This window comes from Durio zibethinus, chromosome 15 (genome assembly GCF_047325235.1).
Source record: "Durio zibethinus cultivar Kanyao isolate XHJ-2024 chromosome 15, ASM4732523v1, whole genome shotgun sequence".
Lineage (NCBI taxonomy): Eukaryota > Viridiplantae > Streptophyta > Magnoliopsida > Malvales > Malvaceae > Durio > Durio zibethinus.
Genome location: NC_143176.1, coordinates 19,779,961 through 19,850,465, shown reverse-complemented (window position 1 = coordinate 19,850,465; position 70,505 = coordinate 19,779,961). Strand labels below are relative to the sequence as shown.

Here is a 70,505-nt window from a genome sequence, read left to right as displayed (position 1 = left end):
ATGAGAAGAGTTGAGCCTTGAAAGTGCCATGTAATGGAAGATATCCAAGAATGGAATTGATTACTTGTAAATCTAGTAAATAAGAATGGGAAAGGAATGAAACCTTTTACTTTTATCTTTTTATTGTATTTTTTGTTATCGAAGCCATATCACTAATTCAGTAGTGAAGCGGAACTGCCTTTCCAGAATTTGTTCTTCTTATGGCCGGTTTAATTTATGAGTTTCAGGAAATCCAGCTTTGAGACAGGGCAAACCGGGATCTGGAGTTGGACTTGGATATGGTCTTCGCTTCAAGTCTCCACTTGGTCATTTCCACGTTGATTATGCCATCAATGCCTTTGAACAGACGACTCTATACTTTGGCATCACAAACCATGCTTCTTGATTGGCTTAACCATACAAGCTGCTGCCAAATTCTTGCTCTTCCCATTTCATTAGCATGGAAAAAGACCATTTCAGAGAGAAAACGGGGAGAAGAAAGGGAAAGGGTTTGGTTAGGGACTGAGGATGGTGCTAGGAGACGTCTCTGATGTCTAAAGGGTTCCGGATGCTGCAGACTCTGGCGCATTCATCGTCTTCAACCTGCTATACAGTTGCCATTTCATGGAGAAATATTTGAAGCTGCATGTATCCAAGATTTTTCCCCTTTCTCATTTGCAAGTATTGTACTTGCAAAATCATGAAGCAGCTGAAATACGTCATGCTATTTCTTTAGGAAAAATTTATAAGATCATTGATTCTTGAAGTAGAGGGTTTAGAGGCAGAAACAAAACAAGTAGATTTAGAAGTTGTAACTTGTGTACATGATAGAATCAAAATCACACTTCATTTAAACGTAAAATCATATAGGTGCATACTTAACAAAGATGTTGGTCATCCAATTGCATTTACTACAATGGTTAGATCATCAACATAATTGATAATTTAAGGGTGAGGGTCAAGGCAGCTAAGACACTAAAAACTTAAAAACATCATTACAACTGAAGATAAAACTCAATCATCTGTATTCTGCATGTCACAAGTGTTAAAATAAGTTGCTGTATTGGCTGGTAAGTGAATCACGAAGATTTGAATACAAACTGTAGAGCGAATATTGCCTAAGATTTTCCACTTCATACCATGAGTTGAGAACAGCAAGATGCTTGTCCGTACCAGAAAAGGCAAGCTGTATCCCAAGGCTGCAATCTACAGAACCCCCTCGGTTTTTGCAGTCTGTTGTTTTGATAGCACAATCTTGGTTGTTAAGGCAAAAGAAATTGGATTTGGCTGCGCACGAAGCACATCCATCTCTCTTCCAGTATAAATTCTGTAGCCTACCTTTCTGAAACTCAAGAACCTACATAGAAAGAAATTTGTTTGGCTCAATAATCAATGAAGGAAGCATTCATAAAAGAGCAAGGCCCAGAATTATGTGTTCTTACCAGAGTAAAACTAGTTACGATGTATGTGCTGTTTGCAACAAATGCAGGGATGGATCTTGCAGCATATTTTTGACCGGCAAATGCTACCATATACCCACCATAAGTATCCTGGGAAGTTTAAACATATTTACAATTGATGGACAATTGATAATTCCAGTGTTCCGACTTTTTCTTCTTACTTTAGTTGCATAAATAAGAATGTAAAAATGCAGACACAAGACAGTAATAACAATAAAGGCTTTTGGAAACATGACAGATCAAAGAGGCCACAATAAAAATTGAAACAGCATCTTTCATTTTTCCAAACATGGTTGATATGTTCAGTTCCTAATAGATGATAGTATTAATCTTTTTCCGCCATAATTGAGTTCAATTGTTGACAGAAAAGTTGTAACTCAAAGTTCCCACCGAGTGTCCAATACACACCAGCTGCTTGTTGAAGAAAAGGCTAGGATTATAGGCATGTTGGACCTTTAAACCAAGGAAGTTTGATATCAAATGGGAGTTAGACATACATGAATAGAAGGCACAATCGGAGTTAGACAAGAAATTCAAATACTCTTCTTGAAACTCCTCTCGGATAAGAAGCCATAACAAATACTGACTTAATAACATACCCAGATTGCCCCTTAAGCTATTCAGCATCAAAACATGAACTAATTTCATTTTCCAGTAATGTGTCAAGAACTATATTTCTGGTCAATCCTGATGTCATAAGTCTTTCTTTTCTTGACATGTCAAAGCACATATCTTTTTTTGCATTCAATTATGAACTATATTTCATTTTCCATTTATATTTGCCAATAACTTCCACTACTTAACACATATCAACAAGAAACATATTCCTGTTTTCTACAGATTCAAGCCACAAAGTCTCTGAACTAAAGAACAGAACTTTAACCAGAATCGAAAAGCCTGAAACCCAAAAGAGGAAACTTTAAGGCAAATTCCACATCCAAAATCAGAGCTGAAAACCCAAAACCAAAAACTGGGAAAGTAGAAATATGATAAGTTAAAACCATTACCGGGAAGAAACTGGAAGTATTAATAGTGAGGAGGGAGATTTCATCGACTTTAGGCCTAAAGACAGCGAGTTGAGAGTTCAAAGAAGAAAGAGAAATTCGACGGTCACAGGGGGAAAGTTGTTGAGACTGGTTGAAGAAGAAAGAGTCCCTGGAAGAAAACGCTATGCCAAAGGTGAAGCCATCGGACTTTTGAACCTTGGTGTCGGAACAGGGCTGATAGACGTCGTTGGTGTTGGTTGATGCTTTGATGTTGCTGGGGAAATTTGCTGTGGCTAGGAAGATGAGGAAGGAGACAAGGAGCTGCGGGGTGTTGAGGCTGGGCATTTTGAGTTAAGCCAAGTGAAAGAAGAAAGAAAACAGCTTTTGAATTTGGGTTTGGTTTTTGCTTGAGAAAATTTGGGGAGTAACGGAACTCAAAAGGCACCAAAATGAGAGGGTGAGTTTGGTTTGTTCTTGCTTTGAACCCTTTAGAAGTTGTTTGTTTGACTTTCCCACCTTTTCTTTTTAATAAAATTAAAATAAAAATTTCACAAACTCATTTTATATATTTTTGTTAAAATAACAAAATATCCCTTAAATTTATCACTCTATTTAAATAAATCTTTATATTTTTATTACATTCAAATAAATTTTTAAATTTTAATTTATATCTAAATAAGATCTTATTTTTAATTTATATCTAAATAAACTAGTAATCTTTAATTTATATCTAAATAAATTCTTAACATAAATTAATTCTTCATTTGAAATAAAAATTTATTTGGATATACATCAAAAGATAAGAACTTATTTATGTATAATAAATATCAATAAGTGGTTGATTTAATTGGTTAGATTCATCATTTCGAATGCACGATCTGTAATCACTTATCTTAGATTGTCAGGTACAACCTATCTACATTTAAATTTTTTTTTACCAAAAATAAAATAAAATATAAATATAAATGCTTATTTAAAAAGTGAAATAATTTAAAGATTTTTTAATATTTTAATCTATATTTTTTAGTACATAAATTCATTCATAAATTGATGTCTCACATTTTCATTTAAAATTTTATAAAATAATTATTAATTTTTGTAGCTAAAAAAATTTTCAAAATAAATCATGTTATTTTTAGAAAGAGTTAATGTTATGAACAACTTCTAAATTATAATAAAATGTTTAATGTAATAATTAAATTTTTAAAATGATATATAAATTTTAAATTTATTAATTAATATAATACTGCTAATGAGATTAACTCCAAATGTGACATATAACAGATAATTAATCATTTAAATAACACATTAATCAATATATTTATAAATTCAAATAACAAATTTTAAAATTTTAAAGTTCAGATATAATATTAAACATTTTATTATAACTTACTATTAGTTTGCAGCTTGTATTATGCATGGGTTTTTTTTTAATAATTATACATAAAAATATTATTTTTAACAAAAAAAATTTACATATGCATATATCCAAATGATATCTAAAAATATAATATTTTTAAAATATTCAAACATTCAATAAATAATATTGTTTAATACTTAATTAAACACTCAATAAAATTTACATATTCATATATCCAAATGATATCTAAGAGTCAATTATGATCATATGGATACTATATGTAATTAAAAAGTTTTAAAAAATTAAATTAAATATTTTTTCATAAGTGTGATCAAATTTACTTTAATTAATTTAAGATTTCAACATGATTTCACTTACTTTTTAAATGTATTAAAGGAAATGCATGATTCCTTTTAATAATTATTTATCTTTTTATTAATTTAAATATGCATATTTTAGTCATAAAATTATTTATTTAATAAAATAATTATATTGTCATTGGAACTTGAAATTTTAATAATTTAAAATATTGTAAGATATGTATTTGAAAAAAAATAATAAACTGAAGTATATGCTAAACCAAAGATTTATTATATATGTTTGAGAAAAAAATAACCAAAGATTTATTATATATGTGTGAAAAAGAAAGAATTAAAAATTTATTATATATGTATAAACTTTGAGTTGAAAATCTAATATAAGTTCAAATAATATCAAATTAGTTAAACTTTATGTTGAATCACATAAAAAATGAAAAATAAAACATAAATAAAAATAAGTAAAGAATAGTCTCTCTCCCTACTCATTACAAATAAAATACATAATAATCAAATAAAAAATATGAAAAAAGTAGACTTTTAATCATTTTTTATTACAAATTGAATAATGAATTCATCAAAGAGATAGAAATACATAAGTGCCAAATATTAATAATAAATCAAAAAATAAAAATTATATATTATATATAAATAAATCAAGTCAAATCATTCAAAGATGTCTATAAAAAAAATTAAACTGTTGATAAAAGAAATTTATCACCATTCATATTCTTTTTTTAACATTATAACTTTTTGTTTTAATATGAAAATTTTGTAACTATCAAATTGAAAAGAAAAGATTAATTATTAATTAATTTTCATAGTAAAATATTTAAGAATGCTAAACCAAAACTAAAATAAAAAGAAAAAATAAAATAATCATAATTAAGATTAATCTAATAATTCTAACTTGAATAATGAAGGAAAATATATTTACAAAAATATAATACTAAATAAAAAATAAAAGAACATTTCACAAAAAATAATAATACTCATAAAATTATAATCTTACAACACCCTTTTAGAGCTTATTATAAAATATAAAAAATTAATGTAAAATATCAAAAAGTCATACCATTATTTAAGCAATGTATCAAGGGAAAAAAATAATAGAATAATACAAATGAAAATTTTTTGAAAAAGTTGTTGTATGTGTCAACTTCATCTTATCACCATTTTATATATAAATAACATACATGCTCATAGATGTAAATATCAAGGATTGAGCTATCAATCAATTACATATTATTATTAAAAATTTTCATCTCCCTTAATTACATATTATTATAGAGTTTAAAATTTTAAATATATAATTTGACCTATTAGTTTTTTTTTTTTTTTGAAATTAATTAAGATAACATAAGTATAACAAATTTTAGAGGATTCAAAATAAAATTAAAACTATTGAATGCATGGCCAATAAGACTTTTATTGAAAAAAAAAATAGAAAGAAACATTCATACTTAAAGTAAAAAAAAAAAAAAAAATTAAAGTCATTGCATAGTTAACAATATTTTTTTTTACGATAATTAAAAAAATATTAAAGATTAAATTAGTTTGTAATTTTTATTTTGAAATTTGAATTGTTGATTATGATCTAAACACATTATATCATTTGACACTATTATTGCATTAAAAATTCCCTATATACATAGACTTATTTCCTTTTTTTTTTTTTTTCAAGTTAATATTGAAGTTATCTTTTGTGTGTGTATATTGTTCTAGCAAAGTAATAAGTTTATATAATCATAAATAACGATTAGTAAATATGCAAAATTATTTATGATTTATTAGCTTTCTATTTAAATTTTGATTTTTTGAATTAATGATCAAATTACTTATAACTAATTTATAAGTGACAAGAATATTGATATTTAAATATAATTAATTAAACTATAATAAATTATTTTAAAATTAATTATATAATCAAATTCGTTAATTATATAACACATTGGCATTTACCTATGACACTCTACATGTCAAAAATGTAATCTATCCACATAAGAATTTTTTTTATGCTAAAAATTTTGGTTTTTATATATTTATATAAGGTTGATGAATAAATAGAGTGTTTAACGGAAATGCGAAGTTGGGTCAACGGAATGTGATGGCCCAAAAATAAAACCCATTTGAAATTTTCAACCGTATGAAATTGCAATGTTGTTCAACTTCAAAAGGACTTGGAAGATGACCACACATGCTCTTATCTAAAATTAAACTTTGAACACTTGAACTCCATTTTGAAAAAAAAAAAAAATGGTCAAATGCTTTTGATTTTCACAAAGAAGAAAAATGGAAAAGAAAAGAAAAGACAGAAAATTTTGCATTCTTTCTATTAAGAGTATCTTTTGCTTCAAAAGGTAAAATAATTTTTTTTCATTAGAAACTATCAACAAATAATTAAAGATATTTTTTATTTTTGGATCAACTTGATTTATATAATATCACGATAGTTTAACTACATACCAAACAGACCTTTCACATTTTATCTATAAATAAGATCATTCATGTATTATTTAATAATTTTTTTATTTTTCTTTTAATATTTTATAATCGATTTTTTATTTAAATATTAAAATGCAAATGCAAAAAATAATATTTACCTTTACTCTTAACGATTTTCTTTCTCATTCTTATAATTTTAGAGTTTTATCCCTCAACGGTGTAAACACTTTCCTTACCATGAGAAATGATATTTGTCAAAGATATTTCCAAAGCAAAATTATAGTCACGTTGACGCATAAGTCACATTTCATTCAACTTAGTAACCCCCCAAAGTCAAAATCAAAGGAAATTTGCAACAAAGAAAAATCCTATAACTTAAAAATATTTTCTTTGAACAAAAAATTTGGGGAAAATTGTAAAATTTATTGAACTAGTAAATATATTTTTACAATATATATATTTAGTAGGAAAATAGTTTTTTTTTTTTTTTTTTAACAATATGTCACTTAGGCCATAGACAAATTCCAAGTATTTGACTACACTTGTGTTTTGAAATTGAGACCCAGCTTGAGCCAAGCCTCCATGTTCTTATATGGTGTGTTGTTGATGTAATCTCATTGCTTAAGATGAGTTTAGCTTTGTTAACAATCATGTGATTTATTGATAAAATATTAAATTTTTAATTTCAATGATTAAAGTTTAAATTTTTTCGATTTTAATAACAAAAAAAAAAATTAGCCTTGATGGAAAATAAAGAAAAGGATAAATATGAAAGAAGATAAGGAAAAATTAGACAATTTATAACCCAAATGAGAGGAATGTAAAGTAATTAAAGTCAAATATCTAACATCCAACGGTATCAGAACAGTCAATGATACAAGTCTTCCATGTTTATAGATTTGAAAGAATAATCTAAATATATTTTATATAACCAGAGTTCACATGGACACTTAACCATTGCCAACTCATAATTTCATAAGCTAAAGCTAAGCATTACATTTAACAAAATGATGATCATATAGTGTTGTTTTTAACAATTTAATCTATTCTCCAATTGTTCATTTAATATAATATGCATATATTATTTACACAACCTTATAAGTTAAAATGGTTTTGATTTAGGGCAGGGAATCTATTTTTAAATAGAAGAAAACATGTAAACGGTACTTATCATTGAATTAAATACTTCTCGTCATCTTTGATTGCGATTTAAATCTAAATTTATAATACAATTAGAAGATACGGTTGTTTTAAATAATATTTGAAAATTTGAAAAGGCTAGGTTGCTGGGTCAAAACAAGTAAAAAAAAAGGTTTTGCTCTTAATTACTATAGCAAATTTACTAATGTAACCTTTCCAGTGGCATATAGATGGCCAACCATCAGCCAAATAACAAGGGTACAAAAGTACTTACGAGAATGTATTATTGAGAATGAAATGTCAAAACTAATACAATGAGGGTGGGAGACTAAGTAACATCGGGCATGCGCATCACAATCTTGGTTGTTGTTAGCCAACCCAACGGCAACCTATTTAACTTATTCCATGTGATGCAATAATCTAACCATGCACACCATCAATTGTCGGCAAACCAGCTCATAGTCATGAAATTTCTTCCATCATTCAGCCAAAAAATAAACATGAGACAACCTAACAACTTGCCTTCTTCTGATATTTCTTCAATGTAGGGATATATTTTTTATGTAAGACCTGAAATTGTCATTTCAGAAAATAATTTCTTGTCGAGTGTCAAAGATCCAATCATAAATCGCAACTCCAACATAATGTTAAAAATTCAATCATAGAACATAACCACTATGTGATGAAAGGCACTCACCATGCAACCAAATCATGGTTGCAAAGTTTATGCCCATTTGAAAGTAACACGATTGCCTTTGGAAACTTTCTTAAAAGAGCAACAGGTTATAGAAGTAATAGAAACAGTGATAATAATAAAATGACCAAATAAAAATGAAAAAGATAAAAGGATTGATCCAAATATTTTTAAAAGAAAAGGTGATTGAGGTGGCAAAATTTAGCCCAGCGCCTTTCATTCTCTTCAATCCAATCCCATCACTTTCTTTTCCCAAAATAGCTTTGCCACTTTTTTTCCTGGCAAAAAGGAACACAGAAATCGAATTTCATTGTATTGTATTTCATACATAATATGTACAAATCACACAAGAAAATGACAAAAATCTAGTGCTGCTATTGGCTACTGTTACACCATCAAATTACATCTTTAACAAAAGCAGCAGCCTTTTAGCCTTTTGCTGCCTTTTTTTTTAAGTATCAAATTTTTTTATCCCTTTTATGTTTCTAAAGATTCTAAAGATTCTAAAGAAGTTGAAGCTTTTGGGGTTTGCTTGGTTGCGGGCACTCTATGCCCTTCAAAAACCATATTCCCCTGCAAATTCTGCTCCAAGCTAGTTCCTCCCAAAATAAAAACTCTTTTAACCTGTGAAAATTAGAGCACAGTCAGTTCATGCTTGAAAACACAAAATCTGTATAAAAATTATTGTATTTCTAGAGAGGAATATTACACTTTAATTTTGTTTTTTTGGGACACAACATATGAAAGAAACCCTCAAAACTAGGAATCTAACACCAAAAGATTCTGTAAATCCAAAGAAAAAGGAAAACCAAGGACTAAATCAGCTTCCCCCTTCCCTTTTTCTTTTCTTTTGTTTTTTCCTTAGACTTCTTCCTTGCTAAAACTACAGAAATCCCTGCAATTATCACGGAAACTCACTAGCAGATTGAAATCCTTGCACAGATGCAATACATTCAAGCATTCAAATCACAAGGCATGAAGAAGAATCAATATGAGTAACCCCAGCCAGACACACAGACATACAAATACAAATACTTCTCCCAACAAAGTAGAGAAACAAGGCAATGTATAAGCTTTGCAAAACCCATATTGCAAAGGTTAATTAATATTAACTCTGAAATAAGAGGGAGGGTGGAGGGGGCCGGTCACAAGGGGCATTGATCTAAATGTCAAGAAAAACCAAAGGATCAGAGTTCAGAGTAGACAAAAACTCACTTCTTCCTAACTTGATTATACATATTCAAAAAGACCTCATCTTACTAAAATGGTTGATATCTAAATCTCTATCTTCCGCTACAAAGCTTCTTATGATCTTTACTCTTTCCGGTCATTCTCAGATCTGCTATTGTGCACATCCCAACACACTGCAGTTCTAAAGCTAAAATTGCACTAAAGAATAATTATGCAAATCTTGCATGAATTACTCCTTCACTATAAATCAGTCAAATTTTCTAACTTAAAATTTGGCCATATGTCATTCATTTAGATTATTGTCGTGTTCAAAAGACTAATCTGGTTAAACATTAGGTTATCAAGTAAAAGTACACCAATGGCGGACATTAAACAATATGTTATTACATACTTTGCATGAAATGGCTAATAGGACAACAATGACTGGAGAATTAGGTTCATCTTCTTAGACCTAACTCTTCACAAAGTTTAGGAGCAATTCCTCACCATAACATAAGGTAAGAATCAAGATATTTTTGGATTTGACTGATTTCAAAAATAGGGATTCTTTCTTCTTTTCAGTTTGAAATACATTCAGAAGGCATATGAGCATTATGTTTGAACAAATTTCAGATACAAATGATTGAATAAACCAAGCTAAATGCACTCTAAGCTTCTCAATAAGTAAGTCGAAACCAGAAGAGCAATGCTGAATTCATGAAAAATAAACAAAGAACAAACAATGAATAACAGAACCACCCCATTTTCAAAACTTCATGCAACCAAGATCTCCCCGAAAAACAATTGTTCATCATCTTCCAGTGTGAGTTAAATCAAAATCTTCCATTTGATCAAATCAATTTTCTTTTAACAAGACTCTCCAGATCAAATTCTTGAGAGGAAAGAACTTCTATGAAGTAACTATGAAGTAAGAACGATTCCTTTAAGAACGGGTCCGGTTAAAAAATCTGCCTCAAAAGATTCTAATTTCCAAATTCAAGCAAATCATCCAATAAGATTTCAAATTGACTCAGATTTCTTCTACTAACACCCAAACCAACCACTGCACCCATCCCCATAACCCAACTCGCTGAGTAAACTCACCCACCACCTGGTTAATATTCACAAAAAAAAAAAAATCATAAAAAAGAAGGCTTTTACTTACCAGGAACAATCTCAATCTCTAAAAACGACCGAATCAGCAATACCCATCAAGGGTCTCAAACAATCCGGCGAGAACTTCCTAGCAAACAAGTAAGAACTAGAGTAATTCGACTTCCTCAACTCATAAATCAAATTAGCTGACACTTCTTTCGGCTTATACATATAGGGGTGACCCGCCACAGTTCCGGTCCAATTAACCCGAGTTAAAGTATAATAAGTCACCCCATTTGGATCTTGCATTGATAACAAAGTCGGAAAATAATGCTCTTCCGGGTAACACTCGTCGGCTCGATAACAAGGTAACTTAAATTTCCTCCAAAGCGTCCGATCTTTTACCACCAACAACGCGTGTTTCCGAGTCAACACAAAGAACTGCGATCCAACTCTGAACTCCTCGAACGGCACTTCCGGCATCATCTCGAAACGGCCACGCGCTACGTACCGTTTCCACAATCTGGGTTCCTTGGAAATGATCTCGACAAACGATTTGTACTTGATTCGGACACCGTACTGAGTTAAGTCGGATGAGTTGGAGGTGAGATCGAAGTTTATGGAGATGAAGAGGGAGCGGTAGATGTAATTGAAGGAATGGAGAGGGATGCAGTATTGGGAGAGGACGGCGAAGTAAGCATTGGCGGGATCGTCGAGGATGGCGGTGGCGAGGAGGCGGCGGGTGGCGGAGATTAGAGTCGCGGAAGCGCGGAAAGTGCGCTTGGCGCTAGGGATAAAACGTTCATCGAAAACGGTGCCGGTAGGGTGAGTTATGTTGACGGTGGGGTCAGCGTGGACGTAGATGTTGTAACGGGAAGTTTTTGCGGTTTGGAAGAAACGGTTCCAAAGAGGGATGAAATGGAGGTCGGTGTTGGTTAAGAAAAGGAAAGCGATTTTGGGGGAAGAGGAAGAGGAGGAGAGGTGGGAGGAGGCGGAGGAAGGCGTAGTGGCGCGGTGGAAGAGACGGAGATCGTCGAGTTCGTCGGTGACGGAGATGGGAGGGAGAGGATGGGGATGGAAAGTTGGGGCTAAGAGGATGAAAAGGATTGGGAGGGAAAGGAGAAGAGAAAAGGAGAGAATGAAAGGCGTGGAGAACATCGAAGAAGGGAGGAAACGGAACGAATTGGGAGGGAAAGGTGGGTGTCTTATACAGCTTTGGAGTGAGAGTGGAATTGTGAAAAGATGGGAAGAAGAAGAAGAAGAAGAAGAAAAAGAAGAAGAAATGTTGAAAGATTTCAGCTTTGAAGAAGCTATGGTGGATTTTTTTTTATTGAAATTTGGGTTTGGGGTTTGGGAATGGGAATTTTAGGTTGGTTTTTGATTTTGTTTAGCTTTTAAATTCTGAAGAAATTTGTTTTTCCTTCTTTGGGGAGAGCGGTGCAGATGGGGAAATTTTGAGGAAAAAGAGTGGGGGCGGAGCCGTGAAGAGGATAAAAGTGTAATTTTGGTGGAGTTCTATGGACATTTAGGGGGGTGTAGTTAAGGACTAAACGGCGTTATAACTAAATGAGGCGAAGGATTTTTGACTTTGCTGGAGCTACTGCTTACAGTTAGAGGCTTAGAATCTACAGCTATATAGAAAAAGATTTGCCCGGGAAGTTCGCTTTACTTCTTTATAGTAGAATATTAATTAACATAATCTTCTATCAACATTTTGTCAACAAGTTGGATTTATATTTGTTTATATTTATTAATTAAATTTAATAAATAATCACAAATAAATTTTAAAAATTTATTAATTAAACAAATAAATTATGAATAAAATAATATGTTTTAATGTTCAATTTATTAATTAAAAAAATGTAAATAAATAAAGTATAAAGACAATAATTTATGAACAAATTTAATATATATTTATCTCATAAATGATCATAAATAATATTTTAAAATTTGTTAATTAAATAAATAAATAAATTATGCATATATCAAAATTCATTTGTACAGATTAATTTACATCTTTTTTTTAAGATATTTTTTTTTGCATTTAGAAGAAATAATAAAATAAAATTAGGGTATGAAAATTTTATTATTTATTTATTTATTTATTTTGAAAAGAAGCAAAATTGGGAGGTGTACCCAAGAACAAGGATTTTATTTTTCAATCTATGTAGGCTAAGTTCATTTCTAGCATTAATTTAAGAAACTAGGTAGGTTTACACATATTGCTTGGTTTTTAATTAATATTTTACTACAGGGTATTAGGTGAATTATATGGTCTCAATTTGAATCTAAAAGTTGCAAGTTGGTGGATTCGGCCTTTAATTACTCCAATTAAAATGGCGGCTTTCTTAGCACACAACTAAACACATCCCTTGCTAATATGTCACCATCTCCTTGCCTAAACTTTTTGTCCTAATTTTTTTACATAATAATACAATTTAAATAAATAAATAAATAATGCATTATTATCATCATAATCATTATATTAAAAATTAGATCTAATAATTTCAAATATAATACGATGATACGATATGAAAATAATACAAAAAAATTATGTTTTAAAAAAAAATATTTCGTATTTATTCATGTCGATATAAATTTTAACATAATACAATTTGTGTCGTATATATGTTAATTCATCTAAACACATTACGCGACACAAATAATATTTTTAATTTTATTTTATTATACGACAATATGTTAATACGTTTAACATATTCAACACATTTTTTATATTTATTTAATTTAATATAAACATATAAAGATTATTTTAATTTTTAATATTTTATTATGATACTTAATTAGTATTTAATTTTATATAAAAATTATTTTAAACATTTAATTATGATAATCATTTAATAATTATTATAAAACTAAATTTTATGTTAATAATATAAATACAATATAAATATTAATATTAGTTCTATATATTATTATTTTATTCTTTAATCTATGATAATTTATCATTTTGAATTTGATATTAAAAATTAATATAATTATGTAATATAAATTAAATTTTAAATATATATTAAATACATATTAAACGAGTATTAAATTTTTTATTTTTTAATATATAAGTATTTTTTATATTATTAATATGTTAAATTTATTAAGTTGTAAATGATAAATAATTTATATTTATTTATTATTTTAGTCATGTTCATGTATATATTTATGTTAATCATGATTATTCGTATATATTCATATTAATCATGTTTATTTTTACATATTTGTATTATACGTGTTTATTCGTGTCGTGTTTAAATAAATTAATTATACACGTATTAATCGTATCGTATCGTATGTAACATATATATTAAATGTATTATATTAATATTTAAAATTTAAACATATTTTATAATTTATATCATATTCGTATTTTAATAATTCATATTATTACATATGTCAAATATGACACGAATTGTTAAATCTATTGAAAATGATTCGTTCAATGCTTTTTTTTTTTTTAATTGAAACTAAAAGAATAAGACGAGAAGATTAGATCAGAATACGTACAAAAAAAAATTTGGGATAAAATTGTACATATTATTAATAATTACAATCATATTTAAATAACCTTTAATATAAATATATAAAAAAAACTAATAAATATAAATATATATATATGTATATAATTTGATGAAACTCATATTTGGTCGGACTCACATAAAATTTTATAATTCAACCATTAGATTAAAACATTTATTTCTTCATTTTCTCTATCTTTTCTTTTCCATCATACCAAACGAAAAATCATATAAAAATGACACTTTTCGTTTGGATAATGAGATGAAATAATGAAAGTTCTATCGCTTAAACATTTAGTATTTTTAACAAAGTTCTAACCGTTAAACTCACTTATGGCTAGAGTTGGTAATTGGTATAATACTTGTGCTGTATATCCACCTAACTAAAGTATAACGGGCTAATCGGCATTACCAAGGCATTGACAAAAACCTTCAACCCTTGTCACAAAAGGGTATTGCTTAATTAAATATGAGACTTAATCCAATTAATTCATCCAATTACTTTTACATTGATATTCAACAAATGTAAAATCAAATTTTAATATCTACAATCTATTTGCATGCATTGTGCTATAGGTTTCTAAAGCATAGACAAATATGAAATTCCCTGGACATTTTACTACTAAATATACTGACACTTGGAAAAAAATACGACATAATTGACGACATTAATCACAGCTGATTACATCATCAACACATGAAATATACTCATCTTATTCCCGTGGCAAGCCAAACCGATCTCATCAACTCTGCCATGGAGCAACCACTCCCACCACGGGCAAACCACTCCTCAATTCTATGATGGGAAAATAAACAATGCCATTACATTCTCGAGCTGCAATTCCATATATACATACTAAAACAACAGGGCCCGAGCGGATGGTAGCCAGAACAGGTTTTACTTAACAAATACTTCCTTACGAATCAACAGCCAGTGCCACAGCATTTTTAGAATTTGAGTCCCCTCGTCCATTAAACTTGGAGATATCCTTTGTTGGCTTGTGAGCGGCTGGTGTCACTTTCGTAGCAGTTCTGCCAGGCTTGGTTGTCTGAGACCCGGTACCTCGCCCTGCTCAAATCATACCATTGAAACAAAAAAATTTAGCAAAATGCATAATAAAGGCAAGAGGGACCCCATCATGGTGCATTGTCCAACCTGTCAACCTAATATTGGCAATATACAGAGAAGAATGAAGAACAGAGATGGCCATTGAGCTTCAGGGAATAATATGTCAGAGCAACCTTATTGCATCATAATATCTTTTGACAAAAGCAGCTTAAACCAGAAAGGTAATGTTAATGTAAAAGGATCAGAAGCAAAAAATTAATGCGCATTCTATAGGCGACAGACTAGCATGACCGAATTTTGAATCCACTATATTCTCCAGTAGAATAGGTTAACATCAAGGTGAATAACTATATACTTTTGGATCAACAGACAGAAAGCTTACCACTGTTAGGCAGAGACAATCGCTTCTTTGCCTGTTTATCTGATTGTATAGACCTCTCTTTAGGATTGCTGTGAGATCTTGAAGTAAGAACAGGTCTTGAGCCAGCTTTGTCAGTCAAATCTTCTTGATTCGGTTTGGATTTTGGCTTGGAAGACAATGCGTTGTCTGCTTCTAGCACACTGGCTGACTTACCATGTGGAGAATCACTCCCATCAGAATGTGATGGACCTGTTTTTTGACTTGATAGGTTAGCATGAAGACTCGATGCAGCTGGTTTCTTGAAAGTAGGTTTTATCTGAGAATTGCAACCATTCTTTCCCTCTGTAGGACCATTCTCACGTATCATTACTCCATCTCGAAGATTAATGTCAACAAAACAGTTCTCCCATGGACGTACAGCCATCCATCTCTCCAACCAGTTCCAACCCCAGCTGCTTTTATCTGGTTCAAACCCAGCAGGCACAGGCTGCTGTCTTGATCCTGCCTGCCACTGCACGAACAGATATTAACTCTTAAACATAAACCCCACCTCTAATGAGACCAGTTATTGAAATGATTCTAAGGCAACAGTACAATCAGGCAACCATAGAAACAGGTGATTGGTATGATTTCAGCAGTTTTGATGCAAGATTTTGGCATCCAACATTGATTGTCACAGAAGGTTGATGCTAATAACAAGGGCTCAGACAGAGGAAATATTGACCAGGTAACAAAATTTACCAAGAGCAAACTGAAACGTTAATGACAGACAATCAACCCTCCCGAACATTAAGAAAAAAGAAAGTCTATAAGAATGCAAGAATGAAAATGATACAAAATATTAGTACAGTTTCCCCACAGCTGCATGGAACTGCAGGTCAAGATCCATCAATAGGAAAGAATTAAACAAATATTCAATGAACTAAAAGTTATAAATTGAGCATTCATAGATAAAATGCATGATTTTACTTCATTATGGATTCTGTTTGAATTGTCATTCAATTTTTTTAGCCATTTGCTCATAGAACGGAATATAATTTTCTTTTACATTTTTTGCTTTTATTTTCTAGCAACTTTTAAGGATGCCAAAAGTAAACAACAAAATCAAAATAGCAAAACCACCAAATAAGAGAGCCTAAGTATCCATAACCCTTTCTCTCTTTCTATATTTTCTCTTTTTATCAACAAAAACAGAATTTACACTGGGCTTGCTTCCTTTTTTTAAAATCATTCCAGGACACTATACTTTGGATGAGTTCTTGAATAAATAATATATCCACAACATTGAAGCGAAAAATGACATGCTGTTATTGAATAAAGGAACCAGACACATATAGTAGTAATAGCAGATGCTAAGAAGTGGAAAGAATTCACTTCAATAGTGGGAAAAATAATCAAGAGTTGTTAATTAGAAGGTTTCAGGACTTATCCAAAAACTCCAATCTCCAACTTCAATAAAAGCATGCTTGACTGCTTGAGCATATTAAAAGCTCTCCCTTTTACCATTTTAACTCAACTGGTAGAGTACAATTCAAATTAATTGAAATGGATGATGACATTGAAAACTCACTCACTCAATCTGAGTATTGCTTTGAGGGGCAGAATTTCATTCCTTAAAGTTACATAGACTTCATTTGATTACAAATTTGCAGCTTTATAAATTATAATACTGTCATCATTTCTTACCTGATGAGCCAGAGCATACGCCATGGCTCTCTCACGTTTAGCAGCAGCCTCCTGCCTCTTTAGTAACTTGGCTTGAATTTCTTCAACAGATCCTATACTATCGCACCACCCTTCCTGCATTTAGGCAGAAGTCATATGAAGCACTCAGCAAACCTACCAACATCTATGCTTCAATTATATGAGAAAAGGATGGATGACCAGATTTGAATTTCTGTGATCATTTGTTTTACCAAAATATGATGTAATTCAGTTAACAAAAGTATCAACATACAATTTACACTATCCAGCAAGGATTATCAATTTGTATGCATACCATGTTTGTAAATATCTGTTGGATTGGATGGCACAGAAAAAGAGAAGTAAATCTAGTAGTTGACAGGTGAAAAGCCATGGTAGCAGTAAGCAACACTACCCACTCACAAAGTATGGAATGGCAGAGAAACTCAACACATGCAGATGTTTAAGGCATCCAACCTAAAAACCAATTTTGAATATAAGGCCACAAAACCAAACTTATGTTATGTGAAATATAACACTAGTTAACAAGAGACATAATAAATCACCTATATCCAAAAAAGCAAACAAAAACTTAGTTCCACCTCTAGATAACCGGTTCCACCCACATCACCACTCTCAATCAGTTTACCTTAGCACCGAAACAAAAAAGTAAGTGGGAGAGTATAATAAAATCCACTACTAAAAGGATCCCTATATTGTGGGTATAACTACAAGGAGAAAACAATGATTTTTGCTCCACCCATATTGGCGGTATAGCCACTTTCCTGGGACCATTACCTAAAAGGGAAAGTCTTAGGAGGAATCTCCAGCCTACAGTTTATCCGTCATATAAATCTTATTCCACTAAGAATTCTGGAAACATTTGCATTCTGTGTAATATTCTCAATCAAGGAAACTTAGCACCCTCCAAACAGATTTGAATTCCACACACATTTGAATCCACATGCTACACTTAGGATGGTCCAATAGAGAGTTGCATCATCACCAACCACATTCTAAAGTCTCAACTAGGTAACCAAATATAGCACCCCTGCATTGAAATTCTATCATCACTCTTGAGATATTTTAAATGTTGCAGATCATTGTTTGTAGTCAATTACATTCCAAAAGAGATTTGACTCTCACGAGTAAAATAATTCATCAACTTTACAAGGTGGCACAATATGATGCCACATCACAATCCTAACATTTCAATATTAAAATAAAGACAAATTTATACCTACCTAACCAAGTGCATGTATGACTACAGACACACTCACAAAAAGCATGCCCGAATGCATGCATGAACTCACCTCTATTTCATGTGTGTGTGTTCGTGCAAATATTTGTGTCAATTTATCTGAATTAAAGAATTTAACGTTTCTCACCTCTATTTCTTTACCATGAGCCCTATTTGCAAGTTGTTGCTGAAGTTTCTGTTGTGCAGTTTGACTTTCTAATGCCAGTCGAACACGCCTTGCTCTTACACGAGCCTGAACTCTCACCAAAGCTTGCATGCAGCGAAGAGTTATTGCAGCTTGTTTTCTTACAGCATGACCCCTGACAAGGGCCTGCAGTCTTACCAATCCTTTTAATGCTCTCAGTGCTCTTCTAGCCTGATGTTCAAATATAATATATTTCGATTCTGAGTCAGAGAATTACAAAGTTAATTTACTTATTTAACCATAGTTCAGACCCAAGACAAATGATTACAAGCTTGGCCTCCCTTGTTATGAATAAACTTATATGCTACGCAGTTGGAAGGTAGACTGTTTTCAGTTTATGATTTGATCAAAACATGATGACATTTGACATGAAATAAGTATGTCATAAATAAGCATATGTGATTACCACCTTATACATACAAGCATAGACAAGACACATAAAGGCAAACACATACGATGCATAAAATACACATGTACAAATGAGTGTTAGTTATCATGCACGTATTTGCAGATCGTCAAAGAATCTACTCCCTCCAACCCATTTTTTTGCCCCTTATTTCTTTTTGGGAAATCCTAGGTTATTCATTTTCCAAATAAAATAATATCTTCAACTTTTCAAAGACATTTTTTAATTTATCCTAGAAGCAGGTCTAGACCTATTCAAGAGGTTACATCAAAACTACAACTATTGCCTCAAACTTTATGCAAGTAAAACCATCCTAAACAACTTGGTACAGAAAGTATTTCAAATTCTCATTTGACAAGGATAAAAGATGAAAAAGTGGAACTGGTACCAGAAATCCTCGGAAAGCCGTTTGTATCCTCGTGGCAGCCCATTCTTCCTTTGCATGTTCATTAAGAGGTGCATCATGCACTTCAAGTAAACCAGAGGGAGAGGCAGCAACATCTGCAGTTGCACGAGTATTAGCGTCTCTGGCTGGTGAAGCAGCATTCTGATCCAACTCTTCTGGAAGTGTATTTGTGTCAAACTCAACAGAATGCTTTCTTTGGTGACGAAATTTGCTAGCAGCTGCCCTCTGTCACAACCAAGACCAAAATATTGAACTACAAACATGATCAAATGGTATTCTACTTTGGCAGTCAATCCCATCAGAGCATGCTAACTTAGTAATGTTCCAAAATTTAAAAAACAAAAAATAAAGGATATTCTAAAGTGCACAAATGTTGAGAACTTCACCACCATGGTGTCATTGACATAAAGAGAATTGCTATTTTCATGACAATGAAATTGCAAATAGGAACATTTTATTATGCAATGGCCATTGTAATTGTTTTTCAACTATAGCTAAACTTTTTTTTTTCCTATGGATATTTGATATTGAAATTATACAAGCAAAGTTAGATAAACACCCAAATTTTAATCACTATCAATTAAACTAGACAATGCTTTACAGTAAGGTTTGAAGGAAAAAGTCCAACTATGAGACAGCTATCAACTCATGTTTGCTCTCTACAAGCTAGCAAGCTACAATAAGACTGGTTAAATGAAAATAAGCATCATAAATTATGCAATTAATCTGATAATGACATATAACATCATCAACTAATATGGATGAAGAGAGTAGAAATCATATCTTGATTTGGCTAACAAGGATAGCTATTGCATGTAAGTTACCACATAAGCCTCTTTATCCTTCATACCAGAATAGTCAACAACTCAACAAGGCCCTAAGTCCAGGAAAAAGGCATTACTCCACAACATAAACAACTTACTTAAAGTGAACATGATATGAAGACTTTGAGACAACAGGTCACAATTCAGCATTTTGAAAAGGCACACATGAAATGATGCACAACATACCCAAATCTAAACCTCCAGAAGGAAAAATGTAAAAAAATATATAGCGATATTCATACTGACATTTTCTTCTTTCTCTGAAGATTGTGACTTTTCTGATTTCTTCAAGCCTACCAGAGCTTTGATCCATTTTCCTGAGACACCCATGGCACCAACAATGACAACTCAACTAGATACTCGCAGACCTGCAAGAGAAAATGTTTGGTAAATCAATCTTGAAGTTGCACTCATTGATATGATGCTTCTCAAACTCTAGAGAAACAGAAAACTTAAATGAATACTAAACAAGAGGGCAAACAATTGGCCTGATAATACTTCCTACCTATCTTATTCAATATGAAAGTATCTAGCTGATACGATACATGTCCAAGAATCAATGTAACAAGAGTTGAGATATTTAATTGAAAAAAAAAAAAAAAAAGAATAACATTAAGAATATGACCAGCGTGATCTATCATATTAGTCAAAATGGATATTACTTTGAATGAAACTACATTATAACCAGAAAAGAAAGGATATCATTGAGTGAAATTAGGTCATAACCAGCATTAGAAGAAAAGGAATATTCTTTTTCATGAGCTATTAAAGGTGAAATTCTTCACACATTGAACACCATATCTGTAAAAAAATAATGAGTTCTCACTTCTAAAGTAAATGCCAATGGGACAATATACATTCTCTACATATGAAAGACACCATATTATCAATAATACATAAATTATTAAATGCATAAATCACAAAAGCAGCAATAACAACATGGCTAGCCAATGGTATACCTTAATCGGTTACCTAGTTAATTTCCATCCACAATCTTCAATCAAGTAGAGTCATAAAGCATAGGAAACGAAGATGCAAGCCATTACTTTCAATGCGTCTGAAATTTGACTAAGATTACCTGTAAGCATATGAAGATCACAAAACCAAGATATATATCCTCAATTTTGAATTAAAAGATGAATAAATTCCAAAAAGTATTTGCCTCAATTTTATACTGCCCACACGCATGGCATGAGTAAATTCCATGACAACAATCAACTTAAACCCTAATTTCGCTAACTCTCGACTTGGAGGCATCAGATATAGGAAAAAATGGGTCTCAGAGAAGTAATTCTTAAAAAAGGAACTGAAAAGGGGGAGGGGATACTACCATTTTCAGCATGTTAATAATATCCAAAGACATTAATAATCAACCTTTCAATCTTGGATTCGAAATCAAGGAACTTGGTTACTTTAAAAGACGGTGTCACTTTGATAATGTCAAGTGAAACAACCATACATTCCCCATCAACCTTCTCATTTCTTACACTCCCCGCAAATCATCACCTCATCAATAAGATAGCAACCAAAGAAAAAACGAAAAGAATCCTAAGTTTCCATGTAAAAATAAAATTTTAAAAAAAAAAACCAACCTTTAAGAAAAAAAAAAAGAAAACTGCAATTTAATTCCATATATTTATTAATGGATTAACTAAAAATTCTTCCCATTAAGCAACAGTCCACATTAAAGTCCATTAATTATAAATTGCAACAATTACTGCCCAATTTAGCCTCATTCACTACAGATCTTGGAAATTAACTGCCAAGCTTGAAAACTAAGTTTTTCATTATTATTTAAAAATAAAACGGAAATTCACCTTCTAAAAGAAGTGAAGAATACGAGAGATCAACAGCTCAGTTGTATAAATGTCGGATAAAAAAAGAAGAAAAAGTTGAAAATAAGTAGTAATACCTTTTTTCAGCCGTTTGATTGATGATGATCTATCAATCAATCAGTCAACAATATCGAACCTCAGTCAAACTTCTCTTTTCTCTAACAAAAAGTTTTCAATCTTTAAAACGGAATCAGCATAAGAAGAAATGGGTTCTCAGTTCTCACCCTACTTTAAAGACCTCTTTCACTTTCTCTCTCTAGAATTTGTGAGGACCAGAGTCGGCGAGGGACTGGGGAGTGGTGTGGAAGTGGGTTAACCGTGAAAGAACGGTGCCGTTTGTCGCTTTTGGTTTAGTCGTTGTCTAACGTTCCACCAAAGAGAGGTAATCACGGGACGTGTGTCCCCTTTATCCGATCGGTTACTATTTTTCACTTCATTGATGTCTTTTTTTATTTTTTTGAAGGAATTAAATTTATTTTTTAATTAAAAAAAAACCTATAATCTACGGTATTTTTTTTTTCTTGAAATGGATAATCTACTGTACTTGACATAGTAAATTTTCCACTATTTCTTTTCTATTTTTATTTATGCAAAAATCATATTTTAATTCGTTCAATAAATTTTAATTCTTTATCTGCACTATCCCGTAGTAAAAGTACCTAGAGAGTTAGAGTGATGACATATTAACAATATTTTAGGTTTGCTGGATTTTGGATATGAAAGACGAGCTGTGTTTGCAGCAGCGGTTTTGGTGATAAAAATAAAAAGTTTTGAGTTTTGAGATGTTTGGATTTTTGGTTTATTTAGGTGGGATTTATTTTGAGTTTTGGTTAATAAAATTAGGGGCTGGATAATGTTTTGTACCTTATCTATTAAAAGAATTATCAGGTTTTATATTTATTAAATTTTATCATGGTTTTTTTGTTGTTTATATTGATTATTTGAATTTTTTATTTTAATATTTTATAACTACAATAAAAGTGTTTTTAGTTGGAAAGAATCCATAAATTTTCTCTTCAAATATTCGCGTTGAGTATTTAATTTTTACGTTTAATTTAAAATAATTTAATTAATTGATAAAAATATTATATTTTTAATAGCACACAAAATCTTATAATTAAAAATTTATATCTTTCTATGATATTTTAAGATTAAGAGAAAAAGTTTTTTTATTTTTAAATATGACTTAAATAAAAAATGATGAAATATTCATTATCTTTTTGAAATATATTTGGAAGTGACTGAAATTTAATTGTAAGTTTTTATAAAAAAAAAATTATATGGCAATTAAGTTTGACATGAAAAAATATCTTAAATAATTTTTTTATATTTTTATAAATGAATTATTTAATGAGTTTTTGTATAAAAAAATTTCAAATAATCTTTTTATATTTTAGGGTTTGAGGTTTAGAGTTATGGTAGATAACCCAACCTGCAACCAATGAGTTTCGATCTGACCCAACTCAACCTTTTAGGGTCATTTTTTTTTTTAAATCAAGTTTCGGGTCGGGTTGGATATTATTAAGGAAAATTCGGATTCAGATCAAGTTCGGGTTTTAGGCATACCCCACCGACCTGATATTATATAAAAAAATATTTTTTAAAATATTTTTTAAAATTTTAATATATATTTATATTTTAAAAATAATATTTTATTAATTTCGGGTTGGATCGGGTCGAGTTCAATTTATATAAAAATCGGATCGGGTCGAGTTCAGGTATAAAAAATAAAAAAATTTCGGGTCGGATTTCGGTTCGAGGCAAGCAAAAATCCACCCTGACCCTACCTGTTGCCAACCCTATTTAGAGTATGTGTGTAATCGATCGAGTTTGAGTTGATACAATATTAAGTTCGAGCTCGAATTCAACCCGAAATTTAAGGTTTGAAACTTGGCTAAAACTCAATCGAGTTTTATTTTTTTAACTCAAACTCGACTCAAGATAAAAATTGAGTCACTCAACTTCGTTCAATTAGACTCGATTAACATGTAAAAATAAGCTTGATTTTTATATTTGACAAAAACTCGATTATTTGTACTCAAATTTAAGCAGGAGTTTGAGATATTTTATTAATTAAAATAATTAAAATATATTAAAATATACCAACTCGATTAGGCTCGCGAGCTATTCAAATTATATAAAATAATACTCGAACTTGACTTAATTAATAAGTCAAGCTACTCAAATTTGAGCTCAACTTGATAATATCCGAGCTGAATTCTAGTTTTATAAAAGTCGAATCGAGTCACTTGTGAGTACAGTGTATCATTTACACTCGTAGTTTAAGGTTAATATTTTTATAAAATGATTATTTAATATATTTTTGTACAAAAAATACATTAAATAATTATTTATGTTTAAATAATCTTTTTTTATAAAAGCATTATTTAAGGCGTTTACAGAAAATGCTTTAAAAAATCTTTTTATAAATTAAAAAATAATTATTAAATGATTCATAATATAAAAAATAAAAAGATTATTTAAAACATTTTTGTGTAGAAAAAAATTATTTAAGGTATTTTTTTATACAGAAACATATTAAATGATCATTTTATAAATAAATTAAAGGAATGTTTTTAATTTTTTTCATGATATAAAAAAATGGTAAACGTATTAATTGAATTTTTTAATAATTTTTTCTATCAAATTTTTTTATTCAAAAAAGTGTCAAATATTTTAATTAATGATATTTTATAAATAAAAACAACAATCAAACAAAATATTTATTTATTTTTTTTACTAAATGCATCATTTATCTTTAGATATTTATTATTAATAAAACAAAATAAAAAATTATCATCATATATGTCAAAGAGATTATAGTAATTATATAAGAATTAATATACATAAATTTATTCTAATCAAACGACTGAATTGAAACACGAGATATTCTAAAAATACAAAAACAAACTTTAAATATCGTATTTTTTTTAAAACCCTATATATTTTTTGAATTAAGATTTTGAAAACCGTATACTAGTAAAAATTGTTTGTAATAGTGTAACTTTTTTATCAAATTTGGACAAACCTAAAAAGATATGGCTTACTTCTGTATTTTATAATAAAAATATTAAATGCAAAACAATATTTTTTGTCCGACATGTAGTGTATATTTTGTTTATGTCATCACTATTATTTTGACAAAATTATTAATATGAATTTGATAAAAATTTAAAAATAATAAGAATAAATTCATTGAAATTATCAGAGAAAGTTACCATTATTCTTAATATTAAAGAATTAATATTTTATGGATACATATTATCTAGAATTCTTTTTATTATAACATTACAATTAATTAATTATAATCAATAATTATATAGGGGTCATATACTTAAAAGTATGAATTATATATATATTTTTATGAATCTCACACAATACTAAATTATAATTGGTTCATTATACTAATATAATTATAAGTGATATGCTCACCATTAATATACTGGTATAGTTTAGCATTATTGTTGAAAATCATTTTTGTGTTCAAAAGTGTTTTTTTACTCAACATCTACTAAACAATAAAAAAATATAACTTTTTAATTTAAAATTTTAATTTTCAAATCCAAATAAAAAAATCTCAAAAAATTTTTCGGTGAAAAGTATATTTGATATATAAAATCATTATATTATTCTATATTTTTAATATTTTATCAAACATTTAGATTACTCAAAACACTTTTAAAATATATAATACAAAACTCTTAAAATTTTTACTCACATTTTTTTCATTGTACTTTTTAAACACAAATATAATTTTTTTCATTCTCACAATAACACTATATTTGTCCAATGTTTACACTTTAAATGTGGAGTTGGAAAACGAACAGATGTCCATCTAATAAGCCTAATATTAATTTTTATTTAATTATATTTAAAGATTCTAATATATATTATATTACAATATATAAGATTACATGATAAAATTTCTTATGTCGATGTCTGTCTAGGTAAATAGTCTATTTTAATGACATGTATGATAATACTTATATTATTTTATTTCTCAAATAAATTTCTTTAATAAATTATTTAGACTTAATATTTTGGTTAATTATTTAAATTTAAATCAAAATTTATCTGAGATTAAAAATTTTGCATAAATTTTGAATTCAAATATATTAAATCATAATTTATCTTTTTTTTTTTAAATTCAATCACAATTCCAAAAATATATACTTAATAAATTGTGAAATAATTCTATTTAATATTTTTGGATAATTATTTAAATTCAAATCAAAATCTATCAAAAATTAAAAATTTAGCATAAATTTTAAATTCAAATATATTAAATCATAATTTATCTTTTCTTTTTAAATTCAATTACAGTTCCAAAAATATATACTTAATAAATTGCATAATAATTCTATTTAATATTTTTAGATATTTATTTAAATTTAAATCAAAATCCATCAAAGATTGAAAATTTAGCATAAATTTTAAATTCAAATATATTAAATCTTAATTTATCATATTTTCAATTTAATCATGGTTTCATATAGATATGTATGTGTGTGTATGCACGCACTTAATAAGTTATTATCTACTAAAAGTAGAATTTGAGAATGAAAGACAATAGTATAAGGAAAACCATCCAATTCAAGGCCAAGTTTATTTTATTTGTTATTATTAGAATTAGAAATTAAAAAAGATACAGAAATTGACAAAAGTTAGAAAGAAGTAAAAGTAAAGTTATTAATACCATACTAGATAACATTTTTTTTTTTTTTTAAATAGAGTATATACCGGTACCAGTGATTTCAGTATATTATTTTGGATTTTTTGGTTTAATATAACTATATTTATAAATATACATGAATTTATCAATTAGCAAAATAAATATGCAATATTTTCAAAAATCAAATAAATATGTTTTAAAATATAGAAATAATATCATAATATTTTTCATGATATTTTAAAATACTTAATATGATCATATGATATTTAAATAAGTATTTTTTATGCAAATATTAAGATAAAAACAAAGAGATAAAAAAATTAATATTGGCTTCACAATTGTTAAACTTTAAGAAATGAGCATAATTACTTTCTTGAAAGAGATTAAAATACTTATAAAACTTTGGTTTGAAAAAATAAAATATAAAAGAAAATAAGTTACAATAAAAAAATAGAGAAACTTAACTTTTAAATGTTATTTTATCAATTAATTTATTTTTATTATGTTAAAAATAATCAAATAACAAAAATAAATTAAAAATTATAAAATATGTTTGACACTTACGTACCAATTGAAAGAGCTAATCTATTGAAATTCACCAAAACTAATCCAAACTAACGACAACAATCGGTATTATTAAGTATCAAATCTAGTACAAAAAATATCCTTAAGTGTATCATAATTTTACATAACTAGAACGTACCGATCAATACCGAAATGAAATTAATAACTATGAGTAAAAGGTAAGTTACACTCATAAACAAGTAAGTTCATTTTTTACCTTTATTACTCCTCAAAACATGGTTTATATTGAAATTAATAATTAAGCAAAAGAAAAAAAATTTTAATTTAAATTAGCCAGATATTAAGACTTATTTAAAACGTATATGATGATTGACTTTAAGTTAATGAATTATTAACTAGAAAGAATATGTTACTAAAGTAAAAAGAACTTATATTTTTATATAAAAAGATGAGATATTAGAATATTACTTAAGAAAATAGATAAAAGTACGTTTTTGTTTTTTGAACAAATATAATGTTTTATTTCAAATTTTTTTATATTATAGATTTGGTTAATTTATTTGTTTCTTTTTAATCCATTACTTTTTTTAATTTTGTTTGGATTGATTATAATTAACTTTTCATATTATATTTTTTGTTTTATTCATTTCTTTAATGTTTTTATTTTTTTAATTCATTAACATATTTGCTGCTATTATTATATATTTTTAATATTGACAAATTAATGTGTAAACTTATATTCTCCATTTTCTTTTGCAGCACTTGTTTATTATTGATTTTTTTTGTCTATAATGGATGGTACCCAAAAAAAAAAAAAACTCTATCAATTATGTTAGAAATGAATAAAAATAAATAGTATTTAAAAAAATGATATGTTTTTAAGCATATCTTAAAGAATCATTGTTTCCCTTTTATCTAAAAAAATAACTTTATTTTGTTGATATAGAAATAATTGTTAGGCCAATATATTTATGAAATAATTACTTGAAGTATGTCAAAAATAAGAACTAATATAAGTAAATGGTTATGACCAAATTAATAATTATAATTTGTTGTTCAATCAAATATATATATATAATTATAAAATATTATGATTCAATAGTTTAGGAATATTCTACTAATATCAAATATTTTTCACGATTTAATCAAATGATATATATATATATATATATCCATATCAACTTTATCATAAAAACAATTATTAATCTTAACTATTTAAAGATTGATTTTTGATTTTTCATCAAATAAGAAAGAAGTGATTGCAAAACTTTTAGTGTTTAGCAAATGAATTGAAGAAATTTTTTTTTATGAAAAAGAAAGGATTTTTATAATTCTTGAAAATTTACAAAAGTTTACACTTTTTTTAGATGAACAGTATTATTTCTAATATATTATGTGTAGATTATTATTTAATTGTAATTTAGCATTAATGAATATATAATAAAAATTAGATCAATAAGAATTTATATTTTTTGTTAAGATAATATAAAAATTAAAGTTAATTAAAAATAAATTTAAAATTATAAAAAATTTTGTAAAAAACTCATGTATTGTACATGTTAAAAAAGTTAGTATATAATAATTTTATAATCTTAATTTCATAAATTTATCGAAAATATTTAAGATAATGATTCTATTAATGAAAGTTAGCATTTGAGTTTTGATAAACTCAAAAAAATTTATTATGCTGAGATATATTTAAAAAATTCTATACTTGAATTTATGACCTTTAAGGTTGAGGGGTAGTTTGCTTTTTTATTGCAAATGCAATTAGATGTGAAAATTTTTTATTTTGGGATAAGATTTAAATTTATAATCTATTTTATTTAAACGAAATTTTACTATCATACTTTTTTGTAATCTAAGTGTCAAAATGATAATTAATAGTAAAATTGAAATACAATAATAATGTCGATTATCTTTTAGATCAATTGATATATTGTTGAAGTTGACACTTAAATATTATAAGTTCGAAAGAATTTAGGTAATTGATATTCTCTTCAATCAAATATGTAATAGGATAAAAGATTTAAGGGTAGATTAAAAATTTAAAAAAAAAATAATGTTAAATATTAATCTCATAGATTTAGTTTTAATTTCAAGTTTTTTTTTTTATAATTTATAATAAAATAAGCATTATTATTAATTAATTATATTCCAAAACAAAGTCAATTGTTCATCATCAATACTTGCAAATGGTCTTTGCATATGGCTTCAACGCAAATATTTTTATTTGTATAGACAACTGCATCATCACCTGTAAAATATAAAAAGAAACCGATAAAAATGTTATTGTAAGCTACTTTCTTATAATGTTCTCTCCTTTTTTTCCTTAATCTACTTTCTCCCTTCGTTCTCTTAGATTTTTTAATTTATTTTAACGTTGAATTTCGAATCTGACAGTCCTTAATTTTCTTTATTTTTTTAACGTTCGTACATTAATTCGATATCTAGCAAATAAATTTTTTTCTAAATGATATTTATTTAATTTAATTTTGTATTTTGTTTATATATTTTATAATTTTATACCGATTTTAAGTTTTAAAATTTTTCTAAGATTGCATGTTATTATAGTATTAAACTATATTCACCAAAATCGATAAACTAATATATAATAATTAAATAAATATATAACAATATTCTAATTCAATATATTAAAATTTTAAAAATTCTAATTCTTAGAAATTAAGAAATAAAAAATAATAACAAAAATTGAAAAAAATAAATTCAAAGATTTCTATTTATTTATTTATTTTGTTTTTCTTCTGTCCTTCTTCGCAAAGCTAAAGGAAAAAAAAACAGGTAAACAATTAGAGCTTTCCTTTTTTTTTTTTTTTCCAACAAAATTTGAATTCCAAATCACAATCATCGTCCAATCAACAATCTCTTTTATAAATCTTCCAAATTCTAAATGGAAACGAAGTGAATATTCATTATTTTTAAATATTTATATTCGAATTTATTTAATATTTATGATATTTAAATTCATTGAAATATTTTTTAAATTTAATATTATTATTTAAATCTAAATTCATTTAAATAAATATTATCAATTTAAATATCTAAATCTATTAAAATATTTATTTATTTATATTTTTTATGCAGTCAAGGAAGGAATGGGTAGTGGATGGCACTACACATCCATTTGATGTCGAAGCAAACAGCACAGATGAAGGGTTGAAGTTGCGTTTTTCTACTGATGGCTTTAGCATTAGTGAAGAAATGCAGATTTTCTTTTTCTTTTTTATCCTTCATTTTATATTCTCCTTAGAGTTTAATTTTTCCTTTTTTTATTTTAAAATTATAAAATAATTTTATTAATTATTATTATATAATAAACTAATAATAAATAAATTTTATTATTATATTATGAATTAATAAATAAAAATGTATTATTATATAATCTCTCTCTCAAATTGTTTAGAAGTTATTGATTTTTATGAAATTTAAGAAAAATTTTTTTACTTTAATGTATTTAATTTTAAAATTTATTTTTTTATGAAATTAAAGTTTTATGATTTTTATGTCAAAAATAAAAAATAAAAAAAAAATTTAAAATATTGTATAATTATGACAAGAATCCAAACACTTTATATAACAAACTATACAACCCAATATCTAGTTGGTTGAATAAATTCTTAAATTGCAAAATCCTAACAAATGTCAGTGTTGAAATTGTGAAATTATATTTTTTTTCATTCATTTATTCATTCAATAAGTATTTTTATAAATTCATAAAAATCATATAAAAGAATAAAAGATGAATCATTAAAAAATTAAAATGATAAAAGAACATATTTTCTTAATTCCATCTATGAATTTAGAGTTTTAAATATTTAAAAAAGAGTACATAATTTTAGGACATCTCAAAAAGAAAAGATGGACGAAGAAAATGAGTCGGATGGAGTAATAAATTATTATTTTAATTAATTTTTAATTATTTATAATAAAATTATTATTTAGCATAAAAATAATTTAATTATTTATTAATTTTATAAATATTAAATAATTAAAATTTTTATTACATATAAATTTTAATATAATATCTTTAATGATCAATTATCTTTTTATTATCATTAATCTCATATCCATAGTTATTTTTTTATCAAACACATATTTCCACCGTTAATTTTAATATTATCTTTACAACAATTAATATCATCTTTATCATTATTTTTAATTTAACCGAACCAATTTAACCATTCATCCAAATGGATCTTTAGAAGACCCTGATTGAAGAATAGGTTCACCTTCATTCTAAATTTGACATGTGATTATGTTTTTTCATTACATCAGCTTATTTGATGATTTAGTGAAACCTGATGAAAGTGTTTTACTATACATTGTTGATGAATTTGGGAATTGTTGTTATTTTGTTTGATGTTGTTGGACTTACTTTAGGGAAATTAGGATGATTGAATCATGGTGTTATTGTTGATTACTAGGTGGTGAAAGTGTGGACGAAGACAGAGACGGGGAGAGAATGTAGTTCATCCTTAGAAGGTGTCTCTGGAGGACCTTTAGCTTGGGATCTCAAAGAAGCTTTCTCTTCCACGAAATGTGACATGCTCCAAGTGCAATGGGTAAGCTTCTATTTTCCTTGTTTTCCTTTGTCTGAACTCTTGGTAGTATTAGATTACATGTGATGTGTTATTTATGACAGCAAAGGCTCGAAATCAGGAACTTCAATGCAGTGCCCCGGTTGCTGGTATGAAGGTCTCACCCGGCCACCTTGGTCCTTCTATGATTCAGCAAATGCAACATCCTTGCAATTGCTAGGGAATTAGCGAGACAATCAATGACAAGGACCGCTGCCCTCAGTGCAAAGGTGAGAAGGTTGTTCAGGAGAAGAAAGTGCTGGAAATCATTGTTGAGAGGGGTATGCTGAATGGACAGAAGATTACATTTCCGGGCGAAGCTGATGAAGCGTTATGTTTCATCATTTAATAGTAATGCGGTGTTGTGTATGCACTTGGTTTGACATTAACACGGAGCCTAATTGGTTGGTTTTTGGTGTGTTTTGCTGCCGGATACCGTTACTGGGGACATAAATTTGTGTCCTTCAGCGGAAGGAACATCCAAAATTCAAGAGAAAGGGAAAGGACCTGTTCGTGGAAAACACATTCTCTCTGACTGAGGCTTTGCGCGGCTTCCAATTTGTATTTACCCGTCTAGATGGTCGACAACTTTTGATCAAGTCAAACCCTGGGGAGGTTGTGAAGCCCGGTAAGTACTTGGGAATGCTTACACTCATCTCCTAAGGCTTTCTTCTATCGATTGCTTGTTTATTAACTTGTATAAATTCTTATTCCAGATTCCTTCCAGGCAATCACTAATGAGGGGATGCCCCTGTATCGGAGGCCATTCATGAAGGGCAAATTGTATATTCACTTCACTGTTGAATTCCCTGATTCTCTGAGCCCTGGCCATGTTAAGGTACTTGAGGCTATTCTGCCGCCAAAATCAACCCCTCATTTGTCTGATATGGAGCTGAATGAGTACGAGGAGGCCACACTCTGAACATAGAAGAGGAGATGAGGAGGAGGTGTGGTGATACGAAGGTTTAGGGTTTAGGCTTTAGAGTTTATTATGTTGGGTCTATAATAATAAATTATATAGCGATCATTTTTATATCTCCTTGATTTTTATTCGCAATGAACAATAATAACAGATCCTCTTAATTCTCTAATAAATTTGAAATTTAAAATTTGTTATATCTTAATCACACATGAAAGATTTTAAGGATCTGTTTTGATATATAAGTAAAAGTTTAAACTCAAATTTGTTAGATATATTTTGTGGGATAAAATCGTAAAATTTTTAAGTGAAAGCGGATAATATCTCGTAGGTTTGGTGTACGTCTGCACAAATAATATTAGAGTGGTTATCAATCGAACATGAGCTAAGTGTTACGCTGTGAAAACTACCTCTAGAATCCTGCGGGAGTTAAGTGTTATATGATGAAGGTCACCTCTAGAATACCAATGTCTGCTGTGATCTTGTGTGTACTTTGTGTTGGACTTGCTTAATGTTTAATGTGATTTGGTGGATTTGTATATTTTATGTTGAGCTTGACGGGAATATCAAGTTTTATAGGAGAATTTGTGACATCCCAATCTCATATTAAAAGATTTTAAGGATCTGTTATTATATTTAAGTAGAGGCTTACACCCAAATTTGTGAGGCACATTTTGTGGGACAAAATTGTAAAACCTTCGAGTTAGAACAAACAATACCTTACAAGTTGGGTACGAATCTCCATAAATGGTATTTGAGTGGTCACGAGTTAAACAAGAGTTAAGTGTTACACTGTGAGAGCCACTTTTAAAATTCTGTGGTTTTGTTTGTACGATTCTGTATTTGGTGTTGGACTTTACAAAAATGTCAAATTTTAATAGTAAAAGTTTATAACACTCTAATCTCACATCGGAAGATTCTGAAAATCTGTTTTTGTATATAAATAAAAATTTAAACCTAAGATTAAAGAGGTATCTTATGTACAATAAAAACGTGAGAACTTCGAGCCATGTAACTCTCTACAAATTCTATTCAAACAGAAGAAAGTGCCTTAAGATACAGAAGAAGTGTCAATGGATGTTCGCATGGCTGCACACCCTGCCACCTAGTTCGACAACCATCCAAACGAGCACACGATAGTTAGTTCGACTATTTGTAACTGTCTCAAAAAAAAAAACATGACAGAAAGGAAAATGAAACAATTCTTGATCACATTGCTATTGCAATCTGGTCCATCTCTCTACATGATAGTTCAAGATATATGAAAGTCATTGTCAAAACTCCATGAAAGAATAAACTCAACTTCCTATAAACATGAAAATTTTGTACAGAAAAAAGGCATCATCTTAATAAGGAATGTGTACCTTTTTCTGGAGATAACGAAATACCAGGGAAACAGGAAATTTTGGGTCATTCTTAGATTTTATACATAATCTTGCTATAACTAGAAGCTTTTTAAGCTCCCAAGAATCATAGTTGTTCCCTAGGTCTGGATCTATCATCATATGAATGGAACTGCTAAGGCGAGATCCTTGGACCCATTCGATTAAATCAGTGCCTCCTTGCTCCGATGACTGGCCTGTTATTAGCTCCAATATCAGCACTCCGAGCTGAAAAATTATGTTGCCACATTCTTGACCCAAACATTCTGCAAGGAAAGAGAAAAGATTTGTGAATAAAGGTTACATTGGAGAGGGAAGCAACTCAATGCAAACATTCGTAAGTATAGTAGTAACAGATCACCTTCCGAACATGAGGAATGAGGCATTTTAACATAAGTTCCAACTGTACTAAGAAGGCCAACATCAGACAGCTGTAATAAAGAATGAACAATTATTATTTCTATGGTGATATCTTAAGATGCCAGTATTTTAATCTCCAAAGGCTAACATGAAAAGGGGACGAAACTCAACCTTTGCCGTATAGTTTTCATCTAACATGATGTTACTTGAGCTGATGGAGATGTGATAAACCGGTGGATTACTGAAAAGAAGTAAGTATTCCTGCCAGCAGATAGTCAACACATTATGTTACACAGCATCCCAGCGTTGTGAACTAAGAAAACAAGATAACTAGCAGGTAAAACATCAGAAGGAATTACTCAGCAGGTGTTCTAAAATGTGATACCATAGACGTGGGGAAAATGAACAACAAGCAATTGAGCCTCAGAGCCATGAAGAGAGAGAGCTACTTTCGGGTATGGTCCTTCCTGAGGAGGGAAGCTTAGCGCCTACCACATTCCTCAAGGGTTTGGGATGCTTATTCAGAGAGTATGGAGTCTTGTAGCACTTGCAAGTAAAAGAAAAAGCCATGGACTATATATCCTTTAAGGCAGACAGATGATTTTGGGACTTACCAATGCTGCTGCCACACCAACAGCTATTTGTAGCCTTGCTTTCCAATTCAAAGGAGTTCTGAGAGGATCTGTCAAGAGCCAGTGCTTAAAACAAAAGAAAATTGCTGCAATTATACATAAATCATGCTTTATAGATTTACCATTAAACTGTTCCTTCAAGCTTCCATTTTCAATATTGTCAAACACTAGTAACCTGCAAAGATACAACAAAATTATCTATCACAATAGTTTTATCATAGAAGCTACACAAACACATATGCACATATTGAGTAAAGGGAAATTTGCAGAGAAAAACTTATGATTTTTACATTAATTCAGTTAATGTGTGAACCAATGCATCATATAATAATATTCAATGTAAAGCTCTTATAATATCCAATACACCTTCTCATAATGGCAGCTACATTTTCTTCTAAATAAAGTCTCAACTTTTTTATCCAAAAGCAAGCAAATCTGAAAACGAAAGTTAGATATCAACCTCTTATGCCCTGTGGAAAACCCCCTGAGTGCAAGAAGATGACGGTGATGCAATCGCCCCAAGAATTGCACTTCTCTGTAGAAGCTCTCTTTTCGTTCATCAAAAGCTCTTACTTCTTTTACCAAAGCAACTTCACCACCTTCAAATTTGGCCTTATAGGCAGCCCCATGGGAATTGCTATATACTATCCTGTGAAAGCCATCAGTTGCCCTCTTTACATCTTTGTATGAGAACTTCTTCACAAACAAAATTGGGCCTGGAAATAACAAAGGGGATATAATATCATCATAATTGAGAATGCAACACATCAAAATCAACATTAATACTCCAAATAATAACATTCTTAAATCACAGAGCACTGCCAATTTTAAAAAAAGTTCCAATTGTATTTGCTGTTATAAATATCTTTAACATGACTCAGTAAGATAGTAAGTGATATCTATAAATGAGATGATAAAATGAGTATGAGACACTTGTCATACAATGACTTTACCTCACCCACACAACAGGTTGAACTATAATAATATAATCTTATAGGAGGTATGCTCCGATGTTTAAATTTTAGAAGTGTTGCACTCAATGCTCAACTAGAGGTCATTTATATCAGTTCACAGCTCAATATCTTGTAAAACTAAAAGAAAAAAGGAAAAATTGATTTTAGAAGCTGATAAATTAGCCATGAATGGACAAGGATAAACATGTTTTAACAAATGATACAAAAAATAAGTTTACTGTTAAAATAACAGGAAATCAACAAAGAATCACAAAGAAAGCAAATCAGGATAAGAAAATGCTCCAATCATATAACTATTATAATTTACATCTTAGAAAATCCAATATCCAGTGGCCTCAACTGCAATAGTTTTGAATATTTTTAGTACTAGAAGTCATTTTTTTCAGTGACACTGAAATAATGATACTGTTCCTCATAAATTAAAAAAAATTATTACATTAATATAGGAAGGCGATTTCAGTGCTCCTTGGTAGGTGCTAGTTTACAAAGAAACAGCCTAAAGGGGGTTTCATCACATGAAAGTATACAGAGTTGAGTTGATTAAAGATATTTCGAGTGGCATATGCATTTCCAATCATATAAATGAGAAAGTGGTATAACCACAAAGCTAATAGAGACCTCTGAAGTTATGTAAGGAATACAACTTGAATCTTGCTTTTCTAATAAGATGATGCTCTCCGGAAAAAAAAAAAAAAGAACAAAAAGTACCGCTGTTTTGTAAAACTGAGAACACTCTAATTCCCTTTAAAACTGGAACATAGAAGCCTAATCATTTAGGCAAACAGAAGCGAAGGATATTTGTATTACAAGACATTGTCTGTTAAAACATACAACACACCTTCTAAAATTCCTAGCCACACTCAAGGAAAATTCAGTTTCCATCAAAAGGAGGGAAAAGAAAGAAAACAAAAGGGATATTACCTAGATTTCTTCTATCTTAATACAAAAAAAAAAAAAAGGAAGAGAGAATGCTGCTTCTTTTCCCTGTCTAATTACAGCATATGATCAAGATTTATTACATGTATACATAGAGAGAAAAACACAGAGATATTTGTGTGTATAGCTACATTGTATCATAAGATTAAAAAACCCAAATGATCTACCATCAAGAGTATCATTGTTTAGCAACCAATACTTCTAACCTTAGAACTCGGAAACTGATCAACATTATAGATTAGGCAAGAATCTTCGAAGTTGATAATCAAAATTCTCAAGATTTTACCTTTTCCAAGATCAAGTTCATGACAGTCCTTCAAACCTCCAAACCAAAAGAAAATTTTTTTTTTTCCACATGGAACTCATCCATGTAACAGTACACAAAATTAAACCCATCTTTAATTCAGCAAATTCAAGCCAAAATCCTCCATTTCCATCAAATTTAAGTAATTTTTCTCTAAGATCATGTTCCATGAACAATTACAAGAAATCCCATTTACCGTTAGTAAAATCCAACGTTAAAAACTACTATTTTCCCAGAAAACAAAACGGTTAAAAGACAAAGAATTGCAGTCCAACAGTTTGCTTTTATTTTTTTTTTTTCAGTTAACAGTTAAAGAAAAGAAAGTTTTTTTTTTTTTTTTCCAGTTAACAGTTAAAGACAAGAAAGTACCAGAACGAGATCGATGAAGCCATGCAAGAAGACGAAACCTGAGTTTCCGGATCATAGGATCCATTCCAGAAACAACTCTCTGTTACTTTCTGAAACAACACTCTTTTTTGTTCTCTTCAGTTAACTTGTATGACACTGATGCTACAGCAGCAGTCAAAACAGTTATTACTAATCTTCATTTCTTTTGTTTTCTGCTTTTTATAATATAACGGGTTTGCAAATGCTGTTACTTTTTGTTGGCTTGGAAAGTAAGAGAGAGATGATGAGTGAGTGGCCTAAGTGGTCATTGAATCTGTTAAATGGCCTCAGTAAAGTGGCAGTATTGCCCATGGTTTTACGGAATTGTGGAGCAACAATATATCTCTCTCTCTCTCTCTCTCTGAGCATCAACAACACATGTTATGTTTACCAGTGGCAATGCTTACCTTTATCTACGATCACAATCATCCATTTTTAGATATTGGAGCTTGAATTTACCCATTATTCAATTCAACAATTTAATCAGTCCATTGATAGAGTAAAGAATTTTCCGACTGTGTTACTTTAGAAAAAGAATGATTTTTGCGGATAGGAATCCTTTGGATGCTCATTTGAAATAAAAGCTTCGTGTCATTAACTTGTCCTAAGAGCAATGAAAATTCTTTAGTCAGTTATTGCAATTTATTTTTGCATGTATAGAAAATTTTCTATTTTGACCCCTTTACAAATATTTGTTATTCGGCTCCCCATATACAAATCCTAGAAAGTGATGTCTAAGTTTTGTAATTTGCTAATACTTTTACTAGTCCTGGTAAAAATTTTAGATTTCTAGCTTTAGGTAATATCCAAGTATGAGAAGTTAAGATTTAAAGCACATCATCAGTCACTGTATAGCAGAAAATGGAATCATCTTGGTCCAGCACCTGGTGGCCCCATGCAAGCTGCACCCACTTTGATTCCTGTGGGTATATGACATCTCAAGCTTTTATTTTTTTTAATAAAAAAATATTAAATAAACTAAACTAAACTTCAAATTTCAAACTCATTCTTTCTTTGACTTTGGCTGGTAAGAGCTCTACCTCAATGGCTCTGTCTATGTACATTTGCCCCCATTCCCATTGTCTCAACCCCAAAATTGGTACATTCATATGGTTTAGGATTGCCTTTTTATTTTGTTTTCAGAAAAACACGAATCAATGATGATAAATATCACATCATGGACAAAATATAATTTCCGAACCAGTAGACCATGAGGCTCGGCCTCAATGGAGTGATCCACAGGCTGGGAAAGAGACCCAGGTCCTGCATAGCAGCCAATCAGGTACAGGCCCTGTGGTATTCACTCCCAGGCCTATACACGTTTAAATCCTCTGAAACCCAATAAACGAAGTCTTTTGTGGGCAAGAATCTGGAGAGACAAGTTGGGATAATCCCTCAATTGTGGGACCAAGTAACAAAATTTACACTGTTTAGATCAGTTTCTTGGTTTTGGTCCTTTTCCATGATCTCATAACGACATAGAGACAAAAGAGACTGATAAGTTCCAGTGTCAATAATAATATACAGAGCAATTTTTGGTGGGTAATTTCGCAGTTGGGGCATCCTCAGTCTAAACAAAGAAGCCCCTGGAAGCAATCCTGGCATGGACACATTAGCAGCTCAATTCAAGCTCACCCTTTTACCCCTTTTAGCTATTTCTTTTCTTTTCTTGCCTTTTCTTCGGGCCACTGATTTCAAATACTGCGGTATGTTTTCTTCTTTCTTTCTGCTAGATTAATGTTGGGTTCTTTTCCTTTTCCTGAAATATCTACTCTAAAGGGAACTAATATATGTTAGTCCATGGATTCTTAATTGCTTTTAAGTTCTTTTGGTTGCTTTATCGTTTTTTTTTTTTTTTGTTCAATTGCTTAGTTTTTCTTCTAATATATGTGCTGAGTTCCAGGATTGAAATCGATGCAGATAGTGAAGGTAATTATGTTGTAAAAGTCGATGGAGTCGATATATCACCTAATCCTGTGGTTAGAGGCAAGCCAGCCAACTTCACGATCTCAGCTTCTACTGGTAACTTTCCATTCTTTCCATTTTCGAATCGTCTTTGCCTTGAATTTGACATTGTAGGACGTGTTTAGTACCTAGGATGATAAATTAAGACAAGAAAGTCTTATTCTAAATTTTTTGTGTAAGATTAAAAGTAGGATAGGATAATATTTATCTCATATCATGTTTGGTTCTAGATATGAACAATGTACAAAAAATAGGCCTTTGATTAATGAGAAATTAATAAAATTACTTCATATTTGACTAAAGACTCAATTCAGTTGAGCTTTAGATGCTAGAATTTAAGGCAAAACACCCTGTTGAGATGTGGGAATAATTGGTTGGAAGGGTTAAGTATCTAGCTTTACATGGCTCCCCATATACAACCCTCATCCCATTTTAGTCCATCACAATTCATATCACGAAACCTAATTATTCCTAGTATTCCTCCTGATTGACAATATCCTACATCAGCATCCAATTTCTCAGGAGGATTATGCTCTTGCCTATAAAGTTAATTCGAAATTGTTGGAATGGTGCTAGTGTTTTGATGACAAAACCACTGCCTCAAAATCTTTAGCTTTTAAATAAAAATATGGATTCAATAGCTTAAACAGAAATTCTTGGCATCCAGAGACTTCCTTGCGCCATTTCACCAAATGCCTATGTTTATGTGGTACATATTGGTTTATGTATCTGAGAATTGCCTTTTGTATTGATGTCGCTGGTTTATGGAGATAGCCTTTTTTGGCATTTCATGAATGCCTATATTTTTCAGGTCAAGCTATCTCTGGTGGCAAAGCTGTGATTGATGTTTCCTACTTTGGGGTACATATCCATCAAGAAAATCATGAACTTTGTGAGGAAACATCCTGCCCTATTGCAGTTGGCAACTTTGTACTCTCTCACAATGAAGCTTTACCTGGATTTACTCCACCAGTAAGTTTCGCATACCGGGATGCTTTTTTGTTCTGAAACTATTTTCAGTATAATTCAACGTGCAAGTTTGCCTTATAAATTGACTTGAACATTGTGCCATTCAACTAGCCTATTCTCTGATATATTCAGTATCTCACATTTATAAGCTCTCACTTCAATCTTTATCTTGTGGTGTTTATTTTTGTTTTTATCTTTTATAAAATGAAACAATTCACACTGCTTTTGGTCTGTGGAAATTGGAAAACCAAAGAAAATGATGAAGAAAACTTCTGTTTCTTTGGTTCTTACTGGATGTTTAAGACAGAATACAAAGCAGTGTGCGAAGTTACATATATTACTGACTCATTAACCTCAAGCCTCATGCAGGCACTGTTAGAAATCTCATAAACACTTTTCTTTGACCTATGTGTGACATCCTTTGCTAATTCCAAACTATTTAATGTTGTCATAAAATTGATGGTTGCTTCCTTGACTTCTATTTCTATGGGCAATATCTAACTAGCTACATTCATATATGTATATTGTGTTGCACCTGCTTCCTTGCACCAGATTTTCTTTTTTCCTTAAAGTAAGAAATAGAAAAAGCTAACTTGTTTCTATTTCAGATTATGTAACCCTGGCTTCACTTTGCCCATCATTTTTGTATTTATCCTTGCCTGTTTGATATGCACTTGTGTGGTCAGTGATTAGCTTAGAGACCTTTGCCAACGATATCCTGTTTCATGAGGTCTCTTTTCTCTGTTGGGTAGTATCCTCTCAGGAAATCCCTAAAATGGTAGTTTAGGAGTTGTTTGCCACTTTGGCTTTCAGGATCCTGCTGCTAATCTGTGAAGTTGACCTGCACTTTTCTTCAAAATGTTAGTGTGGGATCCAAAACTCATCTATGCTTGATGTGCTTTCCAGTTTTCAGTTTATCCTTGATAATAAGACATTACTTTCACCCAAGGCTTGTTAAACTATGGCCGAGTTTCCAACTGAGGAAGTGTAATAATTGTGATGTATTGCAACCTTTAGCAAAGCTTTATGAAGTGATTTAAAGAAGAAACAAAATAAAGTGTTGGATTAAAAGAAAAAATAAGTCCAGGTGGAAGAATCCCTTTGAGGAAGAAGTAATGAAAACTTGTGCTTTGAACAAACAAAGCATGACTTTTGCCTTTTAATTTTCTCTAATGTTCTGTTTCACATTTTAGGCATCAATTTAATGGATATTTTGAGAGATTTTAGTAATCACCTACTGGCTACTGGCAATCCTTGCAAATTTTCATTTCTCTTTAGGCAATTAATAATTGAACTCAAATGGTGTTGTTCAAACCAAGCACCTTGTCTTGCACCCATAGTCATAGACCAAGTCTATCATTCACTGCAGTCATGAGTAGCCTTTTTAAGTTTTCTCCGTTTATCATTCTGTCATGGATTTTTTATTCATCTGCCTTCCCCTGTCCTCTGGTATCTTTCTTTCTTTCTTGTCTTCATCTAACTTGTTCTGCATTCATTCTTCTGTGGAGGTTTTTGTTTTAACTGCTTCTTTACAACTTGGTTTGACTCAAGAGTGTTTTTGGATTTTGGAATTTAATCATTTTGATAATTTCTTTTTCCTCCTCATAGCTTTTTGTATGCCCCAAAAATGTTATGGAAAGATACTCCATTTAAACCAATCCGGTTCTTAACTGTCGGTAGAGACCAGAATCCAGATTTTTCCTTTCTTTTTAGCACTTAGGTGCAAACTCCATTCGCCATCTTTGTAGTTTGATCCCTAAAGAACTCAGGTGGTTAGGGAACTCAGGTGGGAAGCACGATGGGAAGTGAAATCAGATGCACTGGTTTCAAACTGTAGGCTTTCATTCACTAACCAATTACATGACAGACGACAAAGAGCAATTAGCTGATTTTTTTCTGTGGCTTTTGCAGGGCTCCTACACACTTAAGATGACATTATCGGGTGAGGAAATTCTGCAGTTAACTTGCTTTACGTTCAACTTCAAAATCCGTTTAGGTGCTTCTGGATCTTTGGTCTCTGATAGCTGATCCACCAAGTAAATGACTGTATAACTCTTTGGCATATATTATATCCTATTTCCTGTGGAGAGATCTCAAGTTTCTACAATCGTTGTACTTTTATTCTACTAAAATTGCCATTTATGTATAAAACATGCCATTGTGAGTGTTCAGACCCTGATTTGAACTAAAAATGTCTGGTCTTGTTAGCACTACTCTCTACAAAATTGTTATGCTACATATACAAGAACATTAGCATATCAAGGTATAACACTTCATTAGTCAATTATGAATGTATTATTGTCTTTCTTCGACGCCGGCCAACTTCTAAATTAGAGTCAATCACCCTGACTAGCCAGTTTAAATGGAGGTTCAGCCTGTTCTTTTTAGTTTCCGCTTTCATTTGTTGCTAACTTTTTATTTATTAACCTTTCATTATTTTTTGTACAAAATAAGTCACAATCATGACTCAAATTCAAGCTATTTTACTAATAAAAAAGAGAACACCTACCTAAAGTACATAAAAAATGAAAATGCTATTTCTAGGAGAAGAATTTTAATAACAATAGAGTAATGATGATTTCTATGTACCTGTTTTGATCCTTTTTCATTTTCACCTTTTATATAACAGAGTTTGCATATCTAACTTCCTTGGGATTATCAAATGCTTGGAATGAAATGTATTGAAGATTTCAATCAGCTATGTTGTTTCATCTGGATATAGTATTTGATACTTTTGGTGGCCAATGGCATTGAAGATTAAGGTACAGTCTGCTGCAGTGGGATGCACCCAATATCCCACTGTCGCTTAGTTTCTTGGATTGTGTTTTCTGTTGTTTTTGGAATTTCTTGCTTCAGTTACAGAAAGAAAAAAAAAAAAAAAACAAACAGGGCTTCTAAGAAAATATAATTTAATGGATGAAATACATTCAAGTTACAAATAATTTTCTGCAGATATAAATGCAATTTACATAGTGTTTGAAGTCACTGTTTCGGATGATACTTATGCCAGAAACTTTTAAGCCAATTCCCACGATGAATAATATATATTAATATTAAAAAAAAAATCAAATTCCTGGAAAGAAAATGGTGACCAAGATAAAATTATTCATCAACAAAAGGTGAGAGCGGGAAGATCTGCTACAATGGTTAGAAAAGAAGAAAGCGGACATTGACAAATGAGAGCAGGCTACTAAAAAAGGCTAATGAAAAAGAACAGAAACAACCAAGAAGTTTCCAAGAAAACAAACATTACGTAAGAAACCAATCAAAAAGCAAAAAAATTGTCTTGATTGATCAGTCAGCCATAAAAGAGCATTTTGTGGAAGGATTTCTCAGAAACTTAGCAAAAAGAACAAGCTCTGTGCAATGGATGAGTGGCTTAGATTGAATAGGAGCAGAGAAAGTCTTGAGTTGCAGTCCATGAAGCCTCCACAGAGAACATCAATGTGAGGTACTTAAAGCATTTTTATTAATTCGCCATGAATTCCAACACACGACAATGAAGATTAAAAATATACCTATGCCGTCTGAAACAGGAAGACTTGTGACAGCTACAACTTATGGACAAATATGTTGTACAGAAACAAAGGACTAATGATATTAAAAGAGAGACTTACATCAAAACCCATTAAATCTGATGAAAATTTTCTATTCCTCCACAAAGACAGACGGTATTTGGGCAATCTTAGACCAATCCTGCCCATTTTCTTTACTAACCCTTGCTTTAAATTGCTTAGTCATACCTTTTAGCTTCAACTTACGGCAACGAACTAGGTGAAGAAAACCATTTGGAATCATCTGTAAGTTTTCACAATACCAAATTTCTATATCCTTTACAATGGCTAGAGCTCCTTTTTGGATTACCGGTACCTCTAGGTCTTGTAACTTCCAAAGTTTTTGAACTCTAAGCAAAGGACAGCCTCCCATGGAGCAAACCATAAGTTTCCCTGTATATGAATCAGCTAACAACTTAAGAACTCGAAGGTTTGGGAGCTTCTCTAGATTAGGCATGGTATCATCCAAAAGTCCCGACATTGACAGTGTAATCTCCGTGAGATTTTCTGGGAGTTCTTGCACAACTAGTGGATTGTTCAACCTTCCCATTAAGTATATAGTGGAAAGATTCTTGAGGCTGGACAAAGGCCTTAAGTATAAATCGGAAGGTTGAACTGATTCATCATCAATTGATCTCAGCCTTAAAGATTCTAGGTGAATCAACGTTGCAATCCATTTGGCCAAAGACTTCTGTTTTGACAATGCTAACTGGAATGCAAGTCCCAATTTTCTAAGATTGATTAACCTATTAAGGCCACCTTCCAATGGACTCTCTTCATCAAGAAATGCTCCCCATAATGTTTGGAGATGGATTGGAGAGTAGGCACTTGTTGGAGCAACAAATTTACAACAGTATCGGTCACTCAAATACAAATCGAAGTTGCTGCATCTTCCATATAGTATTAGGAAGGGTGCAAATATGTGTGTTTTTCAAATCCAAAGTCTGGAGCTTGGGCAAGTGGCCAATTGATGATGGGAGCATCTCTAAGTAAGTTCCTCTCAGGCCGAGATACCTCAGTTCTTTCAGCTTCCCTATTCCTTAGGTAACTTGGGTCGAAATACACCTTCAAGGTCGACTATTAGCAACCGCAATAAAACCTTCCCGAAATTCCTCTGCGAAGACAGTTTCCCATCTCTTCTCCAGGTACAGGTCCCTCCCTAAAATCAAATGAAAATAGAGAGCGTAGGTCGCCATAATAAGATCGCAAAGAACTATTTGTTGTTCTATTGCCATGAATGTGATGGAAGCAATCATCCTGCTCATCAAGGTGATTAGCAACTCTCCGAATCATACCTGTGGTTGAGGATGAACAGGAACATGCAGCTTCGTCTGGTACTTGTACAAAGCTAGCTTTCTTAGCTTTTGACACCCACTGATCTCTTAAAGGATGGTGCATCCTGCACTTCTTTATTTTGCCATTAGACTTCCATTTAACCACTTGAATCATACCTTGATTCTCCAACTCTTTTAGATACTTTTCTGCAATATCTTCTGCCGCTTTTTTGCTACCTCTTTGTTTTTCGATCAGTCCTTCAGCAACCCACAGCACAATCAATCTCCTCACTGGGATATCATAGTTTTTATCAAATAGCGCACAGTAGGAAAGGCAAAGCTTCAAAGGCGATGCCAAAGCATCACCAACCAGGCTCGAGGTATAGTATGTTGATGCTTGATCTTTATAAATTTGCTCTAACACTGTTGAGTGGTCTAGAGTCGCTGGTCTGGTCTAGAGTTGCTGGTGTGCTTGACAAAATTTCTGCTGCTGAAGAAATTGCTGGAGGTGAGCCCATGCATTTCTTGACAATATCTCGTCCAAGTTCTTCCAACTCCAGAGGGACTCGTGGTAACTTTGCAGTAAATAACTCCCACCCCTCTTCATCACTTAGTCCCGTCATATGATATATAAATCTTTGGCTGTGTTCTGGTTCCTTAGAAAGAGCTACTGCTCTATCACGCGTGGTTATCAATATTCTACTTTCATCGGGGAATAAACTTTGAAGGGCATCCCATTGCTTCAATGTCCTCAAATTATCCAAAACAAGAAGATTCCTTCCATTCCTCAAGGCATCTTTGATCCTTGCACTTAATTCTTCAATAGATAATTCCTCTACGTCTACAGACAATTCCCTTTCTTCCATAGCTGATTCTCTTTCTGCCTTTCCCATCCATAACTGTTTTGCTAAGATTTGCAGAGTCCCTTTCAGTTCAAAGTCTTGAGATATGGTCACCCAGGCACGAGAACGAAATGATTAGTAACAACACCACTTTTATAAACTTCCATTGCAAGAGTAGTCTTGACTGCTCCTCTTGCACCTGTAATGGAAACCACTTTGGGGCTCAGTTAACCTTGATACTAATATGTGAATGACTTCCTCTAGACCAACAGCACGTTCTTCTTTTTGTCATCGATAGACAATGATCTCTTTTGCCGTTCCACTGCTCCTGAATCTTTCCTTGCCCTGACCCTGACAACTGAAATTCCTAGCTCATTTCCCCTGGAGACAACTCTCAAGATTGAGGACCTGATGCTTACAATGTCATCAATCAGTTTACATATCTCAACCCGACTCTTGAAAAAAGGGAAAGAGTCCTTGATAAAATTACTGCAACTGGATTGTTTAGATTTTCTTTTCTTAATATAAAAGCATCTATTACAGCTTCCACCTGACTTGCAAGTAATCTTACTTCCTCTCCATAATCTTCCAACCCTGTTTCTTGTATTACATTTTTCGACATAAGATGCATCCCAGCCATTCCTCTTTGTATTAGTCTGAAATCCTCCTCAAATCCATTTAGCAACTCTTGTTCAAAAATTAAAAGGTTTGAAAGATTACCAATTGCTTTAACAAGGCTGGATTCTGTTGTCTTCCATGGGCTTGGGGCCAATGTCTCCATCTTTTACTTTCACCGACAATTCAGTTACAACAGAAAAACAAAAGTTCTATAGCAACTCTCATTTTTGGACAGCAGAAGTAATTAACAAAATAAGATGAAAGCATGACTGATCAACCCATCATATGAGTTGAGACTTCAGACCCAAAAACAAGCAACTTCCCATCAAAACTTAGAGCAAAACAAGCAACAAAATCAAATCAAGACCATCAACAAGAACAACTAATTTTTATCTCAAAGATTTGAAAAAGGAACTAATGTATATATGTAAACAAGATAAAATTAATATAATTAACTTATTGATTTCTAGTTACCTACAAACCCTACATATAACTTGCCTTGGAAAAGCCAGCTTAGTTAAAACATCAAAAAGCTACCAAGTTTATAGCATTGCTTGCATGTAACAACTATAGATCGACTCAGGCAAAACTAAATTTCATAATTTTGGCAATGATGCAAATGGGGTAAACCTGGAAACCTTGTAGATGGTAGTAAGATATCTCACCTGACTATGACTTTCCAATTTTTCTTCTTGTTTCTACTCTTCTTCTTTGACAGCCAAATTCTCTTCTCAAATAGCAGTTTTTATTCAATAGCATTTGAGAGGGAATGGTCTAAAGTTAAACTATATAACTAGGATGGTAACTCAAGGAAAGGAAAAACCTTAGCGTCACTGTAATTAATCAGCTTTTACAATACTTTTTTTCACATGTTCTAGATGTAATAACAAAGTTTGGGCTTAAAAAAAAAAAAAAAAAGAGAACAAGGCCTTGGGAAAAAAGGATGAAGATTAATCAAAACTCTAGGTTTATATAATGGTAGGATATGGAAATATTTGGCAGAAAAAAGAAAAAAGAAAGAAAGGGATTTAGCAGATAATATCAAAGAGTTTATCTTTGGACAGAGGGAGTTTGGATTTATGTTAGTTTGTCCAAGTAAGGTAAACATATATATGAGGAAAAGAGAAGGAAAAAACTAGCATTGGACATGAACAATAATACTGTTGATGAAACATACTCAAGAAAACAATTGTTTTATGTGATCAAGGAAATTGTAATATTACAATGTATATTGAGGCTTCCTAAGAAAATTATTGGTAACACCCAATATGTTGAAATTTCTATCTCATTTCAACTGTTAACTTTATCATTAATCAATTTTTTAAATTAATTATGACTCAAATGTTTCTTTTAAAATTATGTAATAATTAAACGAGTTAATTATATATTATTAGTATGCATTTGAAATTTAGAAAAATATATAAATTGATATCTAAAAAAATAAAATATATAATTTACACTTTAAATTTTTAAATAATATATAATTTTAATTTTAATTTTAATATTGTTAATTTAACTCGCTTATATGATATCTAATTAGTACAATTTTATTATATGCATGTTATTTGTTAAATGAAAATGTTAAGTACTTTTGTAAAAATTTAATGTGGATGTTACATGATAAAAAAATATTGATTAATCTTAAATAATTTTTACGGTTTAGGTAAAAATTTTTTTTATATATTTTTAATTTATATTAAAATAGATGTAGATAATGTGTATAATGAATATATAACTTGATAATATTTATCAAATATCACATATGTAAGCATATATGATTAATAGGATTAGACTTTGAGTTAATATTTTACATAATTTGAAAATTTATGCTGCAAATTGTATATCATTTGAAAGTTTAGAATGCAAATTATTTAATTTATTTCTTTAAATATCAATTTATATATTTTCCTAAAATTCAGATAACAAAAATGTAATTAGCACTAATAACATTTGATGTATATTAAAAAAATTAAAAAAATAATTAAAAAAATGAAACTTGTGTTTGTGTCTCATCGAGTTAAAAATTTTATGAACAATGAAATAAAATCGAATTCAATGAGCTAGTCTCTTTTTATGAATAGTAATTTACCAAAAATACATGTAAAAGGCTTTGTTTCGTCAAAAATGATTTTTTATATTTTTTGATGTTTGTTTGATAAAAATTTATCTTATCAATAAAAAATGAATCCATTTTTCAAAAAATTATCTTCCTCATTTGAAAAAGAAAAGATAATTTAAAAAAAAGAATCGTTAATGGATAAAACTAATTACCAAGTTGGTGAGCATATTTTTATTTAAATTGAACCTTGAACATGATTTTAAAGTTTGGACTTAATTTGACCTAATCAAAATATTATTATATTAATAAAAATATTTTATTTAATTTTAATTAAAATATTTAAAAATATTAACATTAAAAATTTTCTAATATTTTAATTTTAAATATTCTAATATTCAATCATAAATAGTATTATGTTATAATTTTAATAATAAGTAATATATATTAATATAGTAAATAATATTCTATTATTTTAATCAATAATATTATTTTAATAATATAATTATTTTTTAATCATTTTAAAATATATTACTTTATATTTTATTGACTAATATATTTATATTACTATTTTAATAGTATAAATATTTTAATAATAAATATTACTATTTTAACATTATTATATTAATAAAATAATATGTAAGAATAATAATACTATTTTAAATATTTTCAAATATGAAAATAAATAATAATAAATACTTTGTTTTAAGTGTTTAGTATTAATATAATATTGCAATATTAAATGTTATTATTAAAATTTAATTATTATTGAATATTAATAATTTTAATAATAAATAATTTTTAATATTTTAATAATTATGACAATATTATTTAAATAAAAAATAGATTCATAAAAAAATCAAATAATAAAAAATATTTTTCATTGATTCTTTTAAACAACAAAAAAATTTTACTTAAAAAAATATAGATATTTTTAAAAACATTTTCAGAAAATTAATTTACACAAAAAAATAGGCTTTGAAATCAAAATGTAATATAATTTTTGCATAATAATATGGTTATTAGATATTTGATTTTCTATTGTAAATAAACAACAAGCTTCCAAATTCGAAGACAAAAAGCTAGTAAAATTAAAAAGGAAGGGGCAAATCGGTCACGCCGGAAAAAGAAACAAAATGAAAACAAAAACATTGAAACAAGGTGCTGAACTCAGCTCCACAAAATCCTTGTATTTTCTATCCATGGCCACGCTTTCTTTTTCCTCCCTGAATTCTCTCTCCTCTTATTTTTCTTCTTCTTCTTCTTCTTCATCTTCGTCTTCTACTAACCATTTCATTCCTCAACTATACCTAACAAAACAAGAAATCCCCACACTGTCTCGTTACAATTCTAAACGTAAGAAGCTTTTTTATCAACCCACAAGGCTCATTCTCCACCCTGTTTTGTTGCTCAGTGGTTTTGATAAGCCCTTGGATACCCAAACTATCCTTTCCACTATCAGTGTTTTGGTTGCCATTGCACTCTCTCTCTTTCTTGGCCTCAAGGTGATTTCCCTTTTATCAAATACTCTTCAATTTTTATGCATTATATAGGTTGGAATTTGATGGATTATGGTGGGTTTTTCTTTTGGGTTTTTCAGGGTGATCCTGTCCCATGTGACCGTTGTGCTGGAAATGGTATTTTTTTTTTTCTTTCCTTTTTCTTTGCCCTTTGTTTTGGGACTAATGATAATGAAGCAAATACCAGAGCTTAAAATGGGCTGTACCAATTAGAATGGCAAATGTTTGGAACATGCCAATGGAAAAAATACACAATTAGTCAACCAACTAGTGTTTTTAACATGGTCATCTAACTATTAATTTTTTCAATTATCACTTGAAATTAAGCAAGTATTTTCTTCTCAGCCATTAGTCTGTACGTGAGGCTACCACATCAATGATCATGTATCATGTGGCATTGCCACCTTATTCGACATACCATATGGCATATTGATAGTTAATGTGAAAATGAAATGAAATGGCAGTGTGTGGTGCTTGATAGCTGTTAGTATGTCGTTAAAAACTGGCGGTTGAATGATAAAAAAGAATAATTGCTTAAATTTAATAAATTTAATGATTAAATTGAAAAAATTAATAATTAAGTGATTTTTTTTGAAAACAGAATTATTGTTGAGTGACTGGTATATGTTATCCAATGATCATCTTTAACAGTGGCAAAAGCTATACTTTTGGTGACTGAGGACAAAATCTTTCAAAAGCAATTAATGGCAGGATTCTACTGATAACTGAAGGCTTTTGGCGGACTGAAAAACACAATTTAGATCCTTCTATATAGACAATACTTTAGAAGCAACTATAGTTTTTTTCTTTTAAGTTTTGTCTCTGTATTTTGTATTTTTCTTTTAACGGAAATGTGGCATCCAGCTTCAATACTTATTGATTAAATCAAGCTTCTCCATAGATGGCTTTCTATGCTTGTAAGAACATGCGAGCAAATGCAGCAAGCTAATAAGCATATCTTTTTCGTGATGGATATAGGTGGTACAAAATGTGTCTTCTGCGATGACGGTAAGATGAAGCAAGAAACAGGCTTGATTGATTGTAGGGTGTGTAAAGGTGCAGGTAAGATTTACGGCCATAAATGTAAGGATGCTTTTTGCATATTGGTTTACTCCATTTCGGTTCTTTTTAGCAGTAAAAAAAATAGTTGGAGCAATCAGTGGCTGTGTTTCCATTGAACTTTACATCACCAGCTTGTGCATTCACATGGAAGTTAGTCCGCAACTCTGCATGAGTTAACATCCATGAATATTTCCATCAGTTAGTATAAAGTTGTCAGTATAGTGGTTTTTTGTGTCATATTCTGTTTAGTTTGGTCTCTAATTCAGTGTTTGAATGATTTTTCAAACCGATAACTCTTTAAATTTTAATCTGTTGGATTGAGCCTCCTTGCATTTTTTTTTTTAACGGGATTGCTGGTATCCATATAGGATTGATATTTTGCAAGAAATGTGGAGGTTCTGGATATTCTAGACGTTTGTGAGCTATGGTTCTGCTTGCAACAGTCACACTCACAGACACACACATACACACACACACACATATATATATATATATATATTATCCGTAAGGCTAGTTTATCAGTGCTTTGTAATTCATTCATCCGATCACTTCTTTCTTTCTTTTTTTTTTTTCTCTTTCCTTTTTCCTTTGTCTTCTTGTCTGTCTCCTCCTCTTGTATCCAACTGAGTATGTAATTCGGAATATCTGCTTGGGTAATTACTACAAAAGCTATAAATTTCTTTGTGATTTTGTTCCATTTCAATGATTTGTCTTCTAAAAGTAATTTCCTAGTGACCAAATCTAGTTTTTAAACACCTGAATGTTAGTGATTTTCTTTTATTAATTTGGAAAAAGAAAAATGAGTTTTCCCCATTTGTTTTGATGTAAAATTGCCTAGAATTCTGGTTTTCTTTTATTTCCATGTAATAAGGTAGATGGCTAATATATGGAGTCATATAATCCAAAAGAAACAAGCATTGAGTAATATAATCAACGTTAGGCCAGAAGATTTTTATGAGTAAACTTGTGAGAATCACAAGCAAACATTTTCCCATTGACCTTTGTACTAATGAACAAGGTTTGATTAGATAGGACCATGGTGATTCTTGCAGGGGGAACTGTAATTGTAATTCCAAAACAAAAGCTTTCTGTTCACTGTTGCAAGTTGAAACATTGCTAAAAGGTCATTTTAGAAATAAAATGGAAATAAAGATAGAAAAACTTTATGATAATTCACTTCAGATTTTGCACCATACAGCAGGATTTTTGGTGTAAATTGCTGAAATCAAGATTCTCTGAATTTCCCTGCTCGGTTAATTAATTCAAGGAACGTTTTCTGCTTGCAATTATTTAGAAAGGTGATATTTATTTTTTCTCAATTTGTTTGGTACATATTAATTTTCACGAAATTTAATAAAAAAAATTTTGATTTTAATATGTTTAATATTAATTTATACTCAATTAACATAACATGATATGATATAATTAATATGATTATATATGAATAATACGATTTGATAAAATTAATTATTTAAATAATATGATACGACATGACACAATTAATATGATTATATATGAATAATAAGATTAAACATGATTAATTTATTTATTTAAATAAAAAAATATTTAAACAAAAAATTATTTAAAAATTAAATATTTATAATCTATTTAAATATCAAAATAATATGATAAATATGATTATTAATTTATTTTTTAAATAAATTAAAATAATTTTTAAAATTTTTTATGTTATAAATAATATTGTGTCATAGACATGTCATTATTATTTAATACGAACATAACATGAATAATATTATATCTTAATCTTATTGATACGATTAAGATATCAAATATAATTATATTAAATTTATATATAATTTTTTTTATTATTTTTATATTATATTATTATATCATATGTAAAATTATCATGTCAGCCAACGTTCTAACGGAAGAAGTAAGGTGGGTTAGTTGAGTTTATCTATGGGCACAGGGCGTAACCGGGATGGGTTAGCCACGCCAAAGCCTTTTAAAGGGAGTCCGTTCCGGGATAAACAGAGTGAGAGTCAATTTTACGCGAAGGCCTCGAAGGGGTAGGCTGGATGGGTTAGACCACGACAAGTCTTGAAGGGGAGTAGGTATATGGGTCGTGATGAGAACGTAGGAAAGAGTATGCTTCAATTGCACATCGGTGAAATGAAAGATCGTGACCGACGCACTAAATATCGAAGTAGCGGTTGAAAGCTTTTTGTCCTACTAAACCTTACTACAGAAAACTACAGAAACAACAGGCCATTAGCTAAATAATATACTACAGCCCTTAACAGAAAGCCGCCGCCATTTAACTTTTTCTCTGTTTCCTGCTCTCTCCATCCTACCCTAGGCTCTTCTTCTTAACCTCCGAATTCCATCGTATCCCCCACTGAAGTAGGAAAGATGTCTAGCATGGCTGTGTCTGCTTCCACTACTACCCCTCCCTATGAGGTTGAAGAATGCAGAGGAGTCCTTCGTGTTTACAGCGATGGCTCTATTTGGCGTTCCTCTAAACCAAGCTTCAGTGTCCCTGTTGATGATGATGGCTCTGTTGTGTGGAAAGATGTTCTATTTGATCCTGTGCACAACGTTCACCTCAGGCTCTATAAGCCAGCTTCACCATCATCTGCCAAGCTCCCCATCTTCTATTACATCCATGGCGGTGGCTTTTGCATTGGATCTCGTGCCTGGCCTAACTGTCAAAACTACTGCTTCAGGCTTGCTTCAGAGCTTGAAGCAGTAGTGATTTCACCAGATTATCGTTTGGCTCCTGAGAATAGACTCCCGGCAGCCATTGAGGATGGTTCCACGGCTGTGAAATGGCTCCGAGCTCAAGCCCTGGCTGAGAATCCTGATTCATGGTTAACTGATGTAGCTGATTTTAGCAACGTGTTCATATGTGGTGACTCAGCTGGTGGTAATATTGCTCACAATTTGGCGGTTCAACTAGGGGCTGGCTCATCTGATTTGGCTCCAGTTCAGGTCAAAGGCTATGTCCTTTTAGCTCCTTTCTTTGGAGGGACAGTGAGAACCAGGTCGGAAGCAGAGGGACCAAAAGATGCCTTTCTTAATTTGGAGCTCATTGACAGGTTCGTGATAGTTTTAAACATGTCTATAACATTTTTCACTTGCATGAGTAAGAATCGGGTGTCAATACCAAGAGAATTCTTAAATTTATTGGTTTACATGCTTAATATATGTCCAGGTTCTGGAGGTTATCTATACCAATTGGAGATACGATGGATCACCCACTGGTAAACCCTTTCGGACCAGTCAGCCGCAGTCTTGAACATTTGAATCTTGATCCTATTCTGGTAGTGGTTGGTGGAAGTGATCTGTTGAAAGACCGAGCAAAGGAGTACGCCCAGAGACTGAAGAGCTGGGGGAAGATTATCAAATATGTTGAATTTGAAGGACAACAACATGGGTTCTTCACTATTAATCCAAACTCTGAACCTGCCAAAGCTTTGATGAAGATAATGAAACGCTTCATCACTGAAAATTCCAACTGAGAGGGGTCGTTTTGAGCTCATGTTTCAATTTCTATTAAGCTTGTCCTTGGAGCATAGTTAATGTTGTATGTGTTAAAGAGTGTGTGGAAATGTGGGATCCTTGGATCACAAAATTAAGATTCACTTCACCAAGTACCAATGACATGATCAGATGAAGACCAAATTGTTAAAAACCCTTCTTTTTTAATCTTCTCATTATCCTCCTCTACGGCATTGCCTCATAGCCACGTGTAAAATTCTTCGGACATTTCTGTAATTTGGTATTTCTTTCAAAAAGAAATAAAAAATCCACGCACTATTCAAAATTTTCTACCATTCCTAATGGTCACAATTTCAGAAACATATTGGCATCTTCATCGTCCGATCCCAGATTCTCCTTCTCTTAGTTTTTCCCTAAAAAAAAAGTTAGCAAACCAGTTCAATTCTCACGTTACCCTACAACTTTCCTTCCTCCCAAACACTCCATAACATCTCTCTCAGACCCTAGTCACTTCGCTTTCACTTAAACGAATCGTTTCCTTTCAAAATGCCGTTCCTTTCCGACACGGCGAGCGCAATCAAGAGCCGTTTTGGTTTCCAGGACCGGTACTTTTCCCCCGAATCGGTCTCGTTGTTGTCGTTTCGTAGTCCTCCCTATCCTCTGGTGAAATCAACGGTGAGGGAGAATCCCGGCCATTCCGCTGCCGTCACGTCGTCAATTCGGAGCATCGTTGACTGGGACGATGATGAGGCTGAGAGAAATGAATCAGCGCCGCAGTCGTCCCAGAGCTTTGAGTTCCGCGAAGATCCGTGGTTCTGGAGGGAGCATAATGTGCAGGTCAGTTGAAATGTTTGAATCTTATCTAATTTCCGTAATGAATTAGAAAAAAGAAAGAAAAGAAATCTGCTGAATAGCCAAAACCTAATAAATTTTTTTATAAGTATTTCACATGAAAGTAAATTTATGTATCTAAGATTCGCAAAAGTTAAAATTTTAAATTAAATTATTGTGGATATATCGAAGTTAAGCTGGTTGGATTGAAATTTCGTTTGTTTTTGGGATATTAAATTAGGTTATCATCAGAATTCGTCCCCTTAGTAGTTCTGAAATCTCGCTACAAGGGCAAGTGTATTAGGACAGATAGTTGTCAGATAATTACTTAGACGGGGCACCCCGTTTTACATTTGATCTTGTTGCTGATGAACGTGTTAGCCAGGTATCCGTCATTTTATTTTTTTTAATATTTTATGTATAGTTCTTTGTTATTGTGAAATTATTACATTAAAGTGATTTTCCAGGAGGTTCTCTTCAAACTGGTTGGATTGCCTGCTAAAATAAAACTTAATGGTTAAACCATATTAGTTGAATTAAAAGCCATAAGCTTCAAGCTTTTAACATATTAGGCACCAAAAAAAAAAAAAAAAAAGAAGCCAAAGTGATGCATAGGGTGCTGTAATTGGGGGAGATTTGAGGCCTAAAATAGGGCTTGGTTTGTAAAGGGAAATGCATTTCATTCTTCATTCTTCATTCTTCGTTTGTGAGGTGTTTGTTCTCCTAGTTTTAGAGAGAGTATAATTGTTTTCTGGAGTGGTTGTATTCCCACATTATTTTTTTAGTGAAATTCCTTTTATACTTGCCTTTGGACGTAGCCAAATTAGTGAACCACTTAAATTCTCGTGTGTCTCGTTTTCATTATTATTCTCTCAACTTTTAGTTTAGTTGCGTGTTGTCACTAGGGGTGTAAATGATACATTAGTACTCGCAAGTAGGGATAGCGAGTTAACCCGTCCCCGACGGGTTCCGGCCCGACCCGACCTCACGGGGTCGGATTTTTTTTTTGAAATTCGGGTTTCGGGGTCGGGTCGGGTCGGGTACAATAAGAAAACAGTCGGGGTCGGGTCGGGGTCGGGTTTACCTAAAACCCGACCCGATATTATATAAAAAATTATTTTTTAATTAATTATTTAATTTTTTATTATATATATATTTATATAATGATATTTTTAAATATTTATATTTAAAAAATAATATTTTATATTTAAAAAAATAATATTTTATTAATTTCGGGTCGGATCGGGTCGGGTACGGTTGCGTGGTGTCGGGGGTCGGGTCGGGTTCGGGTATGAAAAATCAAAAAAAATTTCGGGTAGGATCGGGTTTGGGTTTAATAAAACTTAAATCGGGTCGGATTCGGGGCGAGCAAAACCCGCCCCGAACCCGACCCGATGCCAACCCTACTCGCAAGCTACTCGGGTTCGATTCGAAAAAAACTCGAATTCGGTTCGATTATTGTCGAGTCGAGCTCAAGCTCGAGTAACTCAACTTATCGATCGAGTCGAATTCGAGTATTCTTATATCTGACTCGAGTAGCTCGCGAGCCTAATCGAGCTTTTATATTTAAATATATTTTATTATTTTAATTAATAAAATATTTCGAGTCCGAGTTCGAGTTCGAGTTCGAGCATGAATAATCAAACTTTTGTCGAGTATACGAATCGAGCTTATTTTTACATATTAATTGAGCTTAATCGAGCGAGCTCGAGTAGCTCGAATTCGATCACGAATCGAGCTCAAACTTCAAAAATAAAATTCAATCGAGCTCGAGCCGAGTATCGAGTCTCAAGTTGTGAGTTGAGCTCGAGCTCGAGCTTCTCACTATTTGGCTCGGCTCGGCTCGTTTACAGCCCTAGTTGTCACTTCTGCAAAGACTCAAATCCTAACAAGTAATATCAAAACAGCAAGGTTGGAGTTTTTGGTATATGACATTGTTAAAGTATACGGTACTGTTCACTAAACATACTGTTCACATATGTGGTACTGTTCACGTATACTGAAAGTTAGTAGCGTGGATAAATACGTTCTAGGAAGTTCTATCTAATGAGGTTGGGTTTTAAGTGAGACCGCTTGTGACCTTCCAATCTTTTTTGGAAGCTTACTTAGTGAAAGTATTGTCCATATGATACTATTTTTTGTATACGCTATAATTTGTTAGCGAGATGGTAGTAAGTGAGCAAATCATAAGTGAACTAATAGTGACAAAATACGAGATCAAGAGCTTCAATGGAAGCAATTTCTCATTGTGGAAAATAAGGATGAAGGCAATCTTAAGGAAAGAAAATTGTTTTGTAGCAATTGAAGGCAGGCCTGCAGAGATCACTGATAATGCCACAATTATAAAGTTTATGATACAAATTATATATGTCTTTAATATCAATTTTTACATTTCATTATAGACTTTTAACATTAAAAATTCAGTATTTATATTTTTAGTATTAGATTTTAATTTATCAAATGTTAACTGATATTATTAAATGGAAAATGTCAACTGATGTTTATCGACATCGGTTAATATTATATTTATAAACAAAATATAATCAATATCTCGTTCTTGAATTTTTATGAGTATACTGTATTAAATGAAAAAAAAATTCTTGGTAAATTTTGGCTGAAGAAAAGGTAAATAATAATAATAATAATTTTTAATTAAAAATCAAACTCACACGAATCATGCAATAATTACTGAATTAGATATTCGGATGCAATAATAATATTTTTTTTATTCATTTGAGAATAATTTCTAAATTGTAATTATTAAGGCAAACCAAAATGGGTGAAGCTGACCATTTGGTTGATGAGCATTACAAGGGTAATCAAGAGGGTCACTAGATCTTATTGTTGACAAACGATGTCGCATTTGCAGAGATGCTCATTATCTGGCAAAGGTTGATAAGAACAGTGCATTGCCTTTGCGGAAGCTCCATACTCTTGCATTTATGGCTTCAAAACATTCGAAAGCTTCATTGTTGCAGCATGTCCCTGCTATTTTCAGTTTAGTTGGACAGAGCATAAGTTCCTTTGTAGAGGCGGAACTAGAGAGGACAAGCAGGCCATAGCGAGGGATGATAATGAGTTGAGTCAGAACGAATTTTTATTCGTCTCGAATTTGATTTGATTTTATACTTAAAATATTCGAATTTAATTTAATTTAATTTTTTAATATTATTTTATATCTGAATTCGATTCGATTTGATATTATATAAAATCGTATTTGATTCAATTTGATCCGAAATTAATAAAATATTATTTTTTAAATATAAAATATTTTTTAATATAAATATAAATTTAAATAAATATAAAAAATTTATAAATATAAAATTAAATAAATAACTAAAAATAATTTTTAATAAATATATATCAAGTTGGGAGCAAACTTGCCTTTGAAATTTTTTTATTTTTACTCGATCCAACTCGATTCAATACTTGATTTAAAAAAAATTAATCTTAAATAATCGAATTAAATTAAAACTCATCAATTACGAGTGAATTTGTCATTCATAATCATGACCTTTCCAAAAAATTTTTACTTCTTTTATTATACAAATCATCGATCCAACATAATTACTATTTTGATCCTTTATTTCCCTTTGAAATTATTGTTTAGTCCTTTTATCAATCTCCTACATTCGTCTCCACAAATATATTACACGAAATTTCATTAACATGAAATTGCCGAAGTGGAGGATGGGAGAAAAAATAAAAAAACAAAAAAAAAGAAAAAACCTTTCAAAAAAATGTTTTCTTTTAAATATGTTTAACAGCTTGGTATCGAGTGTGATTTATATTACGTTAGTTGATATTTAATGTCAAAAGTGATGATTTTATAAATATATATATATATATATATATATATATATATATATATATATAAAAACAAAACAAAACGATGCACGTTTGGACAACTTGAAATTAAAATGAATTTTTTTGAAAATTAGGAGTAAAAAATAACCAAAGTTCAAAAATCACAGAAGTTGATGACTCTAAAAAGTTGATAAGTTTAATATATTTTCAGCGTATAAATATTATATATTATTAATAAATTATATAATAATATATCATAAAAATTAATTTTAAAAATTAAAAAAAATATATATAATTATTTTTATGAGATATTATTACATGATTTATAGAGAGCTTATAATATTTATACATCGATAATATATTAAATATAAATTAAAAAACCAAGTAGGAAACATAATTACAAGTAGTTTTAAACTGGAGAGTTTACAGTGGATCATTACATGCAGAACAAGAAAAAGGTCCTTGGCTAAGCTTATGACCAACCAAAACCAATTTATGCGTATAACCCCACGCCCTTCTTTTTCTTCGTTTGTTTGCACGTTTTCTTCTTTCGGTGCTCTTTTGATTTTTTCAACATAAGCCAAGACTTGGCTTATTAAAGTCAATCTCGTCGACTTGAATTATCAAGGCTATTATCTAACACCCAATTGGTCAGAAATAGACCATGAAAGCCATATGGTACACGCCTAGGCAACTTAACTGCTGCAATGGTAGTGAAATCGGGTGATTTGGCATCCATCATAAGGAATATCGATTCATCAGTTTGCTCATTGTGAACGTAAGTCATGACAAATCCATCATCTTCATCATTGAATTCGACATCTTCGTCTTCTTCACCATTCCTTCTCACAAATAATGGCTCTCCTCCAAAACAACCAGGTCCATAAAATCTTCTTCCAATTTCAATCCCTGTTTCCAAGTCAATCTTTACCAAACCTGATGTTTTTGGGGTCTCTTCAAGCACTCCAAGATACAAGTAACGGGTTTTCTTTCCTATATAAGCTTTATTTATTGATCCAAGCTCCAAATTTCTTGTCGAAAGAATGTTTCTACAAACATTCCCTGTCTTGGTATTGATTTTTACCTTCTCCAAAACAACATCCAATTTCTTCTTATTTAAAAAATTTTCCAAAGACATGATATTTGATGCCACGACCACAATCTCCTCGTCACCATTTTCCCAAGCATTTATGATATGAGATGCGTTGAATCCTGGAACCTCAAACCACTTCAACTCTGAGTCACATTTGGCATACCGTGGCAAGATCCCAATTCTAGTGCTTTTTTTTGGTTCATAAACCAGAGGGGCGCCTCTTCCGAACAATACTTTTGGTAGTGAAAACACTAGCTGCGTCTCGTGAAAAATTGCGAACCTCTTGGTTATAGCAAAATCATGAATTAAATTTGGTTTATGTATGCAAAAGATTGGTACTTCTTTTTGTTTAACACCCTTTTCGTCGATTCGAAAGAAGGTAAGATGCGGGAATGCAAAGCTCCAAGAAAAAGCAAATGTCTCCTTCGTTTCCTTATCGAATTTGGGATGTGCAGTCATGGTGGAGAGCAACTTTTTATCAATGTCCCAACGCCCCAAAGTCTCAATGTCACCTTGCTGAGTTACATTAACAATATATGGCAAGTCAGACTCACATAGAGCAAAAAGTTTACCTGAAAAGAAAGCAAGGCTAGTATTGGCTACACCAATCCCCTTCATGATATCTAGATGTCCAGTTATGATTCTAGTTATGCAAACACAAAAACGAACAATATCGAGTAGGCCATAAAGGCCAGACAACATGTTTGGGACCATGGGAAAACCAACTTCTCGCTCGAGCATATATTTGTAAGTCTTGACATAGCGGTTACAGTATGTTGCACGACCATTTGATAATCTCAAGGAGTGAAGCACCATCGCCTTCGAACAAATGTAAAGCACGACAAGGTTGATGTAGCGGGTTTGGACCATTTCGGATGTAAACGCCGTTTAAAGAGAGTGGAAGCTTACCCTCTATTACTTGACAATCCGTTGGTTCCATTTCCTCCACTGGAGCCAAGTTTCCCTGAAAGACATGAATCGGATCGACAGAAGGGTTAAGAGGCGGATCAATGATGTTGGAAAAGAAGTGGAGGATGGAAGTTTTCATGGTTTTAATGTTCATTTGCAAGGGAGTAGTTTTTTTTAAGGAAAAAAAATATGGGAACCAATGCTTTGGGTTTTGGGGTTGGTCGGATCATCACAACCTCACAAGGGAAACTCAGAATTGGTGAACATGTTGTTGATGATTTCATTTTGGCCTTTGGGTGATTCTTTAATCACATTGGTCTATAAATAAGGAGATACAAATATGGTACGTAATGCAAAAATTGAAAGCAAAGGAAGGCAAATAGTTGAATGCAAGTTGCTCATTTACTTTTTTTTTTTTTTTGGGGGGGGGGGTGGGTGAGTCGTATTATCAAATTGATTGATACAGTCATGTTTAATAAATTTTTAATTTTTTATAATTTTATGTTCAAATTAAATTTTTTTTATAATTTTTTATAATTGATTTTAAATTAAATACTTAGGATCTCATATACATTGCATTGTATATACAAGTGGGTTGACTGTTGACAGGAAAGAAACGTTGGAAAAGAACAAATTTTAGTTTTGGACGCATTCATTATGTTTATCATTAATCTTCACATATAAAATCAAAGATTAAAGTAATCATGCCTATGTTTTTTTGGAAGAGATATAGATAAATTTTTTTAAGTAAAATTTGTAAAATTTTTAATTAAAATAATTAAATAAAAATTAAAATCAAAAATCAAAATTGATAAATTAAAAGAGTTCGTTACATAAATTAAAGGTGCAAAATCTGAAAAAATTTGGTATATATTTTTAGATAATATTTTTAACAAAAATATTGATATAATTTTTACTATTGAATAAATATTAATCAAATTTGAATTGTAAATAATATTTTTAATTTTTTTTACATATTATTAATTTTCATATTAAACTCTATAAATTTATCGGTTTGAATTTTTTATTAAAGTTTTTATTAAATCATTTTTAAAAAAATTCACAAATTTCACTTAAAAAATTTCATCTAAGTTTTTTTCCTGTTTTTGCTAGTAGATCCTTGATTCTTGATTGTGTTATATGCAAGTACGTTAAAAGTGTGGTTTAACGTGATAACACCACCAAAAATTTTAGTTTTACTAATGGAATTTTTCGTTGATAAAAGCCAAAAATTCGTCAATAATAGCATTAGAGACAGTTTTAGTGATGAAAAAATTTCATCGGTGTTAACTATGTTGGTAATGCTATTCTGTCGATAATTGTTGAAATCCATCGATAAATTTTGTTGATAATTTATTACCAACGAATTTACCTACGAAATTTTTTATCGGTAAATTTGTCAGTAATATTATTTTTCAATCATATTTAACTATTATTTAATAATTTTTAAATTTATTTTTAAAGTAATTATATGAATACTAACATATACATAAATAAAATAAATATATAAATAAAACATCCTATTTCATTTATAAAAAACTATCATAATAATTTACAAAATTATGTATAAATTCTAATTAAAAAAATATAAAAAACAAAAGTCTTATTCTGTTTATAGTTTACACCACAATGTTGAAAGTGGAATGAAATTTTTATAAGATTACAACGGAATACAATCTATCAGGTATTATTCTAAACATGTCATAAAGAATTTTTGGCTTGAACGTTCAAATAATGAAAATAAATAAAAATAAAATACAACCAGGACATAACTTGATATATCTTCTTCATTTAATGAGAAACATAAATTCCATCTTCATCACCTCTACCCATAATAAATGATGACATGCAAATGCCTAAACAAAAAAGACAAGAAAAGAATGTGAGATGCATAAAGAAATTGAACGCTCAACGAAAAGTAAGATGCAACATGAAAATTCCATGTATAAACCATATGTAGATTGCACATGCAAACTAATAGAGGACATGACTGGAAAGAATATATTCTATTTACTAATCTCTACACTATGAAAAAGCAAACATTGCCACCCCAATCAAACTATGAAAAGCAAATCAAAGGCTACTATTTAGCAAATTCACACCCATATACACATACATTCAAGGTGTACGATCCAAAAAAACCTACATTTACACTTCATAAATATTTACATAATTGCACATTTATTAGATGAACAATAATTAACACTGTTTTCAATTATGCTAGGTTTAGTATACTACAAATAAGCAAGAATCTCTCAAAATTTGTCTTTATTTACCTTTTTAATAAATGCATGTACTATATTTTCCATGTCTTGCACAATGCTTTTAGGTCATCCCTTTACATGACAAGTCAATTACCACAACTTATTAGCTAAATTAATCCACATCATGACATGAATATGTCAACATAAAAAAACTTGCAAAAGGTTGAAACACTCACCGATAGTTACTTCTGCAAGTCTAGGAAAATCAACCAATGTCAAGTTCGCCACTACAAAAGAATTGAAGCAAAATAAAGTAATAAATAAAAGCAAAAGACTAGAAATACATTTAGCAAATTTTACAAAAGAATTGAAGTTCAAACAATTGGAGCTAATAATTCAAGCCAATTTTAAAAAATAGCACAAATCCAATCTACCAATAAACTAATAATAACCATTGAATGATAGATAGTAGGTATACTTGTTAATTTCAAAAGTAAAGTAAGCTCATGTTGATATTGCAAAAAAGTTGGCAAGATGAATTGAAACCACTAAGTTACTAATTTGAATCCTTTAATTTTCTTTATCTTGGATGAAAATAATTGGGAGGTTCAATTTGGGTACAAAATAATTATTGGTTTATTTTAGATAATGCCTATTCATGAAAAGGGATTAAACAACTTGACTAGTACTTTTTTTCACTATTAAGAGAAAAGATACTGAGATGGATTGGAACACTAGAGATTTGTTTGGTACGACCAGTTTCTCTATCTATCTTATCAAAAATCCCTTGCTTAACAGTAGCTACAAAAATGTAACACATTCATATATAAGCTCAGCCTTCAAGATTAAACAAGGATATAAATAACTAAAAGAAATTGCAAAAATTAATTCAAGAACATAGTACTAAAGTTAATTGATCGTGACAGCATTAAATTAACAAATGGATTTACAAATAGATTATGGACAAAAAGAATAAAATAGAACAATTTAATTTATTTATATTAAGTTTGATCAATACAATAAAACCACAATAATTCAATAATTAGTAACATATAAATTTCACTAAATTGTCAAATACGTAAATTACTTTAAAATAAATATAAATCTTATTCTACATCAAACCCAATTATAACCTCAAATCAACATAAATAATTTTAATTTCTATAATTATTATTAAAATTTAGAAAATATTAAATATAAAACATCCATCAAAATTTATATAAATCTTAATACATATCAAATCCAAATTAACATCTAAAGGTTAATAAATCTATAACAAAACCTAACAAATCTCAACAAAACTTTCACAAATAAAAAATAAATTATTGAACAAATAAAAAAATTTTCCAACAATACTAAAAATAAATAAATAAATAAATTATACTCAATGTTATAACATATAGATTCGTAAACCTACCGTTAGACATATGTGAGAGGAGTCGCCACCAATCTTTTTTTGTTTAGGTATGATTGATCACCTAAAGCAGATTTTGATCCACAAAATCAGATTTCAGGTTTAAGAGTACGGTTATTGTGGGAAAGATTATAGCACCCCTACAGTGTCCATCCAATGGATGGTATCAATTTGGTTTCAAATTATTCAAGCCTTGATCATATTTGTAATTTATCAAATTATTTAATATTAAAAATATATCTTTAAATTCTCCTAATAGTTTGGTAGCAATGTAAGATAATTCTCTCACTTCAAGAGTATTCATGGAGACTAGTCTCTCACCTTGAAGAGGCTATGTTATCGGATTTATTAATTTATTTTACTCTAAAAAATCGGTAAAGTCTCCCAATGGTTTGGTAAGACTTACTTTGAAGTAGATCTCTTAATAGTTTGGTGAGATTTTATTATAAAAAGATTTTATGAAATTTTTTTTAGAATTTATTAGGTCTCCCAATAGTTTGGTAAGACTTAATTTGAATCAATTTTCTAATAGTTTAAAGGTTAAAAATATTTTTTTTTTATTTTGATATATTTTTTTTTTTTGAAAATTGATTTATAAGATTTCCTATTTGAAAAGTTATTTATTTATTTATTCTCATTGTTATTGTTATTATTTATTTTTTTAAGAAATAACCATAAAATTTTATAAAATAGTCAGTAAAAATAAATAAGTAAAAAAAATCAATAAAACAGATAAAAAGATTAAAAATAAAATAAAATGAAATCAATTAAGAATATAAAATAAATAAAAATCATAAAATAAAAAGAAAACAAAAAAAGGAAAACCTGCGAAATGAATCGGGTTTGCTCACAAATATTCACGTGGGTTATCGGGTCAACATGCAGATCTGGGGTATTTAAAACGACGTCATTTTGGGTCAGTATATAAACCAAGCGCAGTGTTTCAACCTCAGAATCTCAGTCCCCTCTCTTTCTAGCTTTAGGATTCTTTACCTTTTCTTTAAAATCCATCCGAAAACCCCACTGGAAACTAGAATTGGTCACTAGTTTCTAGAAATTTTATCAAAATCTAGTCGAAAACTTCAACCTCCGCCGAAAAGATCAATGAAAAATTCAAACATTCATTGAAAAATTCATCCTAATTCAGAAAAACACAGGAAAACCTAGAAAACCTTTAAATTTTTCTAGAAAACTCCAAAAATCTCCCATAATTTCACTTTAAACTCTAGAAACTTAAACACCAATCCAAAATTCCAAAAAACATTTCAAAATCAAAACCCAGAACCCTACTACCAAAGATTTCATAAACGGCTATCACCAACAATTTGCTACCTTTTTTTACATCATGTCCTGTCTTTTTTATTATGAGTCCAATTTATAGGCAACCTTAGAACCGGTTTTAAGAAATGAACAGAATCAATATCAGGCTTGAATCCTATGATTGAGTTCTATCCAAGCGTGATTTTAGGCCCCATAATTTTAGCAATCATACTGATATGATCTTACATTAAAACTTTGACCACGTTGGTGAGATTTTGACCCTAATTTCTTATCTAGATTTCTTTGTTCACATTCGGATTAGGATAAAAAGAAAAAAGAAAATAATAATAATAATAATAGAACAATGATAAATATAATAATAGTACTAATAGATCATAATATTAATAATATACTATCTAATATATTATACTATATGATATAATAATAGTAATAGTAATAGTAATAGTAATAGTAATAGTAATAGTATAGTATCATAATATGTACAAGGAAAATTGATCTTGATTAGCCTCGAACACAAATGAGTGTCTATAGCTATCTTTCTTTGCACATCGCTATTAAATAGAGATGATGTAAAGACATAGATACCCACTTTGTTTGAGTCAAATCAGTGAGTGAAACTAACAAGAATTAAACCTTGAGTCGAAAAGATGATATAGGCTAAACCAAGATCAAATGACTGGGATGATGTCGCAAGTCAAAAAGTGACCAAGATCGAGTCGAGGTCATAAATGAATGATTGAGATGATGTTACGAGTCTGAAAATGATCTGACTTGAACTGAGATCAGATGACTGAGACAATGTCATGAGTCTAGAAATGACCAAATTTGAGTCAAGTCGTAGATGAATTATCGAGAAGATGCCACGAATCTGAAAATGATCTAGCTTGAGTCAAGATTGGATGACTGAAAAGATGCTGCAAGTCTGAAAGTGACCTAGATCGAGTTAAGGTCATACATGAATGATCGAGATGATGTCGTGAGTCTTGAAATGATCTAGCTTGAGCCAAGATTAGATGATTGAGATGATGCTGTGAGTTTAAAAGTGACCAAGACTGCGTCAAGGTCATAGATGAATGATCGATACGATACCACGAATCAGGGAATGATCCAGTCTGAACTGAAATCGATTGATTGGGATGATGTTGCAAGTTTAAAAGTGACCTAGATCAAGTCAAGATCATAGATGAATGATCGAGATGACGTTGTAAGTCTTGAAATGATCTGATCTCAGTTGAGATTGGATAATTGAGATAATATCTGAGTTTGAAAGTAACCTAGATCGAGTCAAAGTCATAGATGAATGATCAAGACGATGCCACGAGTTTTGAAATGATCTAACTTGAATCGAAATCGAATGACTGAAAAGATGTCACAAGTCTAAAAATGACCACAATCAAGTCAAGGTCGTAGATGAATGACCGGGACAATGTCACGAATCAAAAAATGATCTAACTTGAACCAAGATTGGATGACTGAGATGATGCTATGAGTTTGAGAGTGACTAAGATTGAGTTAAAGTCCTAGATGAATGATCGAAATGATGTCGTAAGTTTGAAACTGATTTGACCTGAGCTAAGATCAGAACCTATGATGAATGATCATACAATGATATGAATGTATGCCCTATCTAGGATGCAAATGGAACATCCATCATGGTACTAAAGCCTTTATAGCTTTCGTCTACATTTTTATTTTTGTTCATCTCTGGTAATGAAATTGTCCTTCGTTACCCTAAACAAGTATTTATCTTCACCCTAAGAAAAACTTTTGAAATCAATAATTTTCTTTTATTTGGAGGAGTTCATCCTTGGTCATTGTCTTTTTTTAATTTTCTCAAAGTAATACATAATTTCTTATGATTTTGTTCAATTATTAATCATTATCTCAATTTTAAAATATGAGATGCAAGTTATGCACCTTTTTTATTCATAGCAAGGCATATAGAGGAAGGGAAAATATATATTAAAAGTGGAGAATATGACGAATATCATTTATTTGGATAAGCAATAACTTACAAATGATGGTTAGGAACAAGATGAAGGTGTATAGGGATGGTTATTTGGGATAGCAATACCTCAAGATAAATGATTAGATAATCATGACAACAAATCTTGGATTTCTTTAAAAACTCAACAAACTATGATGCCCTAACATTTTAGAGTTCTTCAAAAATCATTAACTTTGGTATGCCTTTCATGTGATGCCCTATCCAAATTGCCTTCATTCAATTCAAGTCATCTTTTTGGGTTTTCAACTTGAACTCTTCTTCCCTTTATTTATTTATTTATTTTTTTGCTTTTGTTTCAAATTACCCTCTGGGGTTTTCAACTTAAGCTCTTTATTTTTTTAAGTAGAGTACTTCTTTATAGTGTTAGAAGCTTATCTCCATACATTTCTAACAAGATTAAGGCTCTTCCTAAAAAAGCTCTTTTTACAATATATGGTTCTTCTTAATTTGGAGTCCATTTTTCCCTATCGTTATATTGGCTTGAAAGAATTATTTTCAATACCAACTTTTTCTCTTGAAATTGGTGAGGTCAAACTTTTTTGTCGTGAGTTGTCATCATTCTCTTTTAGTATCACTGGCCATGATAAAGCACTACTAATCTCTTTTCTTCAATGAAATTTAACTTGTCATAGTACTCTTAGACCCATTCAGCCTTTTTTAATCCCACTTCCTTTAAGACTCTTAGAGATGGGATTTCTACCTCTATTGGTAGTATAGCTGCCATTCCATAAACCAAGAAAAAAGAAGTTGCCCTAGTAGAGGTAAGCATGGAGATTCGATAAACATGTAGAGTAAATGGTAATTTCTCATACTAATCCTTATATGTTTCGATCATCTTTTTCAGAATCTTTTTGATGTTTTTATTTGTAGCTTTCACTGCCCCGTTCAATTTTTAACGGCATAGAGCTGAATTATGGTACTTAATCTTGAACTAAGCATATATTTCTTGTACCATTTTGCTATTCAAGTTTTTTGCATTATCTGAGATGATCCTCTTCGAAAGCCTATATCTACAAATTATCTCTCTTTTGATGAACTTGTAGACCACTAATTTAGTCACAGTTATGAAGAAAGTAGCTTTAACCCATTTAGTAAAGTAAACAATCATCATAAAAATAAATCTATTTCCATTTAAGGCCTTTGGGGTAATAAAACTAATGATATCCATTTCCCACATAGAAAATGATTAAGGTGGTGCCATAATATATAGAACGACATGTGGGACATGAATTTTATCAATATAAATCTGACATTTGTGATATTTTTGACCATAATCAATGTAATCTTTTTTCATTGTCAGCCAATAATATCCAGTTTGTATAATCTGCTTAGCCATCATGTGTTTATTACCATATGCACCACATACGCCATCATAGACTTCTTCGATAATCTTTTTGGCTTCAAAGACACTTACACAATGTAGTAACACTTGATCTCTACTTCTCTTTACAAAATTTTTCTATCCAAAAAGAATTCTAGAGCTAATCTTCTTAGGACCTTTTTATCATTTTTTATTGCTTGATCTAGATACTGCTGATCCTTTAGATCTCACACAATGTTAGGATACCAAAGATTGCCATCTTCTTTCTCTTTTAGGCTAGCACAATACATTGGTGTATTTCTCATATCTAATTTGATGGGTTGAATTTCAGTGGTATCGTCAATTTACACCATCATAGCTAAAGTTGCCAAAGCATCTTCTATCTAATTATCTTTACAAGATAAATGTTCAAATTGGATACTTT

General features: G+C 30.6%; 9 protein-coding genes and 2 pseudogenes across 17 annotated transcripts in view; 5 read left to right on the top strand and 6 right to left on the bottom strand.

The window, feature by feature from the left end:
* Nucleotides 1–841, top strand: part of LOC111301237 (protein SUPPRESSOR OF PPI1 LOCUS 2, chloroplastic-like) — a 5,364-nt gene extending 4,523 nt beyond the window's left edge. Inside the window, exon 11 of one of the 2 annotated variants that reach the window (XM_022896772.2) lies at nt 228–841. In XM_022896772.2, coding sequence (XP_022752507.2) covers nt 228–385 — 158 coding nt within the window. In that variant the 3' untranslated portion in view covers nt 386–841. The remainder of the gene's footprint in view (nt 1–227) is intronic. The other variant, XM_022896773.2, reaches the window with a different exon arrangement.
* On the bottom strand, nt 761–2,895 carry LOC111301239 (uncharacterized). Its single transcript, XM_022896774.2, has 3 exons — nt 2,447–2,895; nt 1,422–1,529; nt 761–1,336 (listed from the first exon to the last, which is right to left on the bottom strand). The coding sequence occupies exons 1-3, from the start codon at nt 2,768–2,770 to the stop codon at nt 1,025–1,027; spliced, it is 744 nt and encodes a 247-aa protein (XP_022752509.2). The 5' UTR covers nt 2,771–2,895; the 3' UTR covers nt 761–1,024.
* Nucleotides 2,896–8,639: 5,744 nt separating this feature from the next.
* LOC111302060 (glycosyltransferase BC10-like) lies at nt 8,640–12,252 on the bottom strand. The gene is made up of 2 exons (XM_022897996.2): nt 10,717–12,252; nt 8,640–9,005 (listed from the first exon to the last, which is right to left on the bottom strand). The coding sequence occupies exon 1, from the start codon at nt 11,802–11,804 to the stop codon at nt 10,728–10,730; it is 1,077 nt and encodes a 358-aa protein (XP_022753731.2). The 5' UTR covers nt 11,805–12,252; the 3' UTR covers nt 8,640–9,005; nt 10,717–10,727.
* A 2,406-nt stretch (nt 12,253–14,658) lies between these two features.
* Nucleotides 14,659–22,625, bottom strand: LOC111301236 (protein IQ-DOMAIN 5-like). Of its 6 annotated transcripts, none has more exons than XM_022896769.2 (8): nt 22,280–22,625; nt 21,327–21,445; nt 20,614–20,735; nt 19,526–19,768; nt 18,675–18,902; nt 17,290–17,403; nt 15,625–16,114; nt 14,659–15,242 (listed from the first exon to the last, which is right to left on the bottom strand). In XM_022896769.2, the coding sequence occupies exons 3-8, from the start codon at nt 20,695–20,697 to the stop codon at nt 15,091–15,093; spliced, it is 1,311 nt and encodes a 436-aa protein (XP_022752504.2). In that variant the 5' UTR covers nt 20,698–20,735; nt 21,327–21,445; nt 22,280–22,625; the 3' UTR covers nt 14,659–15,090. The 6 variants fall into 6 exon arrangements, with proteins under 6 accessions (XP_022752504.2, XP_089600851.1, XP_022752506.2 ...); XM_089744725.1 differs by having other exon boundaries at nt 22,185–22,522; XM_022896771.2 differs by having other exon boundaries at nt 21,340–21,445; nt 22,280–22,461.
* Nucleotides 22,626–32,351: 9,726 nt separating this feature from the next.
* Nucleotides 32,352–32,919, top strand: LOC111302439 (chaperone protein dnaJ 3 pseudogene; annotated as a pseudogene).
* Nucleotides 32,920–33,837: 918 nt separating this feature from the next.
* LOC111302058 (putative receptor-like protein kinase At1g49730) lies at nt 33,838–38,059 on the bottom strand. Of its 2 annotated transcripts, XM_089744306.1 has the most exons (8): nt 37,874–38,059; nt 35,751–36,006; nt 35,413–35,465; nt 35,273–35,340; nt 34,830–34,919; nt 34,660–34,729; nt 34,281–34,564; nt 33,838–34,021 (listed from the first exon to the last, which is right to left on the bottom strand). In XM_089744306.1, the coding sequence occupies exons 1-8, from the start codon at nt 37,935–37,937 to the stop codon at nt 33,968–33,970; spliced, it is 939 nt and encodes a 312-aa protein (XP_089600432.1). In that variant the 5' UTR covers nt 37,938–38,059; the 3' UTR covers nt 33,838–33,967. The 2 variants fall into 2 exon arrangements, with proteins under 2 accessions (XP_089600432.1, XP_089600431.1); XM_089744305.1 differs by having other exon boundaries at nt 35,273–35,465.
* Nucleotides 38,060–39,175: 1,116 nt separating this feature from the next.
* LOC111302057 (uncharacterized) lies at nt 39,176–43,137 on the top strand. The gene is made up of 4 exons (XM_022897991.2): nt 39,176–39,597; nt 39,812–39,913; nt 40,668–40,828; nt 42,737–43,137. The coding sequence occupies exons 1-4, from the start codon at nt 39,495–39,497 to the stop codon at nt 42,851–42,853; spliced, it is 483 nt and encodes a 160-aa protein (XP_022753726.1). The 5' UTR covers nt 39,176–39,494; the 3' UTR covers nt 42,854–43,137.
* Nucleotides 43,138–44,473: 1,336 nt separating this feature from the next.
* Nucleotides 44,474–46,546, bottom strand: LOC111302056 (disease resistance protein RPP13-like). Its single transcript, XM_089744248.1, has 3 exons — nt 46,076–46,546; nt 45,479–45,993; nt 44,474–45,263 (listed from the first exon to the last, which is right to left on the bottom strand). The coding sequence occupies exons 1-3, from the start codon at nt 46,544–46,546 to the stop codon at nt 44,474–44,476; spliced, it is 1,776 nt and encodes a 591-aa protein (XP_089600374.1).
* Nucleotides 46,547–50,302: 3,756 nt separating this feature from the next.
* LOC111302438 (uncharacterized) lies at nt 50,303–52,454 on the top strand. The gene is made up of 4 exons (XM_022898351.2): nt 50,303–50,674; nt 50,770–50,806; nt 51,668–51,751; nt 52,120–52,454. The coding sequence occupies exons 1-4, from the start codon at nt 50,306–50,308 to the stop codon at nt 52,170–52,172; spliced, it is 543 nt and encodes a 180-aa protein (XP_022754086.2). The 5' UTR covers nt 50,303–50,305; the 3' UTR covers nt 52,173–52,454.
* A 1,087-nt stretch (nt 52,455–53,541) lies between these two features.
* LOC111302055 (strigolactones hydrolase CXE15-like) lies at nt 53,542–56,884 on the top strand. 2 transcript variants are annotated; one of them, XM_089744723.1, is made up of 4 exons: nt 53,544–54,810; nt 54,927–56,050; nt 56,286–56,429; nt 56,512–56,884. In XM_089744723.1, the coding sequence occupies exons 1-2, from the start codon at nt 54,125–54,127 to the stop codon at nt 55,231–55,233; spliced, it is 993 nt and encodes a 330-aa protein (XP_089600849.1). In that variant the 5' UTR covers nt 53,544–54,124; the 3' UTR covers nt 55,234–56,050; nt 56,286–56,429; nt 56,512–56,884. The 2 variants fall into 2 exon arrangements, with proteins under 2 accessions (XP_089600850.1, XP_089600849.1); XM_089744724.1 differs by having other exon boundaries at nt 53,542–54,810; nt 56,286–56,884.
* A 3,365-nt stretch (nt 56,885–60,249) lies between these two features.
* LOC111302054 (putative carotenoid cleavage dioxygenase 4, chloroplastic pseudogene) lies at nt 60,250–62,274 on the bottom strand (annotated as a pseudogene).
* Between the last annotated feature and the right edge of the window lie 8,231 nt (nt 62,275–70,505).

Coding starts and splice junctions, on each gene's coding strand:
- LOC111302060 (XM_022897996.2), bottom strand. CDS start 11,804: ATGTTCTCCACGCCTTTCATTCTCTCCTTTTCTCTTCTCCTTTCCCTC.
- LOC111302057 (XM_022897991.2), top strand. CDS start 39,495: ATGGACACATTAGCAGCTCAATTCAAGCTCACCCTTTTACCCCTTTTA. Junction 39,598..39,811: donor CACTGATTTCAAATACTGCG/GTATGTTTTCTT, acceptor AAATCGATGCAG/ATAGTGAAGGTAATTATGTT. Junction 40,829..42,736: donor TACCTGGATTTACTCCACCA/GTAAGTTTCGCA, acceptor TGGCTTTTGCAG/GGCTCCTACACACTTAAGAT.
- LOC111302438 (XM_022898351.2), top strand. CDS start 50,306: ATGAAAACAAAAACATTGAAACAAGGTGCTGAACTCAGCTCCACAAAA. Junction 50,675..50,769: donor CTCTCTTTCTTGGCCTCAAG/GTGATTTCCCTT, acceptor TGGGTTTTTCAG/GGTGATCCTGTCCCATGTGA. Junction 51,752..52,119: donor TAGGGTGTGTAAAGGTGCAG/GTAAGATTTACG, acceptor GTATCCATATAG/GATTGATATTTTGCAAGAAA.
- LOC111301236 (XM_022896769.2), bottom strand. CDS start 20,697: ATGGGTGTCTCAGGAAAATGGATCAAAGCTCTGGTAGGCTTGAAGAAA. Junction 19,769..20,613: donor CTTCAGAGAAAGAAGAAAAT/GTCAGTATGAAT, acceptor TGGTTGTGACAG/AGGGCAGCTGCTAGCAAATT. Junction 17,404..18,674: donor CTCATGGTAAAGAAATAGAG/GTGAGAAACGTT, acceptor GCCTAAATGCAG/GAAGGGTGGTGCGATAGTAT.
- LOC111301239 (XM_022896774.2), bottom strand. CDS start 2,770: ATGCCCAGCCTCAACACCCCGCAGCTCCTTGTCTCCTTCCTCATCTTC. Junction 1,530..2,446: donor ATACTTCCAGTTTCTTCCCG/GTAATGGTTTTA, acceptor TAAACTTCCCAG/GATACTTATGGTGGGTATAT. Junction 1,337..1,421: donor TCGTAACTAGTTTTACTCTG/GTAAGAACACAT, acceptor CTTTCTATGTAG/GTTCTTGAGTTTCAGAAAGG.
- LOC111302058 (XM_089744305.1), bottom strand. CDS start 37,937: ATGGATCCTATGATCCGGAAACTCAGGTTTCGTCTTCTTGCATGGCTT. Junction 35,466..35,750: donor TTTTCCACAGGGCATAAGAG/GTTGATATCTAA, acceptor GTATCTTTGCAG/GTTACTAGTGTTTGACAATA. Junction 34,920..35,272: donor TTGGTGTGGCAGCAGCATTG/GTAAGTCCCAAA, acceptor ATCTGCTGGCAG/GAATACTTACTTCTTTTCAG.
- LOC111302056 (XM_089744248.1), bottom strand. CDS start 46,546: ATGGGAAAGGCAGAAAGAGAATCAGCTATGGAAGAAAGGGAATTGTCT. Junction 45,994..46,075: donor ACTCTAGACCACTCAACAGT/GTTAGAGCAAAT, acceptor TCGCCTTTGAAG/CTTTGCCTTTCCTACTGTGC. Junction 45,264..45,478: donor CGCAGAGGAATTTCGGGAAG/GTTTTATTGCGG, acceptor TGGAAGATGCAG/CAACTTCGATTTGTATTTGA.
- LOC111302055 (XM_089744724.1), top strand. CDS start 54,125: ATGTCTAGCATGGCTGTGTCTGCTTCCACTACTACCCCTCCCTATGAG. Junction 54,811..54,926: donor AATTTGGAGCTCATTGACAG/GTTCGTGATAGT, acceptor ATATATGTCCAG/GTTCTGGAGGTTATCTATAC.